The sequence below is a fragment of the Momordica charantia genome, assembly GCF_013281855.1.
Source record: "Momordica charantia cultivar OHB3-1 chromosome 2 unlocalized genomic scaffold, Mcharantia_2.0 BLBB01000002.1, whole genome shotgun sequence".
Lineage (NCBI taxonomy): Eukaryota > Viridiplantae > Streptophyta > Magnoliopsida > Cucurbitales > Cucurbitaceae > Momordica > Momordica charantia.
The window spans coordinates 18,826,170-18,898,258 of record NW_028275160.1 but is presented as its reverse complement, the minus strand read 5'-3'; the positions used below and the strand labels follow the sequence as shown (position 1 = coordinate 18,898,258).

The 72,089-nt window shown below is 38.5% G+C and overlaps 2 protein-coding genes, 1 long non-coding RNA gene and 2 pseudogenes across 3 annotated transcripts; 2 read left to right on the top strand and 3 right to left on the bottom strand.

The window, feature by feature from the left end:
• Positions 1 to 573, top strand: part of LOC148212980 (uncharacterized) — a 945-nt pseudogene extending 372 nt beyond the window's left edge.
• Positions 574 to 45,654: 45,081 nt separating this feature from the next.
• On the bottom strand, positions 45,655 to 48,511 carry LOC148212979 (uncharacterized; the record flags this gene model as incomplete). The annotated part of the gene is made up of 11 exons (XM_088120450.1): positions 45,655 to 45,749; positions 45,838 to 45,942; positions 46,015 to 46,185; positions 46,290 to 46,457; positions 46,505 to 46,527; positions 46,598 to 46,828; positions 46,911 to 46,943; positions 47,400 to 47,570; positions 47,824 to 47,916; positions 48,009 to 48,221; positions 48,302 to 48,511. Coding segments are annotated over 11 exons (1,488 nt in total), but the record flags the coding sequence as incomplete, so codon positions are not given.
• A 413-nt stretch (positions 48,512 to 48,924) lies between these two features.
• Positions 48,925 to 50,671, bottom strand: LOC148212978 (uncharacterized; annotated as a pseudogene).
• Positions 50,672 to 58,991: 8,320 nt separating this feature from the next.
• LOC111022276 (UPF0481 protein At3g47200) lies at positions 58,992 to 61,649 on the bottom strand. Its single transcript, XM_022299444.2, has 2 exons — positions 61,518 to 61,649; positions 58,992 to 60,567 (listed from the first exon to the last, which is right to left on the bottom strand). The coding sequence occupies exon 2, from the start codon at positions 60,555 to 60,557 to the stop codon at positions 59,223 to 59,225; it is 1,335 nt and encodes a 444-aa protein (XP_022155136.1). The 5' UTR covers positions 60,558 to 60,567; positions 61,518 to 61,649; the 3' UTR covers positions 58,992 to 59,222.
• A 2,126-nt stretch (positions 61,650 to 63,775) lies between these two features.
• LOC148212977 (uncharacterized) lies at positions 63,776 to 66,227 on the top strand. Its single transcript, XR_015789403.1, has 2 exons — positions 63,776 to 64,546; positions 65,948 to 66,227. It is a non-coding gene; the product is annotated as an uncharacterized LOC148212977 (long non-coding RNA).
• Positions 66,228 to 72,089: the final 5,862 nt, after the last annotated feature.

Here is a 72,089-nt window from a genome sequence, read left to right as displayed (position 1 = left end):
GCATTTGAATTGACACTAAAACTCAGAGAAATACGACAAGGAATCGATACAGTTACAAAATATTTTAATTCTTTAAAGAGAATTTGGCAAGACTTAGACCTTTTTGATACTCATGAGTGGAAATCTTCGGAGGACTATAAACATCATCAAAAAACTATAGAAAATGATCGTATTTACACCTTCCTTGCCGGTCTAAATGTAGAATTTGATGAAGTCAGAGGCAGAATAATTGGTAGAAAACCACTTCCAAACATTAATGATGTTTTTTCTGAAGTACGACGTGAAGAAAGTCGTAGGAATGTTATGCTCGACAAGAAAACTACAAACAACACTATCGAAGGTTCTGCATTGGTGAATGAGGCAGTTGCTAATAAAGCTTCAAATCATCATAATAAAGGGAATGAGAAATCTCGTGTTTGGTGTGACTATTGTAATAAACCTCGACATACCCATGAAACTTGCTGGAAACTTCATGGAAAACCGACAAATTGGAAGAGTAATAAATCAGGTGAGAAGAGCAGTGGCAACCAGGCATCTAGTTCTTCCAATGCAAATACTGTTGATTCTTACTAGTTTAATAAAGAGCAAATTGATAAACTTCTAAAGATGCTAAAGACTAATTGATCATCTGGTAATCCGAGTGGTTCTTTGGCACAATCAGGTATTTATCCTTGTGCGTTATCTTGTATAAATTCATCCCCATAGATTATAGATTCCAGAGCCTCTGATCATATGATTGGCTCTTCTAAACATTTCCAGTCTTACTCTCCTACATATTGCAATGAAATAATTCGAATAGCAGACGACAGTTTCGCTTCCATTGTAGGAAAATGAACTATTCCATTAACAGAAAATATAACCTTAAAAACTGTCCTTCATGTTCCAAAACTAGCATGCAACCTTTTATCTGTCAGTAAAATCTCTAAAGATTCTAACTGTCGTGTCACTTTCTTTCAAACTCATTGTCTCTTTCAGGATCAAGACTCGGGGAAGACGATTGGACGTGCTAGGATGCTCGATGGTCTCTATTTCTTTGAAGAACTTCCAACTAGTAATAAACAAGCTCTAAATAGCGTCGTTTCTCCTGTTGTTAATGAAAAAATAATGCTTTGGCATCTTAAGCTAGGACATCCTAGTTTTTTCTACTTAAAATTTTTGTTTCCAACCTTATTTAAAGACATTGATTGTTCAAATTTTCAATGTGAGAGTTGCATTTTTGCTAAAAATCATCGTTCTACATACCCTTCTCAACCTTATAAGGCTTCAAAATCTTTTTATTTAATTCATAGTGATGTATGAGGGCCTTCCAAAATTTCAACTTATAGTGGGAAACGATGGTTTGTAACTTTCATAGATGATCACACTCGTTTAACTTGGGTTTATTTAATGACAAAAAAATCTGAAGTGAAAGACCTTTTTATGCATTTTTATAAAATGATTGAAACCCAATTTCAAACCAAAGTAAGTATTTTTCACTCAGATAATGGGACTGAATATTTCAATGATTACTTGGGGGAATTCTTTAAAAGCAACGGCATTTTTCATCAATCTACATGTTGTGACACCCCTCAACAAAATGGCATTGTGGAAACAAAAAATAGACATTTACTAGAAGTTTCTCGTGCCATTATGTTTTCTATGCATGTTCCAAAGTATTTATGGGGAGCTGTTCTCACAGCCGCTAATTTAATAAATCGTATGCCTTATAAAGTTTTAAACTTCAAAACTCCCCTTGATTATCTAAAAGAATTCTTTCCAAATGTTCGTCTTTTCTCTGACCTACCAAAAAAAGTTTTTGGATGTACTACTTATGTTCACATCCCTAATCTTTTTCGATCTAAACTTGATCACCGGGCTATTAAACGCATTTTTGTAGGATATGCCTCGACACAAAAATGTTATAAATTTTTGATCCTACAACAAAGAAAATTTATGTGAGCATGGATGCAACTTTTTGGGAAAATCAACCTTTTTTTTCCAAAAATTCCATTCAGGGGGAGGAATCGAGTTCTGAAGATAATTTTTGGGACATCTCTACTTCTCTCCCAAAAATCTTTTGTCCTGATATTCCTGATTCTTTAGTACCACGTGTGGAAGATTTTCATCCAGGGGGAGAAAAACCACCACAAAATGACCCTACTGATAAAAATCACGAGCTTCAAGTTTATACTAGGAGACGTTTCAATCAAAGAAATGAAGATCAAGGAGTAGACTTGTCACCCCAGTCTACTACCCCGAGGAATGATATTGAAAATCCAGGTAATCAATCTCCTATTCCCGATCAATCATCCATTAAAAAAATCTCACTTGATATATCTGATCTTGATGTTCGTATTGCCCTTAGGAAAGGTGTTCGTACTTGTACTAAATTTCCTATTACAAATTACCTTTCATATAAAAAACTGTCAGATAGTCATAAAGCCTTCACTTCTAAAATAAATAACTTGATTATTCCAAAGAACATACATGAGGCCCTAAATGATTCAAATTGGAAATTAGCAGTTATACAAGAAATAAATGCATTAAAACAGAACTGCACATGGGACATTGTGGATCTGCCTAAAAAAAAGAAAACAATGGGATGCAAATGGGTTTTCACTATAAAATACAATGCTAATGGTAGTATTGAAAGATACAAAGCTGGGTTGGTAGCCAAAGGCTTCACTCAAACTTATGCGATAGATTATCAAGAAACATTTGCCCCTGTTGCTAAGATTAACTTTATTAGAGTTCTTTTATCTATTGCTGTTAATTTAGATTGGTCTCTTCACCAATTAGATGTCAAAAATGTCTTTCTTAATTGAGATCTAGAAGAAGAAGTATTTATGGATTTGCCTCCAGGTTTTGAAATGGATATTGGAGATAACAAAGTATTCAAATTGAAGAAATCTCTGTATGGCCTTAAATAATCTCTTAGAGCATGGTTTGAACGTTTTGAGAAAGTAGTCACTAGCTATGGTTTGCTTCAAATCCAAGCAGATCACACTATATTTTATAAACACAATGAAAATGGCAAAATGGTTGTTTTGATTGTATATGTTGATGACATTATCCTCACAGGCAATGATGAAGATGGATTGAACTCTCTTAAGAAAAAGCTTGCTAGTGAGTTACAAATTAAAGATTTGGGTACTTTAAAATATTTCCTAGGGATGGAATTCGCTAGATCAAAATAAGGGATCTTTGTTAATCAAAGAAAATACATCATTGACTTACTTAAAGAAACAAGTTTACTTGGCTGTAGGATTGCTGAAACTCCTATTGAACCTAATTTGAAGTTATAAATTGCAAAAGATGATGAAGTTTAAGATAAGGAGAAATATCAAAGACTTGTGGGTAGACTTATTTATTTGTCTCACACAGGTCCTGATATTGCCTTGGTTGTATGTGTAGTGAGCCAATTCATGCACTCTCCTGGTTCAGTTCGTTTTCAAGCAGTTTACAGGATCCTAAGATATCTGAAAGGAACTCCGGGCAAAGGTATATTGTTCAGAAAACATAACCATTTGCAAGTTGAAGTTTATTCCGATGCCGACTGGACTGGTAGTGATACAGACAGACGCTCTACGTCGGGTTACTATTCATTTGTTGGAGTTACCTGGCGAAGCAAAAAACAAAATGTAGTAGCAAGAAGTAGTGCTGAAGCGGAGTTTAGAGCTTTAGCTCATGGTATTTGTGAGGGTATATGGATCAAAATGCTACTAGATGAATTGATGTTTACTCAGAAAGAACCTATTCGTATTTATTGTGACAACAAGGCTGTCATCTCCATAGCTCACAATCAAGTTCTAAATGACAAGACAAAACATATTGAAGTCGACAAACACTTTATAAAAGAGAAGACCAATGCAGGAGTAATATATACCACCTACTTGCCAACTACATAACAAATCACTAATGTATTAACTAAAGGTCTTCCGAAAATACAATTCGACAAGTTGATTGACAAGCTGTCAATGGAAGACATCTTCAAACTAGCTTGAGGGGGAGTGTTGGTTTTATATATTTTAGATAATTATTGTAATATTTAGTCTTTCCTTTTTTATATAGGAATTCATAGTTTCCTATATTTTATGTAATTAGGAGTTTCTGTTTTAGTTTCCTTGTTAAGGAAAGTTTCTCACCTTTATTTAAAAGGTGCCTAGGGTTTTATTTTCTTCAAGTAAGAAAAACAATAATATATCTTTTCTTCTAAAATTGACTGTATTCTTTTGCAGTAAAGTGCAACATCTTCATTTCTTTATTTCACGCATGTAGACAAATGACAGATCGGTTTCAATCTAAAAAATAATTATTTAGTTTATTGTTCTTCCCTATCACTCTAGCTCTAGCTCTCGATCTTTTGTCTCGCACCATCTCTCGATCTCTTGTCCTGCACCATCTCTCGCTCTATTGTCTCGCACCATATTAATACATTACTCATCCTCGTACAGAACATGTACAATAAATACTAAAAGTATAATATCGGAGAAGAAAAAAAAACCCGAGACATTCGACTTCTCGCCCTCGTTGTCGTCCTTGCTTGCCTTGAGCGAGAGCGAAGCTCTCGCGCATTTCGCTCTCGCACTTGCTCATATTCAAGTTCTCCCACTGACACATCCATCACTTCGCATGCGCCCACTTTTTCCAACGATCTCGCTCTCATTCTTACCCTCGCTCTCTTTTCGATTCGCTCTTGTACTCTCTTGCATTTAGTTCTCGCTTGCATTGCATTCTCGCTCTAGCTCTTATTCCATTTATCCCACACCTGGCTCTCGCTCTCGCTCTCGCTCTCGTCCTCGCTGGCATTGCGCCCTCGCTCTGGCTCGTATTCCAGTTATCCCACTGATCCATCTAGCTCTTGCTCTCGCTCTCTTTTCGGTTCGCTCTCGTCGTCCCTCGCATTGCCCTCTCGCTCTAATCCAAGTTCCAGTTATCCCACTGACGCATCCAGCCCTTCACAGGCGCATACTCTTTCCAACGATCTCGCTCTCGCTCTCGCGCTCTCTTAACGCTCACGTTCTAGTTCTTGCTTTCCAACTACACATACAAGCATATAGTCCTGTAAATGGTGTACACACAAAAGCATGCAACAACTAAAACGTATCTTCATTATACCAAAGTTCAGCAGCCAACTGCAACTTGAATTGTACAATGTTCTTCTGTATAATTGTGTCCAGGGGATTGCTAGTAACTAGATATTCCAAGAATTTACATGCAAATATTTCGCAGTCAATGCCACCAACCTGCATCGTCTGCTGGGTGACACGAAAGATTGGCTAATTAGTCACGCGAAGACCTTTCCAACACTGGTGCATCCCACATAGGTGTGCAAGCGACGGTACGGTCTCACGCAATGGAGCGAGGTGTTCCACAAGCTTCTCGAACGATACGTACTGTGGGAGTGAGGCATACACCAATATCTCTCCTACGTGCAGATCGAACACACAGAGAATCCCATGGTCACGTTCTGCTCAGGGAGGTGTCTGGTGGGCCGACAGATGCAATGAGCTTTAACATTGAGGGAACTATTGTTACGTTATCTAAGGATGCGTTCTTATTGATGACGGGCCTGTGGCGGTCATCTGGTACCGTTGTTCATAAGAAGGTCTCCAAGAGAAGGCTCCGCGCCCGATATTTCAAGAACGAGAAGGTGACATATCTCTCGTTGATTTCAAAAGCATCTACAAGACAACTGTATTCGACAATGACGAGGATGCTGTGAACTTAACATTGATATGTTACACTGAATTCGTGATGATGGGCAAGAACAAGATAAAGTCCAACTTGAATGATGATTTGTTCGACGATGTTGAGGACCTTGACCACTTCAACAACATGGATTGGGAGACAACTATATGGAATAGAACAATTAATGGCCTCCAGAGTGCGATGAAAGACAGTGTGTCGCACTACAAGTTAAAGTCCGAGGACAAAAACAGTTTCAAGGTGAAGTACAGTCTAGCAGGTTTCCCTCCAACATTCCAGGTATAATATACGTCCTTACAATGGTTGTACATGTGTTTTATAAAAAATCTGAATTATGTGCAAAATTGATATGATTGCTTCTATACAGGCTTGGGCGTATGAAGTCGTACCAGCTATTCGTAGACATGGTGTTGACGAGCTGAATGATACAGCAGTGCCTCGCATATTTCGGTACTCATGTCTCAAATCTATCACCAAAGTAGTTCTCGAACGCAGGGTCTCAAATCCATCACCAAAGTCTAATCATGCGCGAAATAATTAATCTTTACTAATCATGCACTTTTATTTTGTTGACACGCGCAGTTGTTTGTTATCCAGGACTGTGCAAGTTATGTCGATGATGTCGAGTTCGCTGAGTTGCTATGGCCGTAAACTCAAATGACTTTAATACCAGCGGGTCAAGTAGACAACCCATTAGACGTACCCACTTCAAGGACGATGGTAGAAGCTGGAACGACGGTTGATCCCATCGAACCAATGAGGACTTGAGAGAGTCTTGGGCCGACGTTGAGAGGATCTGAATCAGTCCCTAGGCCAGATGGACGCAGTGGATGGCATGAGGACGTATCTGGTGGACCGTTAAATGATCGTATGGATGCTTTCGAGAAAGGGTTGGACACCCTTCGGTTGGAGATGAAGTATGAGCTCCGTGAGATTATATCGAACATCAAAGAGATGATGACAAGGATGCACAGCTTTTTCGGGGTAATGTATCATTAATGTTGTAATGCATAGTCTTATGGCCAAATGTATCTAAGCATTCATCGTATGTTGTAGGGTGCAAGCACGGACACTGGTGCACCTGTTCGTCCTGAACGCAATGCTAAGAAGACGGCCATATAAGGTGATATGGACATTGAGAACATTGATGGTGTTCGAGATGATCAGGACATGCAAGGTGCTAAAGAGTGGGTGATGTGCTGGACGTTGATGTGAGTCGAGTGTCGACAATCGGGGGCATGGATACCGCCCAAACTGTTGAGTTGTCAACGACGTTAGAAGTGAAACTCCCTACCACCGGCACTGTCCTGGCGGGACCCGATAAACCATGTCCTGCAACTACCAGCGGCCTAGGGTCGCATGATCAACCATCCGCCACTAATCCCCTCGGTCTAAGCAGTGTTGAACAGCAGAGCAACGTAGTTGACGGCCCCTCAACGACCGTGACTGTTGAGGCTGGGCCCGATCAGCTTTTTCGCCAAGCTACCGTCGACTCGGCATCTCATGATGAACCGTCCTCCACTACCACAACCAGTCAAACCATAGGTGAGTGAGAGTCTACCTCAGTAGAGGCCCCATCCAGTACTGTGACTGACAAGGTGGCACCCGATCAAGTGTGTCCCCTAACTACCATTGACTCGACACCGCACGATCAACCGTCCTCCACTACTCCCGACGGTCCAAACATAGATGAGCATCCATCCACCTTAACAGGTAATCCATCCGCGACCGCGAACGTTAAACCAGTTATTGATCAAGCATGATCTCCTTATACCATCGACACAGGACCTCTTGAGCATCAATCCTCCTGTAATCCCCTTGGTCTCACCACTTCCGAGCAACCTCCCCACATCATTGATGGACGCCACATTATCGGACCCGCGATGCCCTCTTACTCGGACGGAGTCTAGGATATCGACGAATGTGTCCGCTGCCCTCCCCTTGAGGCAGTTCCCACCTAGGCATCATGCTACCGAAAGCAGAGAGCGAGGCCACACATGTGGACGTAAATTGTTCGACCAACTCTTTTCACGTATATTAAAATTCATTATCTGTACTTATACGCTCCTAATTCATTCCTTTCCATTTGCAAGAAACATGCACGGCGACTCAATACACACGGTGGGCGAACGTTGGCACCACAAAATATTGTTGACACTGTAGACGACACCAATGTCGAGGTAGGTACCGTCTCTGTATGTTGTTATCGGATGAGAGCGAAAGTTCTTAGTGTTATTTTATTCTCACATATGATTATTGGTTTTACAGGAAACTCTTCGCCGGGGGGCGAAAGCGGAAGGAAACGAAACCATGGACCCTGCCCGGTCCGACCGATCCCGTGGAGCGGCCACCAAAGAAAGCCAAGTCTTCGAAGCCTAAACGAGAAATGGGAGGGTCTTCGAGCACGCCAGACGTTGGAGTTCCTCCTACAAATAAACAATCATCGCCGGCTGCAAACCCTTATCGAGAATTGGGTGGGGCTTCGAGCACGGTGGATGTTAGCCATCCTCCTACACAGCAACAATCTACGTCGACACCAAACTTCGTTCCGAGGTACAACCCCCTTCAGATAGTACCAACGGACAAGGTGCGTCACATGCTGAAGTGGTGCAAGGAGAACCGCAACAGGACCAAATTCCGGTCGTGTGAGGTATTATCAGTTGACAAGGGGATATCTTGGAAAACATTTAACAATATTGTAGACTCGCACGATTAATTGGAGGGCGATGTAAGCATTAATTTATATTATGTATACGCCTTATTGTAAGGATGATACTTCCAACATTTATTTATAATATGCAGATATGGATACCAACTCCGTTCTGCAGGGCGCGAATTCCATCGTGTACTACATGATGAGGAAGTTCTGGAGGCGTCCGGACCTTTGCCAGCACAAATTCGTTGTTCTTGACTCGAACCAAATGGTACGTTTGTATAGATAAATACTTCGTTTCCTTATGCTTTCGATCTCCGCCCTAATGAGGAGTGCTCATTCCTTTGAAATGTTGTGTATGTACGTGTAGCATATTCTAAGTTCGCGTGAAGGAGTATACAAGGATATTAATAGTAAGCGGTCTTGGCCACGCTGCCGGCATATGAACCGGTGCTAAATATTGTCAATCTTGTGCTCGGGTTCAGCGAATCCGTCATACCAGCATGGAGTGAGGTCGACTCCGTGTACGGAGTGCACAACATTGGTGAATGAACCAATGCACTACAGAACATCATGTCAATGTCCACAAATCGGCCAAATACTATTCCTTTCTTGAACATATCCAACTGTTCAGGAGTCAGCTTCTGCCTAATATACTTGTTCACGTTTCTCAAATGAGACAAGCTAGTAGCTTGGGCTGGAAAACTATCCCCCTCAGCAATTTTAAATGCATGAGCCATGTTACTCCTGCACGGAAGCAAAAAAATAAATGGATCCAACACTTCATTAACGGAAACGAACAACAAATGTTATTTATGTACATTGAAGAAGCATAAAGAAAATGGGTGACGGAAGAACACTCAGCAGAGAAGTCACGAATTCTGACATCCTCTCGCTCTCGCTCTCTTTCTTATCTCGCTTTCGCTATCTTTTCTATCTTGTTCTCTCTCTCACTTTCTTTTCTATCTTGATCTCGTTCTCGCTCTCGCTCTTCTAAACCCTAATCGTTCTCACTCTCGTTCTCCTTCTTTGTCTTGCTCTCGCTCTCGCTCTCGCTCTTGCTCTCGTTTCTGTGACTCCATAACATGCCACAAACATTCGTTTCTGTGAATCGAAACAATTGGAGTTTGGACATGCCTATTAATCTCAAAATCTTAGTGACGGTACAGTACAAATTACATCTAATCGATTTCGCAAACCCTAACTAGTTTATGTCAAGCGAAACAACAAACTGAATCACATCCTAAATACATACATATTTCGAGCGAATGAAACACCTACATCCAAGGAATGACCAAACTAGCACAGAAAATATGTTCAGAGTAGATTTCAGTGTTGAAAAAAGCAGATGAATATAAAAAAACACCTTTAGTATACTAGAACGGTCGCCGGAGGCTGTTTGAAATGAAGGAATAGACAGCAAAGAACGCCTCGTTATCATAATAATACGAAAAGAAATCGAATTCGGGGTCGGATATAAACGAGCATGACAGATTAATACCGAAAACGAGCTTGGATTGAGTGGGTCGATTGTTCTGAGATAACTGGAAGACGAGTATTCTTTTTTCGTCCGAGTGTAAAGGAAAAAGTGAAAAAAAACGAGGGAAACTGTTGGGACTATTTCATAATAAGTGGAGGGGTAGGGTAGTAATTTGGAATGGATGGTGATGTCAGCAAATGTTTATAAAACATAAAATTGGGGAGAGGGGGAATATTTCATAATGGGCCTTTGAGAAAGGTTATTTAGCCAAAAAACTCTTTCGGCCCCCTCCCTCCCCTTGTTTCTGTTTTTCGGCGACCGGCAGCCTTCAGCCCTTAGTGGCATCCAGCGGCGGTATCCTGACCGCCACGAACAACCAAAGCAACGGCGGCGTGCGTTCAACTGTTCCAACATTGGCAACCTTGTTTTTTTTTGTCCAACAACCCTTCCTCGAATAGCAACCGTAGCAGCGGGAGACATTCTCCACGATGGCGATTTCTAGTGGTTCCTCACAGCGACGACTCGAGCTTCGATTTGGTGTGGTGGCACGTTTCAAACAATGTACAAGAGCGGTGGTGGCGGTGGTTTGCGACTCTAGCCCCTGCAGCAGCGTTCGTTGGTGGCTCGAGTAGAAATCCGACATGTTGGCGAAGTTCTTCGGCTCGGACGACCCCGAACAGCTCAGATCCGTGAAGCCCAACAAGTGTTGTGTTGTTTTTCTTCGTTCCGACGACTTTCGGCACTTACCCACTCTTGTTCGAAGTCAATTTTGAGTTACCCACCCTCTTCAGCATCGATCGCCATTGACCCACCCCTTTTCGGACCTAAACTAGTGTTACCCACCCCCTCCCAGCATCGAACCAGCAAGCCTGAACCCCTTTGGCGTCGTTTTTCCAACATCGAACCTATTCAGAAGCGACCCACTCGTAGCCAAAGTGTTTCGACATGGGTTCGTTGGTAACAAATCACCCAAACTTAGTTTTGATGCAAAATAAGTGTTTGTAAAATGAACTATAACCTAAGTTTGGTTGTTTTTGGATTTAGGAATCCTTCAGCGAGCTTACTAGCACGTTAGGACCTTGTGGTAAGTAGCTTCTTAGTTGATGAGATTGTTTGTTGTGTGTTGCTATGAACAAATTGTTTGCTTGTGTGCTTATGATTGTTGTTGCATGATTGCTTGTGGTTGGTATTACTTTATACATATTGCTATTGTTATATATTGAGTTGGTTGTGTTCTGATTATTATGAAAATTGTTGGAGTATTGGATGTGTTTATGAATATTCATTGGTTACGTTGTTGTTTGTGTCTCTTTGTGAAACATATAAGATGTGGTTTGTGGAAGCATGCTAGTTTATTTTGGAGCTAAATGTTGCATGGGTCATGGCTCAGAAAGCATGTAGTAGGGTTCTGGTGAGAGTTATGAGATGTTATGAAGTGAATGGGTCAGTATAAGGGCCAGAGGGCTGATACGTCACTAGTTGGGTATCGAGGCTCTGGGTACAAAGGTCGGGGGTCGATACGTCAAATTGTGGACAAAGATGAGTGTCGAGGCTTCGGGTACAAAGGTCGAGGGTCGATGCGATGAGTCTTAGAGGAAGACAAGTATTGGGGCCTTCAGAGGAAAGGACAAAGGCCAATATGTTGCAAAGTCATCGATGTCTTAGCTATGCGTCGGTGCAACAGTTCGAGACCTTCGGTACAAAGGTCAAGGATCGAACTCCAAGCGTCATAGAGAAGTGTCAAGGCCCAGGGTACAAAGGTCAGGGATCGATACGACTCGAAGGAATATGGCTTGAAGGAATAGGAAAGATAACTAATGAGTTTAAGGAAGTGTCGAGACCTTCGCTATGCGTGGTCAGTGCTCGGCGCAACAGTTCGAGCCCTTGGGTACAAAGGTCAGGGGTCGAACGCCAAGCGTCGTAGAGAAGTGTTGAGGTCCTGGGTACAAAGATCAGAGGTCGATACGACTCGAATGAATAAGTCTTGGAGGAATAAGAAAGAGAACTAGTGAGATTTTGTGAGGCTCGGGTTTGACATGTAGGTTGGATGTTAGGTCAAGCACACACATAAACTGTTATGTTTATTTAAAGCATGATTGATGATGTTTTTGTTGTGTTAAGCATGTTGTTTGTGACTGACCCTTCAGGTAAGAGCTGCCTACTGGGTACCGTGGTTGTACTCACCCCTTCTGTTTCCCTCCAGGTTTGGTAGGTATCGAGGTCACTCACGGGAATGGTGATGGCGAGAAGGAGACTTGACTAGAAAGACCATATAACGATTCGTTATTTTATTTTCATTTGTAGTTAGGATAGTTGTAGTTATTTCATTTTATAGTTGAGATGCTAGTAGTTGGTGCTGTTTAGTTTTCCTGTTTACGTATTCTATCCGAGACCCTAGTTGTACAAAGTTCAGATAGTTGGCAAAAAGCTTAGTTTGATTTATTATTGAGTTTGGTTCCTTTGTTAAAAGTTAGGTTGTTGGTTTCATAGAGAAATTGTTTAAGCTGGCTTGCTTTGAAATTTGCTAACTTTAAAGGATTGTAGTTTGATAAATTCTTTAGTTGGTTTGTCCGTATTTAAGTTGTGGTGAATGTTATTAATTAGAGTTGCGCAGCAGAAGCGTGGTAGCTTGCTTGCTTAGTCTTGGTTGTGATTATTTTCCCTTGCATAAGGGGGGATTTTTAGGTAGGTTTAGTAACGGTCTCCGCTTGAGATGTGAAAATCCTGGGGCGTTACATCGACACTGTGTCTCATTCCCTTCAAGGGTAGAAAAAAAAGTACAAATACGTGGCAACAGGGTCCGAGTTTGCTTTAATGTCTGTAGCCTCATCTCAGTAGCGGTTGGGGCTGTTGTAGATCTCTTCCCCTGCTGATGTCATCTCGCCTATTGCTAGGCTGCGAAGTATCCACGGATCCTTTTCTTCTATTGAGAGACTTTGCCACCCCTCCAGGAGGAATTTCTCGATGGCGATTGCTACTAAACCTATAAGGTTAAGGGGGCATTTCTTCTGAATTTCAGCAACAAATCAAATAGTCCAATTAGACAATTATTCGAGAATATGATTTGAAGTCAGCGAGAGTAAATTTGACCTTCGGTGAGTTTGGTAGCAAGCCCATAGTTTCTTAGGTTTCTATTTGTTAAAAGGTCAGGACTATAGCGGTCTCTGGGCGACAAAGTATCATAGCTAGCCAAAACGGCTCTAGCCTCCTTTGATAGTTTAGGAGGAGGATCAATCAAAACTGAAAGAATAAGAAGGTCAATTGACTTAGTAAAAATTCATTTCAAGGAAAGCATGAAGGTCCAAGAGCTTACTTAGCCTAATGAATTCAATAGGAATATCACAGTAAAGAGCTCATTTGGTGGTAGTCATCAACCACTCACCTGAAGTGTAAAACCATTTTTGCTTCCAGTTCTTTATGGAGGTGGGACCGTTAACAATTGAAGAAAATCCCTTTTCCATGACAGAACCATTCACTAATTTTGCTAGTCCAGAAAGACAGTTAAGTAAAAACCACCCGGGGCTTTAGAAGACTTCTTAATGGTGTGAATTGCTAACATTTGGTCCACAAGGAGAATACAAGTCCTATCACTACAGAATGTCCAACAAAGGTACCAAAATCCCATAAGAGTTCCGCACCCGTTTGGAGTTAATTGGGCAGGGGCCAAGTGAACTGCGTTAAGAAATAGCTGGGCAAAGGGATGCATAAATAATCTATCCCTGTATTCGAACATTGAGGATAGAAGCTAACACAACCAATGGGAGGCTTGTCTATCGACTCGCCTTCTACAGAAATTCTCAATTCGATGTTCTTCGGGATTGAATAGTTATACCTAAGGATTCCTAGCAGTTCTTCAGGACAGTTCGAATGAGTTAAATCAAAGTTATCCCCGCTGTCCTTTGAAGAGTGATTTCGCTTACGACGATAGGTTTTTCAACTCTTTGGTGGTGGATTTTCTTGAGGCAGACTTTGAAAGGTAGAAGGTCTGTGGGTACTAGGGTCGAAAGACTTAGCCCTAGCCATTAATTGACTATGGATAGAAGATAAGAACAAAAAAAGGATTTTCTTAATTTAGTCTAGGAAGAAAGTTACCTATCAGTGAGAGAATGTCGATAACAAAAAAGCTCCCTTGACGCCGAACGATTCGAGAAGAAGTGGTGTTGGATGCGAATTTGGACCTGCCACGTGTCATGATCAGAGAGGTAAGCTAATTTGACGTGCGATGAAATTAGAAATTTTCCTAAGGTTGTTCATGTTAGCGGTTACGGACCGAGCTAAAAGGACGAGCTGACCTGAACGGAGTCAGTAAACGTGTCTCTTCCGAACCCGACAACACGCCATATTTTTAGGGTGTGTCAGAGTTCCTGTCGGGCCCAGTTTCTATAAATAGAAACCTTAGAGCCTTAAATGCAAGGTACGCAATCCTAGATAGACTCGGCAAGTTCGCTCGGACTAGAACTGACTTGCTCGTCGGAGTGCTAACTTTGTTTTGCAGGTCTCAAGAGTGTTCTGGGAAGGTGTTGGACTGTTGGCCGTAGTTCATCCTGAACGGTCCGATCTACGTTACATCCGAGCTCAGCAACTTCGAGCTCTAACATTTGGCGCCGTCTGTGGGGGCGACACATCTAAAGTCAGTCTCACCTTTTGCAAATCTGAGCCAATGGTCCAAACCCACTCCCAGCAGTCACGATCTCAACTTTCACCAATCCGCTCTCCGATGAGGGATGCTGCCACTTCCTGTGCCCATCATCGCCTCATGTAATCTCAGGTGGCCGGGACTTCTGTCATCGAACGACGATCCCAGGCGGGGGTGGTCAAGGAAAATGGAGGTCGACCGGTCACATCCGATCCCGTAGCAGTCTGGGACTTCCATCTCACCTCAGATCAGTTTCCGCCACTACAGCCTCAAAGGAACGGGTTGCCGCCCCGTGCACCTCGTCTCCGTGGCTGGAGGAATACAGGTGCGCGCTCCGGAGCAAGTGCCGACGCGGGCGTGGACCCCGTCATGGTAGCTAATGTGATTGCTGAGCTTACGGAAGTCAAGGCGAGGCTCGTAGCGGTCGAGAGAGGCAGCGAGATTTTCGGCTCTTCCGTCTCCAGAAATCTCATTCGAGGAAAGGGGCCGATGCATCTGACCCAAAGAACGGAGTATCAGTTCCGACCTCGCAGGGAGGCCCGAGTTGGAGCACCCTCGCGAAGACCACAACGGGTGGGGACAGGCGGTGCCTGGGAGCGCAGGTACGTAACCACCTCCAGCAGGACAACCAGGTGGAGGACCGACGCCCGAGGGTCCGACTGATTCGGACTCCCCTGGCATCGTTCGATAGCTACAACGCCCGTCAGGGCCGTGGTGAGGGGCCACCAAGACGAAGAGGAAAGCCTGGAGGTCGACGATCGAGAGAGGTCCTCCTAGGGTGATCATTCATTTCGGTACGAAGTGGACCTCCTCCGAGATCAATTTCAGAAGGAGATAGAAGATCTCAAGCGGCAGTGCAGGCCTGCAGATCCGCATCGCATTGCCGAGCAGGAGGAGCCGCCTTTCTCCCAAGCAATCCTGGACGCACCTATCCCACCGAGGTTCAAGGCTCCAATCATGAGCTTCTACGACGGGTCTGGAGATCCGATCTCTTACGTGGAGGTGTTCGAGGGGAAGATGGATTTCCTGGCGGCGAGCGACGCCATGAAGTGCCGAGCATTTCAAATAGCCTTGGAAGGCTCGGCAAGGTTGTGGTACCGACAGTTGAAGCCCCGATCCATCGACAGTTATCAACAGCTGAGGAGGTTGTTCATCAACCAGTTCTCAGCTCGGCAGTTGTTGAAGTTGCCGCCCTCTCACCTTGGAACAGTGACGCAACAGGATAATGAGTCCCTGAAGGAGAACATCGCTCGGTTCATGGACGAGCATGTCAAGGTGGTAAGTTACACCGACGACATTGCCATGATGTACTTCACAACGGGGTTAAATGACAGAAACCTAACGATCGAGTTCGGAAGTCGTCTGCCGACCTCGCTGAACAAAATGCTCGCCTTAGCTCGGCAGTACATTGATGGCCTGGAGCTGTGGAAGGCCAACTGAGCTAGGCGGAGCAGCCGCAGTAAAGATCGGGACCGGAAGTCCCCTCCTCCCAAGAAGCAACATGTTGATGATCAGAGCTCGTCTCGGCGGGCTGATGACAACAAGAACAGAGGACGCTGCGATGAGAGAGCCCCTTCAGACCGTCGGGGGCCGAAGTTTGACAGGTTCACTCCGCTGAACGCCTCCATCGTAGAGATCTACGCGGCAACCGAAGATACCGACCTGAAGGCGCTTTTTGCAGCCCTAGAAAAGCTCCACCGACCTTTGGGGAAGCGAGACAAGCGGCTCTACTGCCAATTCCACAAGGATCACGGCCACGACACTTCCCGTTGCTTCTACTTGAAGGAGCAGGTCGAGGATCTGATTTGGAGAGGATATTTGAAGAAGTATGTTGGCAGCAGAGAAAGAGCCGAGCTGGAGGGGTCAGCTCGGGAGGAGAAGTGAGAGGGAACACCGCCACCCAGACGGAAGGAAGATCGTCCTGCAGTCATAAATACCATCCATGGGGCTCGAGTGGGGGACAGTCAGGCAGAAGAGAAAAGCTTTGGCTCGTGAGGCAGCACACGAGGTATGTACCTCGTAACCCAAGGAGCCTGTGATGCCGATCTTGTTTGACGAGCAGTACAGCGAAGGAGTGCACCTGCCTCATAACGACGCTCTGGTGATCGCCCCACTGATAGACCACGTGAAGGTCAGAAGAGATCTTGTTGATGGCGGAGCGTCGACTAATATACTGTCCTTCTCGACCTACACGGCCCTAGGATAGGAGAGGACACATTTGAAGCACAGCTCGACGTCCTTGGTCGGCTTTGCCAGGGAGACGGTTAGCGCGGAAGGATGCATCTCACTCCCTGTCACTGTCGGCGAAGGAGATCAGCAGATGACCAAGGTCGCTGAGTTTTTTGTGATAGACCAAAGCTCGGCGTACAACGCCATACTTGGCAGACCTCTGATTCACGACCTCAAAGCGGTCCCGTCTACTTACCACCAAGTGTTGAAGTACCCGACCTCGGCTGGGGTCGCCACAGTCCGAGGAGAGCAAAGAACGTCGAGAGAATGCTACACGGCTGCGATGAAGGGGACTAACACTTGCGCAGCAATCATGGAGCTAGAAGCAACCACACCACCACATACCGACGAAGTAGAGCCCAGCCGCGGCACCCCAGCCGAGGAGCTAGAGCTTGTCCCCTTGCTGGGGTCGGATAGACAGGTCAGCGTCGGTAGCAGTATGGGGGCCGAGGTGAAGGAATAGCTCATTGACTTTCTGAAGGCGAATTCTGACGTGTTTGCATGGTCTCATGACGCGACATGCCAGGTATAGACCCAAGTATAATTATGCATATGCTTAATGTAGATCCTAGTTATAGGCCTGTGAGGCAAAAGCGTCGGCCTGTCGACGCTGAGCGAAGTAATGTAATTTGAAAAGAAGTCGAGCAGTTGCTACGAGCTAATTTCATAAGAGAAGTTCACTACCCCGCGTGGCTGTCCAATGTTGTTTTAGTTAAAAAGTCTAACGGCAAGTGGCGTGTCTGTATTGACTTTACGAGCCTCAATAAGGCATGTCCAAAAGACAGTTTTCCCCTACCTCGGATAGATCAGCTCGTCGACGCAACGGCAGGGCATGAGCTACTCTCCTTCATCGATGCTTACTCCAGGTACAATCAGATTCGGATGCATGCGCCCGACCAAGAGCATACCGCCATTGTTACTGACCAAGGGTTGTATTGCTACAACGTCATGCCTTTCGGTCTGAAGAACGCCGGGGCGACCTACCAGTGGATGGTCAACATGATGTTCGCCAGACAGATCGGACGCAACATGGAGGTGTATATGGACGACATGCTGTTGAAGAGCAAGTAGATGAGCTCACATTTGGCCAACCTGGCAGAGGCCTTCAGCGTACTTTGGAAGTATCAGATGAAGCTCAACCCGAGCAAGTGCGCTTTTGGGGTCTCGTTAGGAAAGTTCCTCGGGTTCATGGTCCACGAACGCGGAATTGAAGCAAATCCGGACAAGATAAGAGCAGCCCTCGAGATGGAGGCACCGAGGAATATTAAGCAGCTACAGAGGTTAAATGGCCGTCTGGCAGCCTTGAATCGCTTCGTATCTCGCTCCACTGACAAGTGCCACCCTTTCTTCCAAATGCTAAGGAAAAAGGGTCGGTTCGAATGGACCGATGATTGCGAAGCAGCACTTCAGCAGTTGAAGCAGTACCTCAGCTCGGCTCCATTGTTGTCCAAGCCGCTGCCTGGCGATGTTCTCCACTTGTACTTGGCTATGTCGGAAAATGTAGAGAGCTCAGTACTTATCAGGGAGGCAGAAGGGCGGCAGAGCCCTATTTACTACACAAGCAAATCGTTGACCGAGGCCGAGGCTCGTTACCCCTGTGTTGAAAAGCTAGCTATAGCCTTGGTAACCTCGACGCGTCGACTACGACCATACTTCCAGGCGCACAAGATAATCGTTCCGACAAACTTCCCCTTGTGGCAGATTTTCTACAAGCCCGAAACGTTGGGTCGACTGATGAAGTGGGCCCTAGAGCTGAGTGAGCATGACATTGCCTTCTAGCCCAGAATAGCGTTGAAAGGTCAGGCAGCCGCAGACTTTGTTGCTGAGTTGACCCCACCCAGGCAAGGGAGCGATGTCCGTGACCAGTGGACGCTTTATGTGGATGGTTCGTCCAACGAGAAGGGTTGTGGGGCAGGCATGCTGCTCCTCGACCCCGATGATCTTCGGTTCGAGTACGCACTCTGGTTCAGTTTTCGTGCTTGTAACAATGAAGCCGAGTACGAAGCCTTGATAAATGGTCTGAAGGTCGCGAGGGGAATGGGCGTGAAGCGTCTTTTGATCCTCAGCGACTCCCAACTGATCGTCAACCAGGTAACCGAGGAAAACCAAGTGAAGGATGCTCGTATGGAAAGGTATCTGGCCAAGACTCGAGGGCTCCTCTCCCAGTTTGAAGATTATGTGATTCGACAGGTGCACTGGCTCGCTTAGCCTCGGCCTACGAAACCGACCTACCGAGAACAGTACCAGTTGAAGTACTTGCCGAGTCATCCATCGACCGACCTGAGATAATGGAGGTCCAGTTAGATCAGCTCACGTGGATGGACCCAATTAAAAACTTCTTGATCAGTGGCTTAACTCCTACCGATATGAGCCAGGCCAGGAAGCTCCGACGTCAAGCGGCTCACTACGTGATGCAAGAAGGCAAGCTCTTCAAGAGGGGATACTCCCTACCGTTGTTGCGGTGCCTCGATCCAGAGGAGGTGAGGTATGTTATTCGCGAGATTCACGAAGGAGTCTGCGCGAACCACGGAGGAGCTCGGTCCATGGCTGCCAAGGTGGTCCGCCAGGGCTACTGTTGGCCGACGATTGAACACGACACCAAGGAGTTCGCAAAGGCATGCGACAAGTGCCAGCGCTTGCAACCATCTTGAGACAACCCCCAGAGATGCTAACGCCGATCTCAAGCCCTTGGCCTTTCGCTGAGTGGGAGACAGATCTGATCGGCCCACTACTGACGGCGAAGGGGCAATTGAAGTTGGTCGTGGTAGTAGTAGACTATTTCACCAAATGGGTGGAAGCTGAACCTCTGGCGTCCATTACCGAGGAGAAGGTCGTCAATTTCGTGTGGAAGAGCATTATATGTCGGTTCGGTATACCGAACTGCCATCATTACCAGCAATGGAAAGCAGTTCGACGGTGCCCGGTTCAACCAGTTCTGTCAGCAGCTCGGCATACGCCACCTCAGCTCGTCTCCGGCCCATCCGCAGCCAAACGGGCAAGTTGAAGCCGTCAACAAGATCATCAAGCGTGGTTTGAAGACGAGGTTTGAATCTCTGAAGGGTCGGTGGGCAGAAGAGCTACCAGAGGTGTTGTGGTCCTACCGAACTACACCACGCCGATCTACTGGCGAGACGCCATACGACCTAGCTTTCGAGTCGGAGGTCGTCGTTCCCGTGGAGATCGGCATGCCGACGCTCCGAATTGAGCATTTCGATGAGCAAAGCAACAGCGAAGCTCTACTCGTGAATCTTGACCTACTCGAGGAGAAAAGATCTCACTCCCAACTCAGGCTGGCAGAATATCATAACCGTATGGCTCGGTACTACAACGCTAGAGTAAGAGTCCGAACGTTCAAGCCTGGAGACCTCATCCTCAATAAGGTAATGCAGCATGTCAGAGCACCCGAGTCGAACTGGGATGGTCCGTACAGAGTCTTGAAAATACTCCTCCCTTAAGCGTATCTGCTGTCCGACCTCAATGGGAGACAACTCCCCCACCCATGGAACGCCGAACATTTACGAGTTTATTATCAATAAGATGTGTGTAATCTGACGTGTAAAATTTCATTCATTAATGAAAGTCGATCTCGAAGGACTTGTGCAGAATTTGACTTTATTCGTTAGTGTTGTCTACTACTACCAAGCTACATCAAATGGGGGCCAAGGAAGATTACGTGGTATGACCTGCACTAAGTTGTTATGTTTTTACAAACATTGGAAGCAATGGTTAGCTCGTAGGAACCTGGTTATCCCAAATACTTCCGTAGAACACACCGCCGAGCTGAACTGTTCGGCTCATAAGCCGTTGTGTAGGAAAGAAATTATCTAGACTTGAGAAACTCAGATAACGAGACCAAAACTAAAATTGAAATTTAATTAAATTTCTCTAAGTATAGGGACCTCGGAGAGAACAACTCAAGTCTGAGCGAAGTTTGTTTTCATTGAATTAAAAAGTTCGATGAAGAGCCGAGGTATATATTCCTCGACTCAGTACAATAATTTGATTCAGAAAAAAAAAAAGGAGAAGAAGCAACAGACTACTCCTGCGGAGGGTCGGCAGGCTTGCGGGTCCCTGCTTCCGCATCAGCAGCCTCAGACTCTTTATCGACCTCGGTAGGGCGGTCGACCCAGATGGCCTCGTACTCTTGCTCAACAGCGGCGATGACCTCTTCCGAGCAAGCGGTGTCGAGCCGGTTGATGTCATAGTAAAAGTCCTTGTCCGCCAGGTCGCGAGCTAGGCCGTCGAACTCGGGGAATTCTTTGACCTTCTTCTCCAAGTAAGCCCAGTTCGCCAAATTCTACCGAGACTCATTTCAGCCCTTCTTCGCAGTCTCAGCTCGTCCCCGAGCGTTCTTCAGGTCAGTACGAGCTTGGGCTATCAAGGCCTTCGACCTACCGCCTCAGCCTCATTCTCAGCTCGAGCCTGGTCAACTTCGGCTTCAAGCTCGGCGATCCGCCGCTCGTAAGAAGCACTCGTCTCCTCCTCCTTCAAGTTCCACCCCCGAGCTCCATGTTCATCATCGACGCGGAGAGGCAAGCATGGTATTGTAGCTGCAAAAGCATGAGGTTAGATCAAAAGAGATAAAGGAAAAGAAGAAAGGAAGAGCGAGCACAAGCTTACCTCTACAGCAAGAGCTATGGTCTTCCTCACCGCCTCCACAGGGTCCTCGGGTGCCTGGACAGATCGTTCCACCCGGTGAGAACTCGAGGACCGCACCTTCGTCGCGGCCTCGTGGATGCTGAGGCGGGAGAAGACGAGCCTAAATGGGAGTGGGAGCTTGTCGCATTGCTGTCGACCATGTTGAGACCCCTCCTCCGAGTCGACTACGATAGGGAAAGGTGGAGATCTGGAGTTGACCTCCTCGGAGGGAAGCGTTACCCTCGCCAGTTTCTTCCGTTGTAAAGGAGTGGCCGACCCCTCGCCTCTAGCGACGGTCTGAAGGCGCTGAGCTTGGAGGGCCTGAATCTTTGCCAGATTCGCAAACCCAAGAGCCGGGACGTCGGCATTGCTCATGCGACGACGAACTTGACTAGGCGCAGGCAGGGAAGCCGAGGACGAGGCGCGCTGTCGCTTCGTGCTGCTAAGAGCGAGGAATTTGGAGGCCATCTCTGCAAAGAAGACGAGGTTAGCCAAGAGATTGCCAATGAACGAGCTAAGGTGTCGAGAAGAAATTACCTTCCGGGGCTTTCCGCTTTTAAGAGCTGCACTGCCGAGGTTTGGAGAGCTTCTTGAACTCGTCCGGTTGGTCGTGAAGGATAAGACAGTTGGAGATGAGGTGGGACTTTGAAACGAGTGCTTCACCGCACAGGGCGTACTTTAGACTCCGACCTTGGGCGCGTTTGATGATCTCCCAAGATTTGTTGTTGAACCTCGGAATTGGGGATGGCAGAGCTGTTGGATCGGTATAAGAACCCTAAAGGGGGGGGGGGTGAATAGGGTTTAATTAAACTTTATAAACTTTTTACTACGGTGGGCCCAAATTTAAACAAATAAGTAAACTTTTTAGGAACAATTAATTTTATCACAATTTAAACAATAAATTAGAAATACAAACACCCTAATTAATGTCACCACCCACATAATTCAAATATAAACATTGATCATAAATATGAATAACAAATTCGAACAATTAATTTTATGCAATTTGTAATAAAGAAAATTAATTGCAAAAATTAAATAGAGTAGGGTTAGAAAAAAAGACACCGGAAATTTTATAGTGGTTCGACAACAACCGGCCTACTCCACTCCCCAAGCGTCGCTTGGGTATTCGATTAAGAAACTTTGACTCTTTCCACGGTAGGAGTCAAACCGGTATAAAACCTTCTTTTTCCGGGAGAAAGAAGAAACCTGATCCTTTCCACGGTTCAGGATCAAACCGTTACAAATGCTCTTTTTACGGCTTAAGAGCAACCCTTACAAAGGATATGAAATTTGAGAACGAAGTTACAAACTCTCTCAAAGATTGGGTATACAAATATTTGTTCACAAATTTATAAGAAAAAAAATCTTACAAATAAAAGCCCTCAATTTGGCTAAAAAAAATAAAATTGGAAGCTCAAATATCTCTCAAATAAAAAATCTCCCTCAAGAATATAGAACAAAAATTGAAGCTTTGAAGAGAGATTAACAATGTAGAAATTTGGAGAGAAAATTGGGAGAGAATGAGTTGTATAAAATGTTGAAGGAAGTGGGGTTTAAATAGGTGAGGAAAAGTTGAAAATAAATTTGAATTCGAAATTGAATTTGGGTCATTAGATTTTTAATGATTGAAAATCAAAGGTTGAGATTTTAATTGAATAAAATAATAATTGATTTTGAAAATAAATAATTATAAAATAATAATAATAAAATATTATATATATATATATATAAACTTCAACGGCTACTTCCCATTTCCCTTCTCTTTTTTTTTCTTTTTTTTTTTAAACAAATGTCAGATTTGACATGATATATATATATATATATATATAATTATTTTTTCTTTCTTTCTACAAGTTACCTAACGGTAACATCTTTCTTTTTTCTTTTTTTTCTTTTTTTTCAATTTTTTTTTCATTTCTTTATCTATTTCAATTTCTTTTTTGTGGAATTTCAGTTGCCACATGTCATCTTGTTGTTGGTTCACGTCATCGTCATACCATTCTTTTAACTTCTTTTCGTTGTAACTTTTTCGTTTGAGCTCCGATCTGGATAATTCAAAATCCGTTGGAATTCTTGTTTCTAGCTCTACGCTGTGGACTGTTTAAACACTAAAATTATCAATAAATAAAATATATATTATCAATAAATCATATAATATGATTAAAGCTCATAATAAATTTATGCTTTATAACAATAATTCTTACACATCAAAAATAATTAATACTAAGTGTGTTTGTTATCATCAAAATACTAATTAACCGAGATTAAGGGTCAAAAAGCCAACAATCTCCCCCTTTTTGATGATGACAAACCACTCAAGAAAAATGTAATCAAAGTGGTGTGTGAGATAACATGAAGCACAATCAAGGCAAACATAAATTTAATTTTAACAAAATTAATCACAATTTCATTTATGTTTCTTATTATCTCTCCCCCTTTTGGAATCAATCAAAAAGGACAAGTAAGACAAAATAAATAAGAAACATAAAAGCTCACATTTATTAAGCAATAAAACTCTTCCCCATAATAAGGGACAAAAAGACAATTTAACACAAGTTTTTATGAAAACTCCCCCTATCAAGATGCCTTATAAATAAATTATCAAGAAAATCAAGAAACGTCAATTGTAGGAAATTATAAAGATAATTACTCCAAAGATAAATAGTCTCCCTAAAAAGATAAACAATATGCATAAGAGAGGTAAAGATTCAACATACATCAATAAGCTTTAACATCAACACATTTAGCGTTTAATCCTTATCAAACTTAGTAGAGGTGCTCATGAGAGCTTTTGCAATTTTAGCTTTAATAAGCTTGAACATTTTCAGCAAATTCTCCCAACATACTCAATGTTGAAATCACTATACATACTCTTAAAAAAAATTACATAAACAATAAAAAGCAATATGTATAAATCACATTCACAAATGAAATATTATAACTCCCCCTAAAGATATGCATTCTCCTCTTAAAAAGACATATCAATAAATATCAAGGAGATAAACAGATACAAACAAAAATTATCTCAACAATTTGCACAAGATAGATATATATAAAAACAAATCATGATATATCAATTTATCTTAAACAAATTATCAAACTATTCCACAAAATTTTCATTCAATAAAATATGACATAAGACAAGTATAATTCCAAAAGAGCAATTTTAATTCTTACGATTAAGCACAATAAATCACATATATGAAAGATACTCTCAATTGAACTCATCAATTTATCTAAAAAAAGTTAAACATCAAGAATTAAAATACCATCGATATGCCAAAAATAAAATCAAGGTACCAAAAATATCAAATGCTAAACAAAACAATTTATAAAGAACAATCAACATTGATATCAATTAACAACAAAACAATATCGTCATTTCTACCACTTAAAAAGTATTGCAAATTAAATATAGGCAAACACTGATACTAATTGTTTCTGATCATAGGTATACTCCGATTTATGTCACAAAAAAAATTACAAATATGACATCATAAAAATATTAATTTGACTGATGTCACTACAAAAGAATTTAATCAAAGATAGACAATGCAAAAATCACAAAAATCAATTAAACACTTTTGATAAACAAGCTAACAAAAGTTTTAGAGAAAAAACATATTTCATAAATAATCCCCGTATGAAAATGCATTCAACAACTCTTTCCAACAAAATTTCAAAACAAACAATTTTCAACATGAGAAAAATTTTGAATTTAATTTTCATAGAGAGCACATAGTTTATGGCAAAAAAGCATTCAATCAAAATTTTGTCAATCTCATCCAAAGAAGGTTCTCATGTAAAAGACATAAAACTAATAAAACAAACTTGTTCAAATAAAATATATCAAACTATCAATGACCATAATTATCAAAATAACAATCATCTAAATGACCAAAAATTCAAGACTTTAAATTTACCAAAGAATCAAGAAATTTGGATAAATTTACGAATCAATCAATTTGTTAAACATCAACATTAAAAATCAATAATCCAATATTCAAGCAATAAGCAATAAGGATTATGGATAAATGTCAACAAAATCTACCACATACTTTTAAGAGCATTAATTCACTAATTCATGAATAATCAAGTAAAAAGACTAATGCCAGAAAAAAAAATTCAATTTACTCAAGAGCATTAATCCACTAATCCATAAATAATCGACAAATAGACATAAGTGCCAAACATATTCTCAATTTAGTCAAAGACATTTTATTTGATAAACAATAAAGTTCGAGAGACAAATTCAAACTTCTCTAACCCATCAAGAATATATAATTATTCCATAAATTATATCAATAGCATAATAATCTAAAAAATAAAGGTTACCACATAGGCAATTTTCCTTTGTTAGGTTCAAGCAAGTCATGACGTTGCTTATTTGAAATTTATTTTCAATTTGAAGTCCAAAGCAACCCTTTGCTTCTTGAAACATACCTACAAAAATAAAACTCAACCAAAAGATTTTGGTACCCATTTCTTGGGTCTTTCATTGTTAGGAAGCATAGATTTTGGAACCCATTTCAAATTAGTTCCAACATTATTTGTATTTAATTTTGGCAAATAACATGTATGAAATTTATGACCAATTTTGCTACAAGAATAACAAACAACATTAGGCAACAATTTCTTTTTAACAAAATGATTTGACACAATAGTTTTCTTATAGAAATTATTCCTTGGAGTATTTTTCAATTTAAAACAATTAGGCCTAGTATGACCTTTAACTCCACAAAAATGACATGTAGGCACAAATTTGTCATTATGCATATAATTTGATTTTCCATGAACATGCTTAGACACAAGTTTAGCACTATGTATATAATTAGTTCTAACATAAGCATGTTTAGGTACAAATTTTGATTTTACATGCATATTTGTCTTTCTATGCTTAGGCATAAATTTAGAACTTGCATTTACATTTGAAGCTTTAGATTTAGGCAAGTGACAAGAATAAGCTTTATGTCCATACTTGCCACATGAGGAACAAACAACATTATACAATGATTTATTTCTTTCAACAAATTTGTGCACTCTACTTTTCTTTGGGAAATTTTATTTTAGAGCATTGTGAGACTTTGCTATTTGAGAAAATTTTCTTCTAGAAGAAGTAGTTCGTGCATATTTCAATTTACAACACTTGGGTCTAATATGCCTTTCAATACCACAATAATGACATATAGGCACAAAACTAGATTTAGCATTTTTAGAAACAACATTAGGCATATTAAGCTTAGGCACAATAGGTGATGCTTTAACAAAGATAGTTTTAGAACTTGAAGGACTAGAACATTCATCTATATAGCCTAAACCTCTCTTATCACCAAAAGGTTTGCCTACTTCAATTGTTTTATCTAATCTTTGACTACCTATTGTCAACTTTTTAATAGACTCTTTTGCAATTTCAAGTTCTTTAATTGCAAGCATTTCTTTTTCCTTAAGCACATGCAAATGATCATTTCTCTCATGACTATCACATTCAAGAAATTTAATTTTATCAATAAAATAAATTTTCTCTTTTTCTAAAGATATATTGCTAGTTTCTAAAATAATAATTTCACTTTCCAAACTAGTAATTTTATCTTTTAACTCCAAAGAAAAAGATTCAATTTTCTCATTTTTGTTTCTCAAATCATTTAAATCCAATTTTAATTCACATGCTAAAGATTTGAGATCCTCATTTTCCTTTTCAAGAAATTTAATCCTATCATTCAAGATAGTTTTCTCATCATAATAATCATCAATATTTTCATGCAACAACATATCATTAGTAGCTCTATTTTTCAAACAAGAATTTTCATCTATCAAAGATTTATTCTCTATGGATAATGTCTTATACTTCTTTGATAGTTTAACATATTTAGAACTAACTTTTTCTAAATCACATTGCATGCTTTCAAATGCATCAAACAATTCATCATATGAAGGAGGTTTATGAATTACCTCATTGTCATCACTTTCAAGATCGCTCCCATTGTCTGAATGAGCCATCAAACACAAGGAGGATCGATCATATTTTTCTTTTTCCACTTCAAGGAATTTTTCTTGATTTTGAGAATTATAATTCTCCTTCACATCAAATAAATCATTAGTAGTACAAGAAGAATTTTCAACACTATACATATTATCAAGAAAATTCCAAATATCATATGCATATGTAAAATGTAAAATTTTATCACATATTTTTCTATCTAAAGCACAACATATGATATTTATGGTTTTGGCATTAAAAGAAAGCATTTCATCACTTAATTTTAATTTAGATACATCATTTCACAAACATACAAAATATCAAAATCAATAGATAACAAGAATGTTTTCATACGATGTCTCCAAATATCATATTTTTTACCATCAAACAATGGAGGTTTATCAATACAATAACTTTCAAGAAAATCTAAAGTTGTCATAGCCCTAGCAATTAAGCTTTTCAAATAATTTTTCAAAAATTAAGAAGATACTTAGTATCAAGATAAAATTTGAAAAATAATTTTTGTAGAAGAGCGAAACCGTGCTCTGATACCAATTGTTGGATCGGTATGACAACCCTAGAGGGGGGTGAATAGGGTTTAATTAAACTTTATAAACTTTTTACTACGGTGGGCCCAAATTTAAACAAATAAGTAAACTTTTTAGGAACAATTAATTTTATCACAGTTTAAAGAATAAATTAGAAATACAAACATCCTAATTAATGTCACCACCCACATAATTCAAATATAAACATTGAGCATAAATATGAATAACAAATTCGAACAATTAATTTTATGCAATTTGTAATAAAGAAATTAATTGCAAAAATTAAATAGAGTAGGGTTAGAAAAAATGACACCGGAAATTTTAAAGTGGTTCGGCAACAACCGGCCTACTCCACTCCCCAAGCGCCTCTTGGGTATTCGATTAAGAAACTTTGACTCTTTCCACGGTAGGAGTCAAACCGGTATAAAACCTTCTTTTTCCGGGAGCAAGAAGAAACCCGATCCTTTCCACGATTCAGGATCAAACCGTTACAAATGCTCTTTTTACGGCTTAAGAGCAACCCTTACAAAGGATATGAAATTTGAGAACGAACTTACAAACTCTCTCAAAGAGTGGGTATATAAATATTTGCTCACAAATTTGTAAGAAAAAAATTCTTACAAATAAAAGCTCTCAATTTGGCTAAAAAAAATAAAATTGGAAGCTCAAATATCTCTCAAATAAAAAATCTCCCTCAAGAATAGAGAACAAAAATTGAAGCTTTGAAGAGAGATTAACAACGTAGAAATTTGAAGAGAAAATTGGGAGAGAATGAGTTGTATAAAATGTTGAAGGAAGTGGGGTTTAAATAGGTGAGGAAAAGTTGAAAATAAATTTGAAATCGAAATTGAATTTGGGCCGTTAGATCTTTAATGATTGAAAATCAAAGGTTGAGATTTTAATTGAATAAAATAAGAATTGATTTTGAAAATAAATAATTATAAAATAATAATAATAAAATATTATATATATATATATATATATATAAACTTCAACGGCTACTTCCCATTTCCCTTCTTCTTTTTTTTCTTTTTTTTTTTAAACAAATGTCAGATTTGACATGATATATATATATATATATATATATATAATTGTTTTTTCTTTCTTTCTACAGGTTACCTAACGGTAACATCTTCCTTTTTCCTTTTTTTTTCATTTTTTTTCATTTCTTTATCTATTTCCTTTTTCTTTTTTTTGTGACATTTCAGTTCCCACATGTCACCTTGTTGTTAGTCCACGTCCACGTCATACCATTCTTTCAACTTTTTTTCGTTGTAACTTTTTCGTTTGAGCTCCGATCTGGATAATTCAAAATCTGTTGGAATCCTTGTTTCTAGCTCTACGCTGTGGACTATTTAAACACTAAAATTATCAATAAATAAAATATATATTATCAATAAATCATATAATATGATTGAAGCTCATAATAAATTTATGCTTTATAACAATAATTCTTACACACCAAAAACAATTAATACTAAGTGTGTTTGTTATCATCAAAATACTAATTAATTAAATTAATTAACCGAGATTAAGGGTCAAAAAGCCAACAAGAGCTGCACCGCAAAATCACATCAGAAACGAGGGTGCAGAAGTTAAAACAAAAAAACCCCCTAGCAGAAACTAGGGCTGACGATATTTGTGACGTCACACATGAACACGTGGATTCGACCCATCTCCCGTTAGCTCCGAGTCCTTCGCCGAGCCGACCTCTGCCTCGCCGAAGTCGGGGCCAATGTTGGGTACGAATACTGGCTTGCCACGTGTCATGATCGAACAGGAGAGTCGAATTAACGCGCACACAAAATATAGGAATTGACTCCAAAATACTCAGCTCGGCAGTCAGGGAACCTACAGTGCCCAGCTGACCTAAGACGAAGTTCGTAACAATGTCTCTTCCGTACCCGACAACACGCCGCGTTTTTAGGGTGTGTCATAATTCCTGTCAGGCCCAGTTTCTATAAATAGAAACCCTTGCCTTAAATGCAAGGTATGCAATCCTAGATAAAATCGACAAGTTAGCTCAGACTAGAACTAACTTACTCGTCGGAGTGCTAACTTTGTTTTGCAGGTCTCAAGAGTGCTCTAGGAAGGTGTTGGACAGTTGGTAACAGCTCATCTTGTACGATCCGATCTACTACCTATCCGAGCTCAGTGATTTCGAGTTGAAACACACTACAACAGAAAAGACCGACGATAGCTTCAAAAGCCCTATTTTACATATAAAAAACACACATCCAAACATTTCTATCCATCAACTTAGAGAGAACAAAATTTGAAAAAGATTTATGAAACTTAAAAAATAGTTTGATAAACAAAAATCACCTAAAAGATGGGTCTCACCTCAAACCAAACAAACCTTTGTTCGACGACTGGTTTGACGATTCAGCGCTAGAAAGAGAGGAGGGTCATCGTTCCTCCGATCATTGAACAGCGGTACTGCGCTTCCGATCATTGAATAGTGGTATTGCGCTATAATATGTCGTGTAATACCTTGCATTAACCTTGAGGCTATTCTCATTACTTTATATTATTATCGTCTTTTAGCTAAGCTAGTCAAATGTAATTAAATTTATGCCAATAAACTTCGATCAATTATAGTTAATAATTGTAGGCTTCTTATGGTGTAACAAATTAAGCTCAGATTAATTTTATTTAATTATTAAAAAAAGCTTACAACAAAATTTAGTGAGGTATGCATGCATGTAAAGGTTCCTTATTTAATTATTAACGATTTAGATATCTAAGTTTATGCTACCAAGTACGAGTATGTGAAGTTAGGTTGTTCAATGGTTTATAGGTTAGGTAGCGGTATGCATGCATGTAAATATGATGTGTGTGTGCGCGCATGAAGATTTATTATGATGGGAACTACTTAATAGGTTTTTTTATACTCACTCTATGTGGTTTCAATTTTTTTTTTTGCAAGTAGTTATGTAGAAGACGATAACAACGTCAAAGATGACCTTGACATTAAAGAGGAGGAGATATGAGACATACTTGAATTTGTTTATAATTTATACTTTTGATTATGTCTAGACCATATTTTTACTTTGTTTTATTGAAAGATGATAAGCTATGATTTATGCTGCTAAAGATATATAAGTTCGGTTTTATAAAGTTATTGTTTACCTTTTAAATGAACGAACAGTTTTTTAGCTTATTTTTATTCAATAAAATATGGTTTATGATTAATTATCTCAATTTAAGACTATTACATTTTTTTTATAGAAAATTGGTGTCATTTCATGTTGTCATCGCTCACTGCCTAGGGGTCTCTGGAGATCTGGTATTGTCGGTCATTGTTGTTCAAGTTTAAACTGCCTTCACCATTTGGTGAGAGATTTTGTGATCGACGTCGGCATATTTCCTAAGTCGTCGGAGGGGGAAGCTCGTCATGGCCTGCAGAGATTGTGAGGGAAGGGATGGTGTGGCTGACGGAAAAGAAAATTGTGTTGGCAACCTAATATTGGGCGTGTCAACGAGATTTATCCGTTTCTCAGAAAACATGTTTTTCTAACCTTTGCTGACGTTAGGCTATGCGCTGAATTACCACCTTACCCATGATATATTATTTTATATTCCTTAACCTTGCACCCACGTGCCTACACATTTGAAGCAAATTTTCCTCATTTTTTTAATCTATCACCTACCTTCGCCTGACTTTTAACTTGAGATATATCAATTGTTGTAGCGTAATAGCGCTTACTTCGAAGCAGAATGCTTATTACGCTTACTTTGAAGTAGAAGAGGGATACATACCATCCATCGCAATTCGCAAGCAATGCCTATTTTGCTACACAGTATGGATTGTGATTGGAACGTAATATGTACGACAGATCGAGCGCAAGGGCTGTTATGCTTCGATCGCAATTCCTAGTGTGCTCGAATCAAGTACAATTGAAGAGCGTCTCAATCGCAAGCAATGCCTATTTTGCAGCGTAGTATGGATTGCAATTGGAACACGCAATAAGTACGACGGATCGAGTCTAAGGGATGTTACGCTTCAATCATAATTCCTAGTGTGCTCGAATCTAGTACGGTTGAAGAGCGCCTCAATCGCAAGCAATAAGTGTTCAGAGCGTTACATTCTAGTCCTAAGTGACGTCGCCTTATACGAATAAGTATGACCGATCGAGTGCAAGGGACGTCGCCTTATATGTGTCTAAACTTACATTCGACTTAGGTGGTGATAAAATGTCATCGATTGCGTGGACTTATATACTTGGTTGATCAGTCATGTTGTGTTTATGAGGGATGGTGGAATTAGCGATTTTGGGAAGGTTAAGCCCAATAATTGATTTACCTTGGTTGGATCGATGTACAGAGCGTTACATTCTGGTCATAACGCTTTAACGTCAAACATGATGCAAGCCAAAGACGTTATGTTGAACGAACTTCAATAATCTGGTAATTAAGTAAACCTTTTTTTTGTTTATAATAAAAATTATGTCTTATTTTTACATAAACGGAACTAAATACATGGATTGTTTCGCATTAATGTTTAGACGAAAGTTGTACACCACCTTAAAGCTACCAACAAAACATATGAAACTCACAATTAATGGCTGCAAGACATATTATCCATCTACGCTGCCTCTTGTTTCAATCCTCGCATCGTCGGCAATTTCATCCTCCAACATTCGAACCCTTCTTCTCATTGCGTTCTGTTCCTTCTCCGTCTGGTCCATTAGTTCAACGAGTGCGTCTGAATCTGCCTGTGGTATTTGTGTCTCTCTTTGACATTTGCCAACTCCGCCTTCAATGCGAGGATTGTCTGATTCGCTTTCGCCAGAGTCGGGAACTCTTTACCTATTGACCTTTGGGGCAGCAATGGTAGATACCGGAGGGCCGGTGCTGATGGTCTGATGTCTTCTTGGTGGCGATGTGCTGCCTCTGAAGGAATTGGGTACGACAGTGACCAAAGGTATGGTGGCTCCGTCCGACATTTTGGAGACAACATAAAGCGTAGAATCATGTTCTATAACTCGGTATAACTACAAATACATATATATACAAACCCTTATTAGCCTACCAGCTGTCCTATTTGGAGCTCAACACGCCTGCCACCATCATTGTATTTATCTATCTTTTCCTTTGTAAATAAAATATCCCCAAAATCTTCACCAAACTGCCATTTATTGAAACCAAACGAAAATTTCACAGATGAAAAACTACTTGCTAAAAATTCAAAATAAAATAAATAAAACGGAGCTATAAAGTTGGATGAAATTAAATTCGAGCTCCTTTATTTCTAAATTTGTCCACACCCTACATAAGGGTAGGGGTGTAAGTGACCAAACCGAACCGATGAACGGAATCGAACCGATTTAATTTCAGTTGGTTTGGTTCGGTTATATTTGAAGTCGGTTCGATTCGGTTCGTACACACTGAAAAAAAAAATTGCCCTAATCTTATACAACGTTGTGCCGCCGCATCTCTACCATTCCCCCCCCCCCAACACATTTCTCACCATTACCTCTCTCTCTACAAACCCATGATTTCTCACCATTTCCTCTCTCTACGAACCCATCGCTCAACAAACCTTCCAATTCTTTCTCAACAAACCCATGCTGGCCGACTTTTCAACGAAATCCAAACAAACCCACGCCGGCTAACCTTTCAATGAAATTTTAACAAACCTACTGGCCATCTCTCGACAAACCCACTCTTTCAAGAAACCCAAAATGGCGATTGCAACTTTGAACAACCATTTAACCTTCCGATTGAAGGATTTTTTTGTTTTTGTTTTTGACATTCGATTGAAGGATTGGATCTGCGCCTTTTGTTGTCATGAAGGATTTGGATGTAGGTATTCTAGGGTTCAAGAAGAAGATAAAGAGAGAGAAAGGGGAAAAAAAATCGAAACCGACCTGACCAGAAGCGATCCGACAACCTTCGGGTTGGTTCGGTTTCATCCGGAAACCGACTATTTACACCCCTACACAGGGGTGAGCTGGTGTGCTCCAGCATTTCTTTCCAAACCTCCTCCCCAATAATTCTTTAGTCTTCGTCCATTTATAGTGAATTATCTTTTATATTTTAGCTCATTTACGATTAGAGCTTCGTGGGGATAAACATGCACAATGTGAAAAGGCTCTAACCATTGGGATTTGAACTTTCGAGGGAATAGTTTGAGTCTAGAGTTGTAGAGAATAACTTGTTGCCCAACTTCGAAGTTTCTAGGTTTTATGTGAGCATCGTCCCATTTCTTTGTCTTTTCCTTATAGATTTTTGTGTTCTCGTACGCATCCCTCCGGAATTCTTCTAGCTTTTGTAGTTGTAGCTTCTAAACTTCCCCCGTTGTAGCATAATTAAAATTCAACTTTTTCACATCCCAAAGGGCTTTATGGTCTAGCTTTAACGGTAGATGGCAGGATTTTCCAAATATCAGCTTGTCTAGGGATGTTCCCAATGATGTTTTAAATGTTGTCCCATAGGCCCATAGCTCTTCATCAACTTTAGAGCCCAATCCTTTCTACTTGTATTGACTACCTTCTCTAGGATGCTCTTGACTTATCGATTTGAGATTGCTGATTGGCCATTAGGTTGTGGGTGGTATGTGATAACTCTCCATAAAAGAGTGTTTTGTGGCATAATTTGGGCAATTTTGGTGTGTAAATGTGAGAGTCCTTATCAAAAGACGATGGAAAATAGAAGAAATTACTTAGTTAGGTCCCTAAGCTATTAGAATTCTCAATTCCCTCATTTTGAACGAATTATGCTTAATTATGGATGTTTTGTATAGGAATTGGAGAATTTGTTGAGGGCAAGCAAAGTGCTTGAATGAATTATGCTTAATTATGGCTGTGAAACTGTTGTTATAACATGGTAGGAAGATGCATTTATGCTGGAGCTGGAAGCAGCTCAAGATGCTCTAGAGCATGTGACTGTGCAGTAATTTATTTGCACCAGTTTTACCGTGTCCGTACAGCCTCCTTGTGGTCACCTAATTTTTAAGAACGAGATATAAATAGAAGAACATTAAATCCATTTTGGGCATCAAAATTAGAGAACATACCCTACTTTTTCTCCTCGAAGAAGGAGTTGAGGGACATGGGCTGCTTCTCCTTGGCGTCATTCATCTTGCTGCCCAGTAAGCTTCCATTTCTCTACTGTCTTCTTCACCAATGGAGTCCATTTCTCTTCTACCCACTCTTCTCTTTTATTTTGTTATGAACTAAACCCCACCTTCGGGTGGGATGAACTCGCTGTAGCTCTCATCTATTTATGTTTTAGTAACTCATATATATTTATGCTGATTTAATACAGGAGTTTTTATTCTTTCATCTTATTGATTTTGTTTTGCCCACATTATTAGTTTGTTATGCTCACTTGAGGCTTGGGAAAATCATTGTGCTGTGTGTTCGCCTATATTTGCGTTAGATTTCTGTATTTGAAGTAGAATGGTGAGTGCTTAGGGATGAGACTCACCCTTCTGTGCCTATAAATTGAATGTATTGCTTGTTTAGTCTACAACGGGAGTTGCGGTTAAACATGTTTGGGTGTCTCGGGAGAGAGCCATGTCTGCTTGGGCATTCAGCATTTTGAGTTTACTAGAGCATAGCTAGACATGAGTGAGAGCATTAGAGTGATTCCCCCTCGATTTACCTTCATTTCACATCACATTTCGCATTTTCAGTATGTTTTCTGTTTTCAGATGCTCCAGAGTCGAATTGCAAAATATTTATGTGTCTGCCAATTTACTGATTTTGTTGATTTCCTTTACAATACACATACAACTTTAATATCTTATTTTAAATTTTACTTTTTGGTATTCTAATTTAGTATTTCAAGTAAAAATGTAATCCTTCTGAAGACAACCTTATTTTTATACTACAACGAATTATTTAGTGCATATTTGCACTAATTTTCCTTTAGTTGTGAGGACCCGAAAATATGCTGTAGCAACTCTATGTTTGACATTGTACTTAGCCAACTATCCAACCACTACTCTGTTCACAAAGTGGGATCCATCATCACTGATTATTGTCCTTGGTGTGCCAAATTGGGAACAAATATTTTTCAGAAAGAATTTGGTTATTACATTGGCATCACTCGTGGGAAAGAAATTGCCTCAAACCATCTGGACATATAGTCCACTGCCATAAGGATAAAGAGATAACCATTGGAGGGGGGAAAGGGACCCATAAAGTCCATACCACATACATCGAACAACTTAACTTCTGAAATATAGGTTAACGACATCTCAGACCTCCTAGAGATATTCCTTATTATTTGACATTCGTTGCAACACTTGACCCACTCACGAGCATCTTTGAAGATAGAGGACCATAAATGACCACTTTGAAAGACTTTAGCTACTGTTTGTTGTCCACTGAAGTGTCCTTCGTATGGTGTAGCATGACATTTTCCAGCACGTGGGATGCTTCAGCATATAATATGCACTTCTGAAGTATGTTGTCCTACCCCGGCCTATAGAGGAAGGGGTCATCCGAGTAATATAACTTACATTCGTGAAAAAAACGCTTTAATTGTTGCCCTGACATTCCCTTTGGTCGTATCCCACAAGCTAGGAAGTTTGCAATATCAGCGAACCAAGGAATAACTTCATATGCATAGTCTCCTTACTGATTGGAGCATCTGAAACATTGTCAGGTTCAGCTCAAATCCATCAGCATCAATTATAAGATATGTAATCACAGGATTGAAGTTATAGAATGCTGGGGCCGCATTAGCTCTAATCTCCTGCTCTATATCATCCGCGAGTAAGACAACATTCAGAGGAGGTATTGTGACATGACTTGCCCCAGGTATCCTCTCTACTTGTAACGCCCCAAAATTTCAAACAACTCATATGGGGCACGTTATTAAAACAGCCTATTCAGCTTATCATAAAAAAAAAAGAAATATCTACATTTTTGTCAACATTATCATAAAAGAAAGCTTTATTAACTCTAAAAGTTCAAATACCACAACTAAAAAAACTAAACTTATCCATAGTTCTCAAAAGAATAACGAAACGACATCTTAAAACATCCTTAACCATAAAACTAAAACAAATTAACCTGCTGACCATCTAATAAATCTATAAAAAAAGAATCAACCCCACTATAGTATCTACAATAAAATGACGCAGCGCTATATGGTCCTTCTAGTCAAGTCTCCTCCTCGCCATCACCATTCCCGCACGTTACCTTGTTACTTAGCTTGCAAAATCTGGGGGAAAAGGAAAGGGTGAGTACAACAACTAGTACTTAGTAAGCAGCTCTTACCTGAAAGGTCACGCACAAACAGCATGCTTACATATCAACAAAATGTCATGCTTGTCATTAACAACATGCTTTAAATAAAGATGAACAATTTATACATAAGCTTGACTAAACATGCATTCTACATGCCAAAACTCAATCCTCACATCAAGGCTCTCTCATTCTCTCTCATATTCCTCCAAGGCTTACTCCATCGAGTCGCACCGACCCCTGACCGTCTATTCAGAGTCTCGACACTTCTCTACGGAGCTTGGCGTTCGATCCTCGACCTTTACTCGAGACCTCAAACTGTTGCATTGACCCTTGACCATCTATTCAAAGCCTCGATGACTTTGCAACATATTGGTCATTGTCCTTTCCCCACAAGGCCCCAATACTTATCTTCCCTCTAAGATTCATCGCATCGACCCCCGACCATTTATTCGAAGCCTCAACACTCATCTTCGTCCACAGTTGACGTATCAACCCCCGACCATTTATTCGAAGCCTCGATACCCAACTAGTGACATGTCAGTCGTCTGGCCCTAACACTCACCTATTCACTTCATAATAGAACCAACTCTCACCAGAGTCCTACTATATGCTTTCTTAAGCCATGACTCATGCATCAATCAGCTCACAAATACATTTCAGCATGCTAACGTAACCACAAACAATCATAATTCATGAACGAATATGTCATTGTGCATTTACTATGTAATAAATCTCACAATAACTCAGTATAAACACACAACTGACATAACTATCCATAGTTAAATATTATATACAGCAATATACTTCTCAAGAGTTCAGTTCAGACACCAATCACAAGAGTTCAGTTCAGACACCAATCACAGTAATGATATCATGTTATAAACATATCCACTCTCTGTGATAGAACAATTAACACATCTTCCATCAACAAGACATAAATACATTTAAAATTACCTATATCCAATTTATCATTCACAACGCATCAAACAACAAGATCAATATGATAGAATAACTAACAATAATCATGATTTCATCCAAAATACTCATAATCACTAACATTCACAAAGAGATAATCAACATACATTTTATTGGATAATAAAATACACAAAACACGCCAAACAACACATGCATATTCAAACAACAAATGTCCTAAAGTTTCTAAGCTTGTCGAAGACTTCCTAAAACAAAAGGAGTACGATCTCGAGGTTAGTAACCAATTTGAAACACTTAAATACATTAGAAACCGAGTTTAGGTGAGTCGTTACCTATAACTCACACTAAAACTACTTGGGTTAGGAGTGGGTAGACGCCGAAGAGGTACGGGCTCCTAAAATCGAGTTTGAAAGCCCTTACGCTTGCTGGTTCGATGTCGAAAAGCGATGGGTAACGCTAGTTTGGGTTCGGAAAGGGGTGGGTCAGTGCCGAAACAACGCTGAAGGGGTGGGTATCACATATCGAGCTTCGAACAACGATGGGTAAGCGTCAAACGTCGCTGGAAAGTTGTGGGTCTACTCCACCTGCCGTGCGCTGCCGCCGATGTGGTCGTGTAGGAAGGAGCGACACCGTGGGACACCGGAACACTAAGACGCCGCCGCTGCTGGAGGTCACACCACCGCACCGGAAGGGAGAACGCTACAGATCTGTTGAAGTTTGTCGCAGATCGCTACCGTAGAGTTGCTGCTCCACGCCGTTGGGATGCCGTCGCCGTGGGGATGCTGGAACGCCGGAAAATCTGCTGCCGCCGCTAGTGGAGAAGACGTTGTCGTTAGGATAGTGAGCCGCCGCCGCAAACCGTGTACCCACGCCGGGATCGCGCTGCAGTTTGCTGCTGTAGGAGGACACCAACCACCGCTCGTGCTGCTTGCTGACGTCACCGGAGAAGACGCCGGAAAATTGAAGGGGAAGGGGGTGGCGGCTAGGGCAATAAGGGAGAAGGAGAAGAAGAAGATGAAGCTCTATTTTGATTTGTTTTCTTTTTCCTCTTTTCTTTTCTTCTTATTTACCAAAAGAATACAATGTTATTAAACCAAAATATGGCTAATGACCTTAAATAAAAGAAATTTTTCCCTAATCCTTTTTGAAAAAGGAGACCCACTTTAAAATGATTTGGAAAATTTATTTGAGAGATTACTTTAATTTGGAAACCCAATAATAAAATTCAAAAGGGAATTTCTAAAACCTTGAATTAAGATTTAAATAAAATCTCTTTCCAAGATTCGAAAACTTAATTTATCTTAATTAACGAATTTAAACTTAAATTCTAGTTTACCCAAAATTAGAACTCCAAATTATAAAATCCAAGAATCTAAATTATTAGCTTAGGGGAAAAATCTAAAGGCCTATATTAAAACTTAAAATAAAACTAGCCCGAAAATGCGGGGCGTTACACTAATTTCAGTTCAAGTGGATTTGGTGCATTCAGATTCATTGCAACTCTTCCTTTACAACGTACACACTGTTAAACCCTTATTATTCTTAATAAATGCTCTGGTTTTGGGGTCAAACACAAATTCAAATGTAGGGAAATCATTCATTCATTATATAGATTACTAGACAGAAAATTGAGGGACTCTTTAAGCATCGTATTCCAAAACGCTAAAATCTAAATCCCCGGCAACGGTGCCAAAAACTATTCACTTCCGCACAACTATGAGAAAATTAGTCCAAGTATACACTAAATAACTCGTTGTAGTATAAAAACAAGATCGTCTCCACATACATTTAAGTTAGATTTTTATTTAGTAGTTTCAGAATACCAACAGGTGAAATAAAAATAGTTCGATTGAAGTATTGTGAGTTATTTAAAAATAAAACAATAAAACAGTAGAATAATACGCTACATAAATTTTTAAGTAAGATTGCTAGGGCATCCAACACAAAAAACACCCAAGTTACAAAGAATAAACAATTTAAATGTAAATCGAGGGGGATTCGCTCCGATGCTTTCACCCAATGCTAACTATGCTATTGCAATCTAAAAAGTAGTGAAGACTCAAACCGTCGTGGTTCTCTCCCGAGATACAAAAAATGTTGTAACCCAACTCCCATTGTAATCAAAACAAGCAATAAAACCAATCTATAGGCACAATAGGGTAAGCCTCATCCCTGAGTACTAACCATCATACTTCAAAGAGATGAATCTCAAGCTAATAGATGCAATCACACTCAACAAGGACTCTCTTGAGCCTCAAGCAAACACACTAAATAAGTTGGTCAAACGAATTCAGTGAGATTAAAAAATAAAAACACTTCTATTAAATAAGTATTTAATGTTACTAAAACATAACAAACAATAAAACCACAACAAGCTCATCTCTCCCGATGGTGGGGTTTAGTTCACAACGGGAGAAAAGAAAGAAATGGGCATGAAGGAAACGATCTCCATCGTTGAAGAAGACAGCAGAGAGCTTGAAGCTTCGTGAATAGCATAACGTGAAACAAAAGAAATCAACCACTCTCCTCAGCTCCTTCTTCGATGAAATGATGCTGACAATATGAGAATGTTATCTGAAATCGATGTTGTCCAAATGAATCTCTATTATGTTCCTCATTTTGCAGCTAGGATATCCTTTCATTAAGTATTGGGTCCTTAAAATTTAGGGCACCCTTTGGAAGTTGTACGGACACAGTGAAAAACAGATGTTAATAATTACTGCGCGGTCACATGTGCTAGGGCATCCAAGCGGCTTTAAGCTCCAGCATAAATGCTCTTCCTGCCACTCTTCAACAACACTCTCACAACTTTGGAAGCACTTGGCTTGCCCTAAAAAAATTCTCCAATTCCTACACAAAACATCAATAGTTAAGCATAATTGATTCAAAATGAGGAATTTGAGAATTATAACAGCTCAGATGGCTAACTAAATGATGTATACTATTTTCCATGGTCTTTTAACAAGGATCATCACATTTCCACGCAATTAATATCCAAATTAGACCAGAAAACACCATCTTATGGAGAGTTATCAGTTGACGGCCACTAGGGAATGCTCAACCTAGCAGCGAAGGAGCTGTGGCGTCGAAGGGGGAGCCGTCACGTGAGAAAGGAATGGGAACAGAAACGACTTTTTAAGGTTTCTCTTTTTTCGTTCTATTATTTTCCCTCAAATTGCTCTAACACTAAAAGCCCATTTTACTCAATGAAAAAAAATAAATATGCCAATGGGTCAAAATAAACTAACCTCTAATTTCCCTTAGCCAATAATTATCAATTAAAAGGTCAAGCGAAAAAAAAATAACACCACAACATTTAAAAATTAAAGCTCGCAATAAAACCACGTCCGTCCAAAATAAAATAAAACGAAATTAAATAAATTAATATAAATTGAAATAAATTGAAAAATTAATCTAGAGACTCAAGATTAATCTAATCTAAGTAACGCGACATATTACAGCTGCCCTATTGGGTTGCAGCAGCAGCTTTGATGTTACTTCAATTTTTTTTGTACTCTTTCACAACAACCCCTTGCCACAAATGACACAAACTTATAGACTCGATTTACACAATTAAATGCCCAAAACATTGGGCCCTTACATTAATCGAATCAACGTAAAAATTGTAAATCTAACGCCAATAACTGAAAACATCTATTTTGTAAACAACATACATCAAATGTAGAAGAAATACCCACCATGATTATTTTTATAATTCAAAACAAGATCAAAGCATAAATTGCCTCGACTACGAATTGAAGTGATCGAATCTCGAGCGGAAGTGCGTGAACGCTTGTGTGCATTTGGATTGGAGAAATTAACCGTTAGAACGAAGAACCGCGTCTGCGCATTTGGGATATGGAGAGGAAGATGCGTCTATTAAATTGTCAGTTGTTCTCTCCTCGTCGGAAAAAAAAAAAAAAAGTAATGATATCATGTACCTAAGTAAATCATGTTAAATGTCTTACTGAATTTATGCCTATTATTGTTACGTTAATCTACGATTTATTTAGTTAACATCCCATTCTTCGTTCGTATATTAGGTAGTATGCAATGATAACGATGGGATACTGGCTCAACGTAAGATCATACACAATAGAATATACAAATTATATAAACACCGACTGTACGCCCGTCTGCAAATTTTGAACCCCAACATAAGAACGAACAAAAGATGTGTCCAAGTGATACCCAACATAATTATCAATTTAATGTGTTTTTAGCTCTTGTAAAATAAATGTGGTTTCTATTGCCAAACTTTAAAACTGATTTAGGAACAACACAGATGTTGAACACTAACAAACAAAAACAATCTACTTATCTAAACCTTAATTGGCTATCTTTGCTGCAGGATAGCCAGAAAATTATCCAACTAGACTTCCAACTATATGCATGACATAAATATAAACAATATCCAACTAAACTTTGCTGCAGGATAGCCACACAATTATCCAACGAAACTTTAAACCACACAATTATCCAACGAGACATTATACTATATGCATGACACATATAAATGTTGGGTGTGTTGCCCTAAACTCGTAGTTTGTATTTTGTAAAAACAAATGTCTATTTAATAAAGTTTTATTCAATAAATTTATTGTTGAATCATAGCTTTGCATTGTCCAAAATCCAATAAACTAAACATCCAAGGTTATTTTTTATGTAATCAGGACAGTATATATACTGGGTATATAGTTGATATACGGGGTATATATTTGATATACGGGGTATCTATTTGATATACCCCTGATATATGAATTGATAATGTCCCGTGAATAACCTAAAGGGTCTATAGTATATGGATAAGGTTGGGTACCTTATCCTTGCAACACTATGGATACGGCCCACTCTGTAAAGGTTACAGACGACTCGATCCAGGTCGTTCGTGTGGAGACATGCGAGTGGGGGTATCCTATACAATGAGTTTGTATAAGACTGGACCGCGAAATAGGCAATCTTTAGGTGTAACACCGTTAACTAATAGATTGCTATTTCTTAGGATGACCAGGCAACTCATTCTCAATCCTGAGTGAGTGATGGACTCCTGCTCGTGAGGGCTCGTCCTTTGATCTGTATGAGTGAGAGTAGCCCGAGTCGCCGACTCAATATTCCTACCATTTTGGGGACGAGTCCGAGTGAGGAGCTGGGAACATAACTTCACAAGATGGAATTCACTCCTCCTCGACTTTAGGGGAGTAGATGAGTGTTCCCTTAAATGCTGACTCCGGGACTTGAACAAGGGGCCCCACCCTCTCATTAGCCGAGAGGGACTTCCGGTTATTGGTTGGGCCATAACCGGGTTGTTCATTAGAGGAGCAGTGGTGTTTAAGGAGTAAGATGTAACTCAGGGGTAAAATGGTAATTTGACCCAACTTGAGTTACGAACACTCGTGAAGGATTGACTCGTCATTAATGGTCGTATATCCATGGACACGAAAACATTCTACAGTGAGAAGAGTGCAATTGCGGGTCTTTAGTGGAATGACCCGTAGTTAAGGAATCTAGATTAACTTGGTCAATGAGTTTGACCGATTAATTTTGCATCGTTGGAGCTTCGGATCTGTAGGTCCATTAGGTCCCCTTGCTAGCTCATAACGGGTAAAACGAGGATCAAATTTTTTGGAAGAATTTGAATTGTTCAAATTACTTAAGGGATTATATGTATATTGATACATTATAATATATATAGTTAATTGTAAATTAAAACTATATATTATGAGAGATATTATTTGAATGAGATTCAAATAAAATTAATATGAATGAGATTCATATTAAAATTATAGGTTAAAAATAATGTGCATAAGATGTACATTAAAACTATAGGTTATACGAGAGAAATGTTTTAGAATATGATTCTAATTTTATAATAAATAATTAAGTGTTAATTATTTATGTATATATATATTTATTAATTATTAATTGGATTAATAATTAATTATATTAATTAATTTGATTAATTAATTTTATATATATATTAATTATTATATATATTATTATTATATATATATATATTATATATATATATATATATATTAATATTAATAATAATATTAATATTATTATTAATATTAACTCCCCTGCAAAATTGCAGAGGAGTGGGAGGTGTTGTGACGTGGGGAGTTACCCCACATCACCCTTCTTCTTTTTTCTCCAAGTGTTGGAGAAGGAGAAGAACAAGGTTACACAGAACAGAAAAAAAAAGGATCTCCCAACGATTTCTCTCAAAATTCTCTCATTTTCTCCCTCTCTTCGATCAAGGTGCTACCACAAGCATGATCCCGAGACCCAAGAGGATAGCGAGGAAGATCCGGTGGTGGTGTTCGAGGGGAATTCACTGAAGAAACATTCTTCAAAGGTTTGGAATTTCCCCTGTATTTTCTTCTTCAAAACTCGATTTTGTATCCCGAAAATCAGCAACGAAAATCCGTTTCCGCTCCGGGATTCACATCCCTTCAATAAACACTAAGTCTTAATTGGCTACTTGCACAATCTTACATAAGCAAGTCAAGCCTAAAATCAATGCACGATATTCACAAAAGAGACCACATAAGTAGCCAGAACGGGAGAGAAAGACAACCAGAAACAAGATATGAACACACCAATCTAAACAACATAGCTTTAACAAACACAAACGAAACGAAAACATTATCTAGCACGTTTCTCACTGCAAGAACAAGCTTTCACAATTAGTAAAAGTAATGAAAGGAAAGAATATGAAAGACAAAAAAGTTTGAACATACTCCACTATTGCCAAAGTGCTAACTTGCAAAGAACCATAGAAAATAGAAACTAAAACTGAGGGAGGGACAGAACAAATTAAAACTAAGTGCTTCCTCCCCTCACACTCTGCCTTTTGCACTATATATATGTACATCATTTTCTCTCATTCTATTCAATGCAATTTATTGCTTTAGCAATCATTCTGATCTCCTCCAATGTAGTACACATGTATTTTATTTTTATTCTCCACACCAAAATGAAACGAAACTAAATATATACATTCTCCATTCCTTCAGAAGACATGAAAACATAATGCCTAACTAATTTTATGGAGTGGTAAATGACACAACGAATAATTCTACTATGACCAACATGCTTCTCAAGATCATACGATATGTTTCGGCTCAAGAATATAGTCAATAACATGAGGCGTTAACAATGACCAAGTACCATACCCAATATACCGTTATAGTATATGTGGTTCATGCCAAGGGTATTGCCCAAAAGTATTCGATCAAATCTTTCACTCAACAAAAATTTTCAATCTCCAACATGCGGCGGCCAACAAAATGACAATGAGTTACTTGAACGGGGAAGCCAAAAAACAAGATAGCACATATACTACGAAAAGTATATGTGCGAGAGTATGAACTCTGCCAACTCCCTCCTAATCACATTCAAGTGCTCCTGTGTGTAACACTACGGTGCCCATTTCATCTATACATATTTATATCAAAGTCAAAGCAATGCAATGTGAGAATATATATTATTATTCAAAAATTCACACTATGCTATATACGTACGCATTCTGGGATTGTTGTGTTACGAGCGAAGATTATGTCACGCATGAACCGCATGACATAGTATCCACATTCTACTGCATTCGGTTGTTTTGGGCACTGTGAATATAACATATAAATAATACACCGCAATGAATAAGTTACATATAAATCCAGACAAATAATTTAACTCGAAAAACGCTTTACTGGTACACGCTTCGGAGCAAATGGTTTTTTCTGTATATTTCTTACAGCCCTACACCAAGTGACTCATATAAGATATTTCATCATATATATGCTAAGAAATATTCAATACTACATGAGGAGGCATGCAGTACACTTACATGGTGATGACACTAAGAATATCGTCTGTAAGGCGATTTCTCATCGAGTCAAGAAAAAATGTCATATTCTTTGCGGGAGACATCACTATCAACGTCCAATGATCTCTACAAATTCAAGTTAATAATTACTTATTTTCACGTACAAAATATTTATCTATGGCCAATACGAAAACTTACCCGAAATGATATGGAAACATCAATAATTGGTTTAACTCCAATTCTGAGAGTCTTTTAGTCAATACTTGCATGCGGTTTTCTTTAGATAGATTAGTTATGGAAGTGGCCCCAGCATCTAGAAACTTGTACGGACTTGATTCATTTTCATTGCCCAACGATCTATGTAAGAACCTACACAAAGGCATTGAAAGTTCAATATTTAATAAAGCAATATATTGATCAACATAACGTACTCTACAACCAACAGAAAATCAACCTGAAAGCAATTAGCTTACGTCGTGTAGGCATCAATGCACGGAGTAGTTGTCGGTTCCATATGAAACAACTTCTGTACATCCTCCACCATGATAAACAACTTATGTTCATGACCGAACACATCCTTCGATATAATCATTTGAATTGCCCTTCCAAGGTCGTTTATCTCATGAGTTAAACATGTTAGACTAGCGGGCGCAAGTTATGTGGAGATTTTCCACTTGCCAAACTGAACAGCTCCCTCGAATGTTTTATTTCCTTCAATTCAAGATAATATGGTTGTTAACAATGAACTAATGAATTCTTACAATCAACTATGAGATGTTACCTTTTCTTTATCGGATATGACTAGACTTTGTGGCCATAATATATGTGAACCTATTTCTTGCAAGAGAATATCATTTCCTCCATGCGTCGGAATTGGAAGTCGAGAGTCGTCATCAACCACCACATCTATTGACACTTTCACGTTTCCCTCATTCCTCCCAGATTCAAATATAGTGCACGCAGCGACAACATTATCGATGGACCCAAGTGCCAGACTACAATGAGTTCCCTCCTGTATCGAAAACAATATTTATAAGCAGTTAACAACGTTATATTTCTTGTTTCCTTAAATTGAAAAGCTGGTGAACACTTACCTTGAACTCCAAAGTTTCTTCCTTGTCCAATATCTTCAAGTGAACACATAAAGTAACATCAGTTCAGTATTGGTAACTACGTGCATTACATTTCTTATAAAAAAACTTGGTAAACATAAACACTTACCTCATCTATATTCTTCTTTTTTAAAACCTTTTCATCTCGTTCATGCTTCGATAAAGTACCACACTTTGATTGAGGAGATTTTTTGAAGCGTTTTTAGATGGTGTGGTACGCTTTGACTGAGGAGATTTCTTTGGAGCGTTTTTAGATGGTGTGGTACGCTTCGACCGAGGAGATTTCTTTGGAGTGTTTTTATATGGTGTGGTACGCTTCAGTTTAGGAGATTTTTTTGGAGTCTTCTTGGCCGGTGTGCCATGTTTTGATTTTGGGGAACCTTTTTCATGCTTTTTCAATTTCGCTTGAAGTTCTTTCATAAGAGCTGTCATTCGATCATACTCTTCGATGTCCACCTTTTTCTATCCTACTGGGGGTGCTGAGTGTTTTGTTGGATTATGGAAGTACTGGGTTTTTGTTATGCCCCGACCTACTGCTCTAACAAGTCCGGGCCGATCCCGATTGCCCAGTGCTATGGATAACAAATCCCCATCTTTGTCCACATTCTCTTCTTCAAAGTCTTGCGTTACCATGAGATCATCCTATAATTGTAACAGCAAATATAAGTTCAAACAATTATTATTCGTGCTTAAACATTAATATAACACTTACTATGCGCTCTACGACTTTCTGTGTCGGTTCATGCACAATCTTCCCCTCGCGATTCGTTTGAGCCTTCTTCCATAAGATTCAAAGATTTGATGGTCTCTCATGCGATGCATCAATTTTCTACACACATAGTTAAATTTAGTTAATAAGTATTGCTTAAAATGTTATAATAAATATATAACGTACCAATTCCTCAGCAAGGTTTGCATAACCCTTCTGCGACATGCAATGGTTATACACATGCTTTTTACGCTTTTCTCTGTTTGTCTCACTTTGTCTCTGCATAAAGGCGTTAATGTATCGGTGTACTACATTTTTTGATATAGAACATACATAAATGATGTGCAAAATATCCAGATTCTTATCCGTACCTCCAAGTCTTCAATCAATCTAGATTTCACGAACACCTCCCAATGTTCTTGCGAAATATGCGAGTAGTCTTCCGAAGGAGCTTTTAATTTATCCTTGTCGTTTATGAATGGCTTAATGAACTTGTTCGTGAACCTGTAATTAAAGTTTCTAAAAGCAATCCCAGCCACTTGAATTAGATTTTTTTTGGTTCTATGATCAACTACAAATCCATCCTATATGACCAATACAAACCGTTTAACATCAGTGTTCATATGTAAACCAAGTATAACTAGTTAAAAAATTATAAAGATACCTGTATCAAGTCATAGATTTTCTCCTTCGTCTCCGATGGAACCGATTTCCATGTTTCGTATATTATGGGAATATGGTGTCGTACACTTATTCCAATAAAAGTCTTCAATTTCGTCGCATTATATCCAATCGGTTGCCCTTTGATGTTATACTTAATAACCCGCGGGTCACCTTCGCTGCTAATTCGTGTAATCTCGTGCAACCCCGTAGGTCAACGCTTCTTCCTCGTCTTGCTGGTTTCGCCTACATCTGTCATTCTGTCGTTCTGGTACAAATTCTCTTTAGTTATGTGGAAAATTGCACTACCGAAATAATTCAATGTAAAGATAACCAATAATAGTAATTGAACATTAAATAAGACAATAAAATAAAAACTCAGTAATATTACTAATATTACATTAACAAACAACAAATGTAAACAGAATACGTGAACTCAATATAGTCTAATGTGAACAAAACGATGCATGATAACAAAATAATTTAAAACAATGCCTTCTAGTATATCCGCTTGAACTGATTGCCTACGGAAAACAAAAAGACAATAGTTCACACGTGTTAGAATTTGATTAACACAACAACAAATAAAATATTATAAAATATTGTATATACGTACTCAATACATAATTAAATATCAACCCATGTGCCTTCACAATCTTCTCTTGTATATAGTGGGCCATTTTCATCAACTTCAGCTGATGGTGTGTCCTTCGAGATTGAAGTATAGTGCAACGAAGAATCATCAAGATCATCCTCGGAATAAGTGTAACTGAAGTCTTTCAATGGGGGCGTCACTACTATTGACCATTGTACATCACTTGGATCTTCTACATAGAAAACCTGCCTAGCTTGTGATGCCAGTATGAATGAATCTGACGTGTGTCCAATACGATTCAGATCAACTAGTGTAAATCCAATTTCGTATGTTTTAACCCCGTTGTGGTTTTCAACCTAATCACATTTAAATAGTGGAAGTTTAAATGTGTTGTAGCTACTCTCCCATATCTCTTGAATGACCTCATAGAATGACATGTCTCCAACTATTGGATTCTTATCTTTTGCACTAAACACTTGAATTGTCGTGGCAACTAAGCTTACCCCACTATTTTGGAAACTTCTAATATTGTCACGTTGTTTTGTGCTATAAGAACATTCATTCATCCTATAGCCGTCATACATCCTAACCTCTGGGTTAGGCCCATGAGCCATCCAGCACAAGGTTTCCGAAATGCATTTACCGTCCGTAATTTCGCTCATCACCTATGGAAAGGAAAAAAAAAGACATCTGATTATACTGCATGCCTATCAAGTGTACAAGATATTTGAATTATGGACATTGTTCACCTTATCACGTATCCAGTTGCCGAAGCTTCTGGTTTGTTCATTCTGAAGCCACTTCATATTATTTGACCTACTTGGATTTTTCTCTTTCAAGTGTTTCATGTGTTGTCTGCAACAAATGTTGAGTGTTATAAAAATCTTCAATTGAAATATACTTATGAGATTGAAATCTTAATACCTTCGATATGGTTCCACTTCTTCAGTGTTCTCCAGTACATAAATATGAGCTTGTTTTAGATGTTCAACACTCGGCTTTACGTATGATCCATCTGATAAAGGCCTATCACGGAGACTCTCTTCTACATTGTTTTGAGAGCCAAGTCCAACTGCATCTAGTCCAGAAAGAAACTCAGTGCAAAATTCAACAGCTTCCTCTACTATATATGACTGTGCAATACTTCATTCAGGACGATTTCTATTCTGCACATATCCCTTCAATACTTTCATATATCGTTCAAATGGATACGTCCACTTTAAATAGACAGGCCCGCAATGTTCAACTTCTCTCACAAGGTGAATAGTAAGATGCACCATTACATCGAAAAATGAAGGTGGGAAGTACTTCTCTAATAGACATAATGTAACCACTATATCATCTTGCAATTTATCCAATTCTTCAACATTCACAGTTTTAGAACATATTCAGTTGAAGAATAAACACAACCTGATAATTGTATATCGCACATGCTTGGGTAGAACTGAGCTTAGCGCAATTTGAAGTAGTTTTTGCATCAAAACATGACAATCATGAGATTCAGCTGGTTTAGTTTCAAGTCTTCAAAAGAGACAAGACTTCGAATGTTGGAGGGAGTACCTTTCAGGAACTTTGACATCATACAAAGTCTTACATAAAATTTTTTTCTCCTCTCTTGATAATGTGTGACAGGCAGGAGGTATATAAGTTTTTTTCCCTCTCGTTACTGGTGTAAGTTCAGTGCGAATATTCAACTCAACCAGGTCAAGCCTAGCATTTATTCCGTCTTTACCTTTTCCTGGAATGTCCAATAATGTTCCCATGATATTTATACACACATTCTTCTCGATATGCATTACATCCAGACAATGTCTAACGTGAAACTTATTCCAATATGGGAGTTGAAAGAATGCAAATTTTCTCTTCCAATACCTATTGGCAGTTTGCAAACTCATTTTATTTTCGTCTTTCTTGCCCCTTGGGAAGTTCATGTCAGTAAGTATTCTAAAAATAGCATCTCCCGACAAAGGTTGCGGAGCATTTGCACGCTCTTGCCTACCATTAAATGTTTTTTTTGTTTTCTGTATGGATGATATCTTGGTAAAAATCTTTTATGTTCCATGTACACATTTTTTTTCCCATGAACCAACCGTATTGAAGAAGTGTTAGCGCCACATATCGGGCAAGCTTTATAACCCTTCACAGTGCATCCACATAAGTTTCCATATGCTGGAAAGTCGTTAATAGTCCACAACAAGACAGCTTTTAGAATAAACGATTCTTGTTTGTGCGCATCATAACACTAAACTCCATCTTCCCACAAAAGTTTCAAGTCCTCAATCAACGGAGCTAGATATGTATTTATATCGTACCCCGGTTGTTTCGGTCCTGAAATTAACATGGTCAACATCAAGAACTTCCTCTTCGTACACAACCATGGTGGAAGGTTATATATTGTAGTTATCAATGGCCAACAACTATATTTATTGTTCTTATCCCCATATAGGTTAACATCATCCGTTGATAAGCCCAAACGTAAATTTCTTGATTCCAAACCAAAATCCGGCCAAAGGTGATCTATTAACCTCCAAGAGGGAGAGTCAGCTGGATGTCGCAAAACCCCATCTAGTTTCCTACCGGTACTGTGCCATGTCAAATTCTTAGCATGATCGGAGCTCCTAAATAATCTAATGAATCCTGGAATTATCGAAAAGTACCACAGCTGCTTTGCGGAAACTCCTTCTTTCTCCTTAGTGTATCCTTATTTAATTTCGACCTAGACAAACTACAATAAGGACATCGGTTCAAGTGTGCGTATTCCTTTCTATATAAGCAACAATCATTAGGACATGCATCAATTTTCTCATAATTCAAACCTAGAGAACACAATGGCTTTTTTGCCTCGTACATGGATTTCAGCATTTCATTCAATTCTGGTAGGAGGTCACTAATTACAGATAGTAATTCTGAAAAACTGGAATTGGTCCATGAATATCGTACTTTCAGGTTGTATAATCTTACTAAAGCTGACAACTTCGTGAACTTTTTACATCCAGGGTATAATGAGCATTATCAAACATATTTTCAAACGATTTCGGTACATGTGAAATTCCATCATAAACAGTCTGAACCATGTCAATTACATCGAACAAATCATTATAAATCGTTACATGTGAAATTCCATCATAAACAATCTGAACCATGTCAATCACATCGAACAAATCATTATCATCTTCGTGATTCTTATTGAACTCACCATTCAACCTAGCTATCATCATCTGTTCTAGGTGCAAGTTCTTCACCATGCCAGAACCATACCCTATAGTTCTGATTAATACCGTGTTTGTACAAGTGATTTCTAATGGTTGCAGCATTCTTATCTATACGGTTTCCACATTTCAAGCAGGGACAACATATAACCTTAGAACCATTTGCATGATGGAACCCAAATTCAATGAATGACTCACTCCTAACTCATAATCCTCAGACAATCTACTTTTTTTCATCCATGATTTGTCCATTTGTCTTGATATTAGGCAACTTATTTAATGATGACGTAAACAATTTGCTGATGATAATATAAAAAAGAAAGAAACTACAGGTCGAGACTAATTTTAAGGTTTATTCAAACTACATCAAATATGGACAGTATGATTAAACTTGTTGTCAAACTTCAAGAGTAGGAGATCATCCCATGAAAGGCATCGTAGGGAGGACCATCCCAATAAAGAAACTACCATGACGTATAATGGTCATTAAAAGGAGAAGTTTCCTAGAAACAAACAAACTTACAAAGATATGGAGGCTAGCAAATATCTAAATATAGTATCTAACTTGGTTAGTCTAACAATTAGACAACTCTCATAAGGTATAATTTAACTAAACTAACATGGAAAAAATAGAAACCTTCCTATTCTTATTCCTATTCCTATTTCATATTCCCTAAAATATAGCAAATAAACACACTTGTTTTTTTTTCTTCCCCACTCATTTTCCTTGTGTATATAGCAAAGGGATTCAAGATAAATTATTATGATTGTTGTGTATATAAGAAAGTTATTACTAGTGATGTCTTTGTTCTACTCCTCTATGTCGATGACATCTTGATAGCTTCTCAAGATAAAAGCGAGACTGAGAAGATAAAATAGGAACTTATAAGTGAATTTGAGATGAAGGACTTGAGCCAAGGCAAGAAAATTCTGGGTGTGGAGCTTCATAGAGGCTGTCCAAGAAACTCATATTGTTTATATCACAAGCTGAATACTTGAACATGGTGATAAAACGTTTCCATTTGGAGTCTGCTAAGACAGTTAAAACTACATTAGCCCAACATTTTAAGTTGTCAACATGTCAGTTTCCTTCTACATCAGATGAAATTGAAGAACCATTTGTCAGTTCCATATGATAGTTTAGTAGGAAGCCTTATATATGGGACGATTTGTAAACTCTAACATTTCATAATGAAACAATACTAGACAACAGATGCTTTAGAGTTATAAAACTAGCAGTAACTATTTTTACAAAAAATTGTTAAGGTGAAAGTTAGCCTATGTTTAAAAACCATAACTTCCATGAACTAAGATGGCATAATAATTACATCTATGCATTCAGTCCACCTAAAAGAGATAAAAAATGAAATGGGAAAATAATCAATTACACATTAACTCGTACCAATAATTATTTAATTGAGAAGAATGAAAGCACTTACATGTCTTGTTGTCAAAGTTTCAATATTAGGTAGACCTTTACTTCTAAATCCTTGCCATCGGCTGCACCAAGCCTATATGATGAAATAATAACATGATGAGAAATTAATTAGAAAACCTTCTTGTTGAAACCACAAACTCAACTAGCCCGAAGCACATCATCAATCTCAGAACGGCCAATATTCAGCTCATAACAGTCCAACATATTTCCATAACCAGAACATGTAAATTTTTCAAAACGAAACACAACCTCTCCTACGACGAACATATATCCAACAGGCTTCTCACAAAAGTTCAGCATGCTTTTCAAACACAACTAAGCAAACGACAACATGACAAAAATCTTTAAAAGCCACAACCACCAACATAAACTCAGCATGTTTCAGCCCTACAACCTCATCACAAATATTCAATAAGTTCTTAGGAACACAATCAAGCAAGCAACTTAGTAAACACCATTGAGAAACACGTCCATCAATTCCAGAAAACAGTATTCAATCCCACGTGTTCAAAACTAAACAAGAACCAACATGTGTATCCAACAGTTCATTAACAATATAGCAAGTGTAGTATAAAGTTTAAAGGCAACCAAACAACCAAGCAACTTATACGTTGAAGAGCAAATATAGACAAGTAAGAACTACTAACCATAGGGTCCTAACGCGTCACTAACACCTTAATATTCAATACCTACTAAATCTCGCTAAACCAATTTAGGTCTTTGGTGGGTCGATGTCGAATGGGTTCGCCACTGTAAAACTGAGTTCAAAAAGAGCTCGAACTTGCTGGTCCTACACAGTAAAAGCTGTGGGTAGCTCAAATCGACCTTCGTTTGGGAGTGGGTAAGCGTCAAAGCAACGTCGAAGGGGGTGGGTATCACAAATTGACGTCGTTTTGGTATGGGTCAAAGCTGAAGGAAGAAAACGCATCTAAAGTCGAGCTGTTCGGAAGTTGTCGCGGGTCGAGTCAGTCATCAAAGGAACATTGAGGATGGCGTGCGTGTTTGAGGTTCGTGGGTTGCCGTTGAGCCGCCAAGAAAATCGATGAAAAGCGTTGGAGTCGCCGTGAAATCACGCAGAAGCCACCGCGGAGGTGAACCAACTGTCGTCGAACACTCAAGCTGTCGTGGGTCGTCGACTTTTTGAAACGAGGAGGGCGCGGCTACGTGATTTCATCGGAGAAGAAAACAGGGGGGGGGGGGGCGGCTAGTGACAAAGAGAGGGGAAGAGAGATGGTCTAGGTTTCCCTTTTTTTTGTTTTGTTTTCTTTACTTTGTTTTTTTCTAAGACCCAAATTAAAAAGAGGCCCATGGGTAAAACTAAAACTCTAATTTTCTTTAAAACTAACGATTTTCAGAAGAAAAGCCCAAGCGAAAACACCAATGCTATTAGAATTAAAATTCATAACAAACTCACGTCAATCCAGAATAAAATAAAAAAACAAAATGAAATGAAAGGAAATAATTTAGAATAAATTTGAAATAAATTATAATTCTTTATGTTAAACGAAATCCCACTCTAAAAAGGATTTGGGAAAAAAAATTAACTTTCAAAACCCAACCATAAAATTCAAAAGAGAAAATAAATTCCCTAAACGTTGGATTAAGATTTAATTAAAAAAATCTCTTTAAAAAAAATTTAAAACTTAATTCATCTCAATCTAACGAGATTGGACTTTAAGTTCTAATTTACCTAAAAATAGATGTCTAAAATTAGAAGATCGAGTAATTTAATTATCAGCTTAAGGGAAAATCCAAATGCACAATTTAAATCTTAAAAAAAAAATAACTCGAAAACTTGGGAAGAAATCATCTTTCTCAATATCTTCTTCCCCAACATTAGAAGCCTCATCTTTCTCAAAAGAGTCGGGAATTGTAATATTTAAAAATATATATTACCGACGCTATTTTAGAATGGTCGGGAATATTAATATGTCCCGACTATTTTCGAAATAGTCGGGAATTGTAATATTTAAAAAAATAAAAAACAATAGCGCCCAACAATTTATTAAAATATTGGTGTAAAAGTCCACTATTCAACTTTTTTTCTAAAAATTGTGGGGAGTGGTAATTTAAAAAAATTAAGAAAAATTTCGTCCGACTATATAATAAAATAGTCGGGAATATAAACCTCTCCCGACTATTTCAAAAATCGTCGGGAGTGGTAATATATAAAAACAAAATTTTAACCGACTATTAGGCAAAAGCGTCGGTAAGAGTAACTTCACCCAGTGTCGATAATAAAAGCGTCAAAAATATATTCCTTTCTTGATTATTTTAGGCAATAGTTGGCAGAGTCTCGACTATTATTCTTTAATCGGGAAAAAGATGTTTGCCCAGCGTCGAGAATAAAAGCGTTGGAAAAAACTCATCATTCTTGTAGTGTTGACGATCAATTATGTGAATTTGCGTCATCTAGGTAACAGATCTTGAACGACGGCGCGAGGAAGATAATGAACTTTTGGTTTTTTGAAAAAACATCGAAAACAGATGAGGAAGAAAGAAGTTCACAAAATGGCGTGGTTTGATTTAATTTATTTTAATTTTAATTACCTACAATGAAAAAATGATTACTATATTAATATTATACTTGAACATTTCATAAAATCAGCTTATTTTGTTGGTATTTGGTGTACACATGTGTCCATAAATCTTAGTGGTCTTGAGCGTTCAATTCACACAAGTAACTAAATATGTTATCATTATATATATATATATATATATATATTTTACAAAAATAAATATCTACTAAGTTTTTATTTTTCATTTTGTTGACTTGTTTCTATATCTTTCAAAAAGTTACTATTAATATTCTTAAACAAGAATCTAATAAAAAAAAAACAAATTCTCAAAACTAAGATTTAATTTTGGAAATTTCTATCTAAACTTCAAAATTTTATGTTATAAAAATTTAAAGCTTTATGAACCTAACTAGTTCCAATTTAAACTCAAATTAATTCCTAACCATTCGATTAAGTTGATTACCTTTCATTCCAATAAAAAAAATAAGGGTATAATTTAAATATGAATATTTTATTTACGGAATGCTTGGTGAAACTAGAATTAACTTATATTATTTTTTTATAAAAATATATTAATAGAGGGTTGAAAAAATAATTTAAATTCATAAGGCTCAAACTCGGGACAGAAGAGAGGAAGGACACAATTACGCAGGATAAGCATACCACTGTAACAAATACCATCTTCTACTTGTTTCATAGAGTATTTGGGGAAACTATTAAGCATAAATCTATACTCGATGCGACCGAACAATCCCGAAATAATTAATATCGTTAACGAAGCTGCAGTTTTTCCGACAGAAATGAAACGCGCTCAAAATCATTTGTTTTTGTATGTCATACATTATCAAGATCGTCTAGGTAATTGTCATGAAATACTTGATTTTTTTATTTTCATTGACAATAAAATGTCATAAAAGCTTGAAAATTTTCGTAAATTGCCGTTTTTTCCCGCCAAAATCGCGCCTCCACCATTTCGTGACAGTTTTCCACTGTCATTGAAATTTCGATTTTCGTGACAGTTTTTAACTGTCATAAAACTTACAAAATCCGAAAAATAGCGTTTTTTCCGGCCAAAAACGTGCCCCCATGATTTATGACAGTTTTTTTTTCATCCAAACTTTTTTACTGTTCACAACTGTCATGGAAGACCAACTTTATACTAGTGAGTATTAATTGTGTCAAATACTTAGAAGCTAGAGGGTTTTTGTTAGAACCTCTAGGGGATATTTTTGGGGAGAGTTTTGTATCCTGTCCTTAACGAATATTAGTGAATTACCCACATCTGAATGGAAGACTGGACGTAGCCCTTAGTGGTGAACCAGTATAATTTTGCTATGTTGTTTTTTGTTCTTTACAGTTTTCTTTATTATTTGCATATTGTGGTTGTGTGTGAATATTTTATGTGGAAGTGGAAATTATACAGGACCGTTAATTTCCCGCATATACTTGCAGTAAGCAATTTTAGCTACAGTTTCACCTAAAAGACCTCATACTAATGAAGATAATTGTTCTTCGTGTATATACTATGAATTATGCTCTTCCGTGACCAATGTGAGACTTTTTCTGCATTCCCTTTGCAAACCCAACAAACAAGTAGAGTGAGTTGTTCAGATCAACAAACAGCTAAGCAACTAAAGACTTTGAAGACCATGAATGGACAAAATATAGCTACCGTCACTTTCTCTCTTAAATTGCATGACAGCAACCTATGTTATACATTTCAAAGTTAACATTATTTATTTATTTATTCACTTTAGTTCAACATAATTCCAACATCCAATCTCTAAAACAAATGTATAATAATATAATTGAGCTATGGTTAGATTATCTTAATTAGCCTTAGATCAGCCTTGTGATGAAAGACAGTGAATAACAATATCGTTCAATTCTAATACTCTTGGCTGAATCTGTCTGAACAAATATATATGGGGCATTAATGATGGAGAGGAGTGTAATTGTTTGGTAAGAATTTTAGTTTGATCCGCTGAAAATTGGGAATCATAAAGTTGATTAGTTTTATGTTTAACTTGTAATTAATTTTTTATATTATTGTTAACCTAATATCTTAGGAAAAAATAAGTAATTCAGACAACTCACTCTACTTGAAGTTTTCACCCAAACACCAAATCTTTATGAGTTGTTATTTTAATTTTTTTTTCAATAAGATACCGGAACGATTCATTGAAGTATGTGAGACGTAAAAAAAAGATAAGGATTTATGGGTTGTTATTTTAGGAAATTCTTTTATTGGTGTAGTAATGGGTGTTCTTGGATTTGAAAATAAAAAAAAATTATTTATGTTTCTTTAGTTGACTTAGTTATATTTAGTACTATAAAGTTTAAGGAAATTTATAGTTAAAAAAAATTCACTTCAACACTTTGATATTTGCTCCATTTTGCATACATGCAAATATCTCCATATTATATTCATTTTTTATTTTTATTTAAAATAAAACCCCACTGGCTAGCTGTCCTCGTAGGGTGGTGTACAATGCCAACACCCATTTATTATTGCCTTCTGATTTTTCTCACCGACAAAAAGAACTCTCTTTCTTTAAGTAATTGCTAAAAGACAAATTAAATAGGTGCTCTCTGATAGTAATGATTAGTCTCATAGTACCTTACATAAAATAAAGTTATATCGATGAGACAACTGGTTAACACCACACCAAACAAAGGACATTTAGGGTTCATAAATATTATAAAATAATATTTATTTGAGAACCCAATACAGCAGAGGTAGCACAAGTAAATGAGCAATAAAGTAAAATTAAAACAAACTACGATAAAGATAGAAATGCATATGCATATGTGTATATCATGGTTTAGTACTTAATTTAAATGGATAGATCAGAGAATATGGTTTGGAGAAAGAGTGAGGAAAGTTATGTAAGATAGCCATAATTCTTTAAGTTTGATGGGATGGTTTCTACGCAGCAAGCTAAACCACCCTATTGAAAAGTCATGAATCCACAATACTACTTAAACATAATAAACAAATGAAATATTAGGTAAATATATGACAAATATTGTTTGAAAAACTAATTCAACAAATAAAGCAAGTGGTAAATGCACGGTGGCCGGTTTAAGTTTTAAAAGAAGGTAAGCAACACAGTAGACCTAAAACAAATTAACTAATTAAAAACCGCGACGTGGTTTAATTACTAGGAATAAGATAGAGCAGAGTAGAGGGTTTGCACGACGGTGAGGAGAATGAGGAAGGTTGCAGCAAGGAAGGAGATAAAAGTCCATGGCGTATTGAAATAGTCACGTCTCAGTGAAGCCATCCACCGGTGACACTGTGTCTTGCAGTACTTACGTAAATTCAGGCTAATTTGGCTGTAGTAGAAAATATAGGATGTAATGTTGGCATGTTTGACCATATCGTTAAACAATTTCGCAATGTTTTCATTATTACCGCCAATATTGTTGGAGATGATCCCTGCCTCCACAAGTAAATTTACATCTTTCTCTGTGTTTATCAAATCGTCTAGAAATGAAAAATATTGTAAACACCTCTTATGATGCCCCAAGTGGTAATAGTGCTCAAACGCCAACAGGTTTCGAACGTGGGTTTCAAAGGTCGTCGTAATTTGGAAACAAGGAATCTTCAAAACACCGTCCTGGAAGCTTATGTCTGTAATGTGTTTGCAATCTGTTGCTTTCTGGAACTTAACACCAGCCTCTTTAAGCTGGGTTGCAGTTGGCGGACGCTCCCATTCCTGGCCATTGTTTCCACTAATTGTCACTGTGGGGATGGCGTAGTAAAAGCTTAATAAATCAACCAAGTGGTTTGCTTCTCTCGTGGGCACCTTAGGAAGCACATGCGCTCCTATATACCAACCACCGAGATAGCCGACTATACAATCTATACAGGAATAGTCACTAATTTTGAAAAGACATTCAAGAATAAAATAAGGGAGTTGATTCTCAAGCGGTATTAAGTCATGAAGTAAGTCAGTACTTATAGCACTGAACAATGGATAGCTTAACTGGGTTTGAGTTCCACTGAATTCATAATCCATTATGAACAACTCCACTAAGAAACATCCATCCACAAGCATCATTGTCACAAAGTCCTCGCTCTTCATGTCTATGGGTTCTGCATAGCACTTGCGGGCTCGTATCTCCCATTCCCGAGCAATATCAAATGCAGCCTTAACTTCCATTCCTACACGGCGTAGATAACCATGCAGAAAGCGGAGTTTAAGTTGTTCCATGGCCATCAACTCCTTTCGACCATGGTGAAAAGGACCGATAGAAATGTCTTGAGGCGCAAAGGCCATATCATGAATATTGTGTAATCGTTTGGAAACCCGATAGATGCTGCATTCTTCAGTCATAGGATGCAAATCCGAAAGCATTTTTTTGATGGATGACACATGGTTTGAATTATGTTGGGTCGACAATTGTCCAACTTCAACCTTATAAATATTTGCAATACCATAACATCCGTCGTCCTTGTTCTGTTGATGCGTTCCAACGTGGTTATCTTCCATTTCAAATCTCCTTAAACCATAGAGATCGCATATATTTCAAAAGTGAACATAAATGTATATATATGGAAACAGGAGTTGACAATTGGATAGCGTTCCATTTGACTGGAAAGAAATAACAGATATTCTACAGACGGTCTAAAATCTATCTAAGTCGCATATATTTCTTAATTACTATATCTCCACCATTTCTTTCTATTAGAGTGTTTTTCTCTAACTTCATTTTTGAATATGGATGTTTACAAACCCTTTTGAATGAAATGGTTCCAGTATCCTTTAAGAAAAAGAAAATCTGGTTTAAATTAAAGGGACTTTTGATTGAATAAGAGGTCTATATTAGATGAGTATAAAAAAATTGCACATTGTTGGTAGTCCCTTTTAATCCTTTTGGATTTCTTTCTTAAATTCTAGCCACATCGTTCTAATTCCTTATTTTCGAGAAGGATGGAGAGACATTATTAAACAAAAATATAGGAGCAAATTGTTGAAATCTTAATTTATAAAAACATTTTTTTTATAATCTTTTATATTGAAGACAAATCAGAGAACAAAGAAAATTTCTCCCTCATTCTAACAAATGGGAAAAGCTTGGAAGTTTAACATTTTAATTTTTTGTATAAATTTTTAAAACTTAATTAAGGTAAATTAGAGAATGGTCCCTCATTCTAAAAACGTCGAGGACCAAATTAGAGGGTAGAAAACTTTCACCTTAAAAATTTTTTATATAATTTTTAAAATGTAACATAAATTAAGGTGACAAAACAATTGCCCTCATTCTTTCTTTGTTCGTCCTAGTCAGTAAGAAGTATTGTGGAAAACTTGACCTAACAAATAGGCGAGAAAATATTTGTGCTTGGAATATCTTGTTACTTGTTTTCCTTTTTTAGAGAATTGGCCAAAAAGAAGCTCGATGAATTAAAAAGAAAAAAAGAAAAGGGGAAAGAGGATAATTAAGTAACTTGCCTGCAAATTGATGGAAGGAGATTAAGTAACTTGCCTGCAAATTGATGGAAGGAGATATCGCTCCTAGCTAGATGGTGATAAAGAGGGAAGAAAATGAAGAGTGAGTTCAGTTATGGGAAGGGGCTATTAAAAAGGCAAGCTTCTTAGCCTATCATTTTTATTAATCAGTACAACGACTGATGGGTGGCTTGTTGGGATTGGTGGAGTCAAAACGACATCGAATCGAATTAGGGATGAGTCGGGATCGAGTCGTGATCGAGCCGGGACGCATCGGGGTCGAAGCAGGATGAAAACAGGGGAAAGCGGAAGCTGCAGGTCATGAGGGCCGAATGGGCAGCGTCGCGACGCTGTCCAGATGATGTGGAGGCGCAGACGTTGTTTCGTCCGTAGTGCCATGACGTCGATGTTTATAAAAGAGCAGCTTCGGGTTTAGGGTTTTGCAGTCGAAAAAGGGTTATTGTCCTGTCGATTTTGAGCTCTTTTTCAGAGGGTTTCGTGCCAGTTTCAAGGGAGAGGCTCGGGCATTAGCAGAGGCATTGAGGCTCATCAAGATCAACATATTCGGGGTAATTAGATCTTGATTATTGTGAGTTTTTCATTCATGTACCTAAATATTAATTGTGTAAAATACTTAGAAGTTAGGGGGCTTTTGTGAATTACCAACATCTGAGTGGAAGACTGGAAGTAACTCTTAGTGGTGAACCAGTATAATTTGCTATATCATCGTATTCTTGTTCTTTACTATTTTTATTCCTATTTGCATATTATTGGTTGTGTTTGATATTTTATGTGGAAGGAAAAATTATATAGGACCGTTAATTTCCCAACGTGGCTACCATAAATAGCACATAAATTACTCGGCTTATTTTCAACAATATTCACTTGGAAGGGTAAAAAGTTTCAAGCTATTGTGTTCATATTTTACACCCAGAAGATATTAAAGGACAAAGACCCAAATAGTTAATTAATAAGGTAGATGCAATTTTAAGTAGGAGCGAATGGGTGTGTGATGGCTATCATAAATTAAGAGAAGAGAAATTACTTTTGGGTTGGTTTTCAACAATAGTCACATGGGAAAATAAAAGTTATAACTTTATTAGAGACCAGACCAGGTCACTGATGCAAATGTCAGGAAACAAAGTCAAGTCAATCTCTTCCAGACCAACCAACAGCTACTGTCACTTTCTCTCTTTAATTGCTTGACACAGCCAACCTATGTTGTGCCAATTCAAAAGGTTTGACCAGGTTATTTATTGAATTATTATTATTTTTTTAATTCAACAGAATTCGAACATTCAATCTCAAATATAAATGTACAAGATAGTTGGACGATAGTCAAATTGGTTTAATTAGCTCGAGTATAATGTATTCTTTTGACCATCTCTTCCTTCATTGCCCTTACAGAACGGGTCTTTGGAATAGACTATTTGACTCCTTCCATGCCGAATTTGTTCTCCCAAATCAAGTTGATCTGAAAGTCTTTCCTTCCCGCTTACAAACCAGAAGAACATTATTTTATGGAGCAATACTAGGCTCTACTCTTTGGCACACTTTACTAGAGCGAAACAATAGAACATTCTCTAATTCATCGAAATCATCTGCAAGTCTCTTGAAGGATATTACGGTTACTGCTTCTCTTTGGTCTGTAAAATCTTATCTCTTTTGTAACTAAGATTTCTCTACAATTTCTCTTAATTGAAGTGAATAATAATATTGCTTAATTCTAATACTCTGGGCTGAATCTGTAATGCCCCACGTTCTCTGACTCGTTTATTTTAAGAGATAAATAGTGTCTTTGGATTTTTCCTCAAGTTGATAACTTTGATTCTTGGATTTCCTAACTTTGAAATTCTAATTTTTGGCTAAATTAGAATTAAGTATAATTTCTTTGGATTAAGATAATTTAGGTTCTCGACCTGTGTAGGAGATTTTTAGTTAAATTTTAAATTCACGAGTTTTAGGATTTTCCTTCCTAAATTCTACTTTTCTTTGAATTATTATTCTTGGGTTTTAGAGCTTAAGTTGACTATTTTATTTTGGGTTGTTGTGGGGTTTATTTTTATTTTTAAAGTATAATTATTGGGCTTTTGTTTTGGGTCTTTGTGTTATTTAGTTGGACCACCTTAAAGAATAAGATGTGGACTTTTAGGTTTTTGAAACAAGTTAAAGAAAAGAGTTTAAAAACAAACTAGCCCTAGCCCATTTTCTTCTTCTTCCTCTTCTTCTTCCCCCTTCCCTTTCTTGTTGCAGCCCCCCCCCCAAACTTCTTCTTCTTCTTCTTGGAGCATTCCAGCCGGCGGCTCCTTCATCTCCGGCGAAGCGGCACAGCAGCAGCAGTGAGCTCCATGCCGGCGTCCTCCCGCAGCAGCTCGCGGCGGCGCACGAACGACGGTGTCCGATTTCCCACGGCGGCCGCGTTCCTCAGATCCGCGACGACCCACACGATTTTGGCCCCATCTGAACGGGTCTGTTGGAGTTCGACGGTCGGTGACAAGCTCGGGTCGGATCCAGCAGCGCAACAGCATATCCACGGCGGCGTGACGGTTTCTGCACCACCCTGCGGCGCTACTCGCGGCGGTGCGCGATGAGCGTCGTTCCTTCACGGCGGCGCACGACGCACAGGTCAGCTCCACGGCGATCCCGACGACCTGCTGCTACAACCTCAACCCCGGCGACGTGCGCAACTCCCGACGGCTGCCTCCGACGAACAGCAGCTCCGGCGAATCGTTCTTTTTGCAATCCGACGCGAACAGTAGCAGATTCGCGAAGACGTCTTCATTCCGATACATTTTGGCATTGACCCACACCCAAACAAAGCTTGATTTGAGTTACCCATCCCCTCCGACACTGTTTTGACGTCGACCCACTCCTAACCCAAGAGGTTTTACTGTGAGTTAGTAGGTAAAGGTTCACCAAACAACTTAGTTTCGAAGCAAATTAAATGTTTTGAGTTGGTTTCAGACACAAGTGTGGTTGCTTTTGGATTTAGGAACCCTTTTGGCGAGCTTAGTGGCGCATTAGAACTTTGTGTAAGTAGCACGGGGGCGGGTGCGTGCGTTGATGTTTGTTATTTGGTTGCTGATGTGCTGTTTATGATGCTTAATATTGGTTCTGATACGTGGTTGTGCAGTGTAACTCTTGTTTATGTTGTTTTGTATGCCTGGTTAGTGTTGAATGTCCGTCGGTGATAATAGTGGGAATTTTTATTGTTGAACTGCTGAGATCTGTTGTAGAATGATGTATGATTGTAGGGAATGTTCGTTAAAGTGAATTTATTTTGGAAATGTTTGTTGTCTGAATTTGTATGAAGTGTTTGGCGTGTCTCATGAGTTTTTATTATATCTAGCAGTGCTTATTGAATATGGACGTTGGATATTAAGTGTTTGGATGAATTGTGTTGGGCTCCAATCGTTTGCAATTTGTTGACTATGCTCTTTTATGACTAAACTCACTGTGGCGCTGTTGTTAAGATTTGGTATGTTGTGAAAGCATGTTTGGTATATTGTTTTGCTATTGGAATGATGTTTATGTTGTGGAAGCATGCTGAATTGTGTTGGTGAGCTGAGAGATGCATTGAAATCATAATAGTGGTGGTGTTGTTGATGGGCGTCGTGGTGGTTGGTGTAATTAGGGAGTTAGTACTGGAATCTTTGTTGGAGGTTAGAAATGATATGTGGAGTTTTGGAAATTATGAAGTGAATGGGTGAGTGTCAGGGCCTCGGGTATAAATGGTCGGGGGCTGATACGTCACTAATTGGGTATCGAGGCCTCGGGTATAAATGGTCGGGGGTCGATATTCCAATATTGGATAAAGATGAGTGTTGAGGCCTCGGGTATAAATGGTCGGGGGTCGATGCGAGGAGTCTTTCTAAAGGAGAACTATTGGGGCCTTGGGTATAAATGGTCAAGGGCCAATAGATTGTAAGACGTCGAGGCCTCGGGTATAAATGGTCGAGGGTCGATGCACAGTTCAAGCCTTGGGGATAAATGGCAAGGTCGAACGCTAAGCCTCTGTAGATGAATGTCGGGCCTTGAGGATACATGGTCAAGGGCCAATAGATGGTGAAGTCATCGGGGCCTCGGGTATAAATGGTCGAGGGCCGATGCTGCAGGGTCGGGGCTCTGGGTACAAATGGTCAGGGGCCGACTCTACACGAAGGAGATAGCTGTGGAAGGGTAGGATAACTGTGATAAGCATAGAGGTTCTGGTAATGTTAGGGAGACTGGGGGTTGGTTGTTAACATGTTTCCTGGTTGTGGTTCTCACTAATATGTTACGAAATGTGTATATGTTTAAATGTATAATGTATTGAAAAGCATGATTACGAATGTTCCTTGATATAGTTGAGCATGACGTGTGTGTGGGTTGGTGAGGGCTACTTACGGAGTATATTTTATATACTCACCCCCCCTCTACAATGATTGTTTCAGGTGAAGGACTCGTGGGTGACCATGGTGATGGGACGGAGGAGACATGACGAGTGAGGACCATAGGCTGCTTAGTTACTCCTGTTTAGTTTAAGTCATTTGTTAAGGCCTTATGTTATGCCAATAGACGGTTTATTTGTATTTGAATAATTGAGAGAATTTTTCCCTTGTTGTTAGTTTCACTTCGGGATAGGGGCCTATTTGAGTTTTATTCCATTTATTTAGATTCATATAGATTGAGAAATAAACTTGCCTCGTGAAGTGGTTCACGAATGTTGTTGAATGTTGTTGAATGTTATTCTATGAGATTGATTTAACGCTAAATTGATGAGGATTGGAACTTGATTTTATATGTTTGTTGAATAGGAAGTTGACAGGATGTAGTCGGGGTTAAATTTTATTAGTTGGGTAGTTAATGTGACCTAGAGGTGTGTGGGAAATTCTGGGTCGTTACAGAATCTCTTCGTGGACATATACAGGGGCGGATCTACAGTAGGCCGAGGGGGGCTCGAGCCTCCCTCAACTTTGAAATGTTTGGATTATATACAAACGAATGTCCTAATTGGTCATAAAAATTGACTTTTGTGTAGTGGAATAAGGACCAAGCCCCCCTAAGATGCCAACGTTCAAGCCTTAGCGCATTTTTTTGTTAAAAAATTTCTTGCCTTTATAGAGGTATCTGTGTGTGTGTATATGTATATATATATTAAATTATAAAAATGAATACTATATTATAAAATATACTAAATAACGAATCTTTATAAAAATTTCTTTATATAAATATGTCAAATTTTTTACATATTTTAATTGTTGCGGCTTATTTTTATCAAATTTTCGAGTTTTTTTTTTAAATTTTGTAGAGTCCAAATAAGTCTATAATTTTGAGATTAATTGTCTAAACTACATTTTTGGATCTGCCACTGGACATATATATGGGGCATTAACAAGGAGGAATTATAAGTGTGTGAAGAAATCTTAAAGTTGACCCGTGATAATTGATTAGTTGTATGTTATGTGGGGGTGAGGTTTGAACTCATGATTTTTTTGTCAGAAATAGGTACCTTAACCACTTGAGCTATGCTCGATTTGGCAGAAAATCTTGTAGTTAATTTTTAATATTATTGTTAACCTTATATTTTAGGTAAAAAGAAGTAATTCAGACAACTCACTCTACTAGATTTTTTTCACCCAAACAAATAATTTTCATGGGTGGTTATTTTAGGAAAATCTTTTATTGTCGTAGTAATGGGTGAATTTCTAAATTTGAAATTAAAAAATTTCAAAAATGTCAACCACTTTTGTATTTTGTAAATATGGCAAAATTTTTGAATTTTATTTTCCGTTCCAGTTCTACCCTTATGATATCTGATATACGTCGGATGAATGTATATCTGATATACGTTTGATGTATCTTTGATATACTTCCGATCTACATCTGATGTACATCCGATCTACCTCTAATATACATCAGATGTACGTATTATACATCTAATATACATCTGATGTACCTCTAATTTATGATATACTAAATATATTTGTAATGATATACCTATGTATATCTTATATGATGTATCTCTGATGTACATTTGATGTATATCAGTGGTTTACTAAATATATTTGTAATATCAATAATATATTAGAGATGAATAGTATGCCACTGATATACATCAGATGTAGATCACAGGTGCATTAATGTTAGATATTAGTAGATATCATGGTTATATCAATGGTAAATTAGAGACATATTAAGTATATATCATAGATACATCAAAGTTGTATTAGTAGTAAATCATATAATCATATGAGAAGTTCTATTAGTAGATATCATAGTTATATCAGTGGTAAATTAAAGACATATCAAGTATATATCACAGATATATAAGTGTTATATCAGCATGGTAAATCAATGGTAAATTATATAATCATATAAGAACTTATATCAATAGAAATATTAGTTATATCATACGGATATTAGTGGTAAACCATATTATAAGTTATATTGGTAGATATCATAGATATGTCTGAAGTAAATCAATTGTATATTAGTATTATATCAGTGGAATATCAAAGACATATCAATAATATATTACACATATATTGGTGGTAAATCAATAAATAGTAAATAATATAATCATATAAGAAGTTATATTAGTAGATATCATGGTTATATCAATGATATATTCAGTTGTATATCAGTAGTAAATCAGATGTGTATCAAGTATATCAGATATATATATATCAGTGTTATATCAATGGTATATCAATGCTACGAGGGTAAATTTGACCTTTTATTATTGGACCTCTGTTCTTTCTAAAAAATTTGCTATATTTTCAAATCTAAAATGAAGATGCTAAATTTGTTATTTCTTTAATTTTTTTTGTCATATTTATAACTGTCCCAAATTGATTTAACTTCACCTTTTTAAATTAAAATAATTATCTACGAGATTTATGAACAGCAAGATAATCCATTTTGTACAATCGGAGGATGAAAAATTGGACAATTGGAAATTTTATTTTATATCCAAAGGTGGGATACATACTGATCTCATCCAATCAGTTTATAATTACTTATTATTTCTCAGTCTTCAAAGCTCAATTTTCTTTGGAAATTTTCTTATATATCTAAAGGTGGGAGACAATAGATTGAAGGCAAGATGCGCAATTTTCTTTAGGAAGATAATGGATAAAAATGTTTGGGAACAAACAATGGAACTATGCACAAAATAAAGAACAGAGGCAAACAAATATGATGATATCAAATGCTTAGTTTCAATCCTGTGAAAATAAGGATGAAGTTGTGCCTATAGGCTTACAACAATAATAAAAATATCGTGCCACTAACTCCACTAATGTAGTGTTTCATAAACTTAGTTCCACTAACTTAGTGCTACCATAATTTGTGGACTAAGTTACATTTGAACTACTCCATGATCTCACTTTCTTAGTGCCACTAAGTTTGAATCATTCCTTCAATACTCCCTATTGATTCAAATTTGCAAACTCCGAGCAACGCTCGAACTTTCTAAGCCAAACCGCCTCTTTTGCTGCTTTACAAGCTGCAACGTACTCAGCCTCCATGGTGGAGTCAGCGATGCGTCATTGTTTGATGCTACGCCAAACTATCGCTCCTCCGTTAAGAGTGAATACTGACCCCGATGTGGATTTCCTTGAATCCTTGTCTGTTTGGAAGTCAGAGTCAGTGTATCTTGTAAGGATCAAATCCTTAGAGCCATACACGAGCTTGTAGTCCCTCGTTCTCCTTAGATACTTGAGGATTCCCTTAACAGCAATCCAGTGATCATATCCTGGGTTGGATTGGTACCTATTGACCATCCCTACTCATAGCAAATGTCAGGCCTAGTGCACATCATAGCGTACATCATGCTGCCCACTGCTGAAGCATAGGGTATACGTCTCATATCCTCAACTTCTTGAGGTGTAGGGACATTGGTCGTTAGACAGATGAATTCCATGCCCGAAGGCTTGGAATTCTGCATCGAATATCGAACAAGCATCTTGTCGATATAAGTTGATTGAGACAGGGCTAACGTTTTGTTCTTGCGATCCCTTAGAATTTGGATGCCAAGAACATACTGAGCTTCTCCCAAATCCTTCATTTGGAACTCAGTCGCTAGCCACTTCTTTATGTCAGTGAGGTATCCTACATCATTTCCAATGAGTAGGATATCATCCACATACAACACTAAGAAAACTACAGTGTTGTTGATGATCTTCTTGTATACACAAGGCTCATCAACGTTTTGGTCAAAACCATAAGATCTGATCGCAGTATCAAACCTTATGTTCCAAGATCTAGATGCTTGTTTCAGTCCATATATGGACCGTTTAAGCTTGCAAACCTTTTGCTCTTGACCTTGTGCTATGAACCCATCGGGTTGAGACATATAAATACTTTCTTCAAGATTGCCATTTAGAAAGGCAGTCTTGACGTCCATTTGCCATATCTCATAGTCATAATATGTGGCAATTGATAAAAATATTCTAATGGACTTGAGCATAGCTACAGGGGAGAAGGTTTCTTCATAGTCCATCCCTTCCCTTTGTGTGTAGCCTTTTGCCACAAGTCTCGCCTTATAGGTCTATACCATGCCTTCGGCGCCTCGTTTTCGCTTATAGATCCATTTGTACCCTATGGGTTTTACCCCGTCAGGTTGATCTACAAGTTCCCAAACGGAATTGAAGTACATCGACTCCATTTCTAGGTCCATTGCTTTGACCCATTTGTCCTTGTCAGTATCTTCCATTGCCTTTTTTTAGGTCAATGGATTCTCGATGCCATCATCAGGTATGACAACTAGGGTTTCAGTTAAACCTACGTAGCGGTTAGGTTGTGAGACAACCCTCCCACTACGTCGAGGCACCCTCAATACTTGAGGTGGATGTGACTGACGTGATGTACTGGCTTCATCAACGACTCTTGTTGTAGTGCCAGTTTGATCAACAACTCTTGTTGACGTGTTTGTAGCCTTTTCGGATATCTCGTTAATCACTACCTTACTCCGTGGTTTATGATCTCGAACGTGGTCTTCTTCCAAGAAAGTGGCATCTGTCGATACAAACATTCTGTTTTCTTGAGGATAGAAGAATAGACCACCTCTCGTCTCTTTAGGCTAACCTACGAATAGGCATACTTTTGAACGAGGCTCCAGTTTCTTTGGGTTAGTCATGAGCACGTGTGCCGGGCATCCCCAAATGCGGAAATAACGTAAACTAGCTTTACGACCCTTCCATAGCTCAAAGGGTGTTTCAGAAACACTCTTTGATGGAACTACGTTCAAAATATAAACCGCAGTCTCCACTGCGTAACCCCAAAATGAGTTAGGCAACTGAGCATAGCTCATCATTGATCGAACCATGTCCAACAGGGTTCTATTTCTCCTTTTTGATACACCGTTTTGTTGAGGTGTACCATGGGTTGAGAGTTGGGACGTGATTCCATGTTCTATCATATAGTCCTGGAATCTCAAGTCCATATACTCTCCACCCCGATCAGATCGAAGTGTTTTAATGGTTTTACCTAATTGATTTTCAACTTCAGTCTTGTACTCCTTGAACTTTTCAAGGGCTTCAGACTTATGTTGCATTAGGTATAAATAACCATACCTTGAATAATCATTTATAAAAGAGATGAAGTATTCATACCCTCATCGAGCTTTAACATTCATCGGACCACAAACATCTAAATGTATAAGTTCTAAGGGCTCTTTGGCTCTATAACCTTTTCCAGTAAAAGGTCTTTTAGTCATCTTGCCTTCAAGACAAGACTCACATGGTGGTAAATAATCGTCTTCTAACTCACTTAGAATGCCATTCTTAACCAACCTCTCAATCCTATTGAGATTAATGTGACCTACTCTTAAGTGCCAAAGAAAGGTTTTTTCTTTGTGAGAAACTTTTTGCCTTATATTTTTAGTTTTAGCATTTTTAAACAACTTGGTATTTAAAACTGCTTTAGTTATGGTTGGTCTTAGCACATATAAGTTGTTTTCAAGCAAAGAAGAACAAATATTAACAACATTTCTTGAAATGAACGCTTCATTCAAACTAAATGAAATGCAATACAAATGTTCTAACAAACAAGAAACTGAAATTAAGTTTCTTTTAATTTTAGAAACTACGTACACATTATCTAATAATATATACATATTCTTGTTTGTAAACAACTTGAGCTCCCCTACCGCCACAGCTGAGATGACCTCTCCCGTTCCGACCTTGAGAGTCATCTCTCCAGCGTCAAGCTGCCTCCAGGAACTAATTTCGTGAAATGAAGAACAAACGTGATTAGTGGCTCTTGAATCCATTATCCAAGCGGAGTCATCGTTCTCCAGTAAACATGTTTCCAAAACAAGTAAATCATATTTACCTTCGTTGGCTTTCTTTTTTTCGGCCAAGTATTTTGGGCAGTTGCGCTTCCAATGCTCGTCCATATTTCAGTGGAAACACTTTCCTTTCTCTGCAACCTTGGCCTTGCCTTTCTTGGCAGCGACAGCAACAGAGTCAGGTTTAGACCCTTTAGCCTTCTTCTTCTTGAAAGTCCTACTTCCAGAAGAAGAGGGCGCAGACTTGGTTCCAGAGGACGAACCTCGGTTGAACCTCTTTGAGGTGGCAACATTTGCCTCCT

Coding starts and splice junctions, on each gene's coding strand:
- LOC111022276 (XM_022299444.2), bottom strand. CDS start 60,557: ATGGAAGATAACCACGTTGGAACGCATCAACAGAACAAGGACGACGGA.